At 37.6% G+C, this 70,125-nt stretch overlaps 3 protein-coding genes across 9 annotated transcripts; 1 reads left to right on the forward strand and 2 right to left on the reverse strand.

The window, feature by feature from the left end:
• Positions 1–25,021: 25,021 nt before the first annotated feature.
• LOC107800342 (uncharacterized) lies at positions 25,022–46,337 on the reverse strand. 3 transcript variants are annotated; one of them, XM_075230961.1, is made up of 5 exons: positions 46,198–46,327; positions 36,227–36,354; positions 35,525–36,149; positions 35,247–35,438; positions 34,497–35,183 (listed from the first exon to the last, which is right to left on the reverse strand). In XM_075230961.1, exons 1-3 carry the CDS (start codon positions 46,224–46,226, stop codon positions 35,986–35,988), a joined length of 321 nt encoding a protein of 106 aa, XP_075087062.1. In that variant the 5' UTR covers positions 46,227–46,327; the 3' UTR covers positions 34,497–35,183; positions 35,247–35,438; positions 35,525–35,985. The 3 variants fall into 3 exon arrangements, 1 of the variants encoding a protein (XP_075087062.1); XR_012699344.1 differs by lacking the exons at positions 34,497–35,183; positions 35,247–35,438; positions 35,525–36,149; positions 36,227–36,354 and adding exons at positions 25,022–25,276; positions 40,269–40,321 and having other exon boundaries at positions 46,198–46,336; XR_001651385.2 differs by lacking the exons at positions 34,497–35,183; positions 35,247–35,438; positions 35,525–36,149; positions 36,227–36,354 and adding an exon at positions 42,913–43,150 and having other exon boundaries at positions 46,198–46,337.
• On the forward strand, positions 44,896–50,866 carry LOC107800340 (transcription factor bHLH48-like). 3 transcript variants are annotated; one of them, XM_016623493.2, is made up of 7 exons: positions 45,056–45,788; positions 46,151–46,285; positions 46,376–46,441; positions 48,040–48,108; positions 49,108–49,179; positions 49,941–50,151; positions 50,412–50,866. In XM_016623493.2, exons 1-7 carry the CDS (start codon positions 45,411–45,413, stop codon positions 50,447–50,449), a joined length of 969 nt encoding a protein of 322 aa, XP_016478979.1. In that variant the 5' UTR covers positions 45,056–45,410; the 3' UTR covers positions 50,450–50,866. The 3 variants fall into 3 exon arrangements, with proteins under 3 accessions (XP_016478981.1, XP_016478982.1, XP_016478979.1); XM_016623495.2 differs by lacking the exons at positions 49,941–50,151; positions 50,412–50,866 and adding an exon at positions 49,503–49,930 and having other exon boundaries at positions 44,896–45,788; XM_016623496.2 differs by lacking the exons at positions 49,941–50,151; positions 50,412–50,866 and adding an exon at positions 49,393–49,511 and having other exon boundaries at positions 45,023–45,788.
• Positions 50,867–51,425: 559 nt separating this feature from the next.
• On the reverse strand, positions 51,426–54,820 carry LOC107800341 (zinc finger A20 and AN1 domain-containing stress-associated protein 8-like). Of its 3 annotated transcripts, XM_016623498.2 has the most exons (3): positions 54,664–54,800; positions 54,498–54,535; positions 51,426–52,197 (listed from the first exon to the last, which is right to left on the reverse strand). In XM_016623498.2, exon 3 carries the CDS (start codon positions 52,181–52,183, stop codon positions 51,665–51,667), a length of 519 nt encoding a protein of 172 aa, XP_016478984.1. In that variant the 5' UTR covers positions 52,184–52,197; positions 54,498–54,535; positions 54,664–54,800; the 3' UTR covers positions 51,426–51,664. The 3 variants fall into 3 exon arrangements, with proteins under 3 accessions (XP_016478984.1, XP_016478983.1, XP_075087061.1); XM_016623497.2 differs by lacking the exon at positions 54,498–54,535 and having other exon boundaries at positions 54,664–54,820; XM_075230960.1 differs by lacking the exons at positions 54,498–54,535; positions 54,664–54,800 and adding an exon at positions 54,395–54,418.
• Between the last annotated feature and the right edge of the window lie 15,305 nt (positions 54,821–70,125).

Genomic DNA, 70,125 nt, shown 5'->3' on the forward strand with positions numbered 1-70,125 from the left:
GCGCACGCGAGAATGAACTTTGGAACAGACTTACTGGGTTTTTTTTTTCAAGCGTTCCTCAGCTAGCTCGTTCACTCTCTTGTATGCACGCGAGAGTGAACGAGCAAAGTTCTTCTTTTGTCTTTTGGTCCCGAATCAACTTCTTTTACTCACCTTTCGTCCAACTTGCTCCTACACATAAGAATGCACGTAATGAGCATAACTCACTACAAAAACTCATGTAACCTCCCGCAACCACACAAGTTATGAGATGAAAGTACACCAAAAAATATGCATTTTCAGATGTTTATCAAGCATATTATAGGGCCTTTGAGTGAAAATTTTCAGCGTGAATCCAAATTAGATGGGCCAAACGAAAAGTATAATTTTTATGTGGCATCAACTTATAAGTAAAATATGGCTCCCTTTGGCGCATTTATTTGATATTACATATATATTGGTGGCACTAGAAGGCAATATTAAAGAATTGGTCGAAAATGTAGTTAAAGAAAAAAGAAATCACATCAAAATTGAAGTGTGAATAATTAAATGGATTTGAGTTCTTGAAATTAATTGAAAGTTCTTTGTATAGAATATTATTATCAGTGAAAAAGTGTTAAACGTTACGCAACACTTCATGGAGAATCAAGTTTTCCGTAGGTCTTGGTGTGATGTTCATGTCACAAGTTAACGGATAATCATTCAACGTTTACTTTATTGCACAAAAGATGGTTAAATTTAATGAAGAAATCACTCAAATTTTATCTATGTATCACAAAACTTGTAACAAAAACTCACTCAATTTTTCCTAAGTATCACATAAAGTCATAGTTAATTCCTTGAATGGTCACCCAAGTTATTAAGAAATCCTATCAAAGTCATTTTTGTTTTATTTAAGACCAAAAATCACCGACTCAAATTAAAAACAAAAGCACATATTTAATATTCCATGTCATATTAAAATTTTATTTTTTAATAATAAAACTCATTTAACAAATGACCCAAGTGCACATCTAACCCACCGGACATAAAAATGGGTTTACTATCAATATATTAATGTGAATAACTATTTGTTTTCAAACTACATGCAAATCTAACACGATTACGACTATTGTTTCTTAACTTTTGGCCAATGGTCCATGTTAAACAGTCAATATATTAATCAACATATTAATATTAACTGTTGAGCAATGGTCCATCTGAATACTCCTACAATAGACAGATGATATCGATAAAAAAAATATATAAGTATGTATGCATCGGCATTCTTTTGAAATTTTCAGAAAAATTGCATCTTATTTTGAGTAATCTTGTGAGACAAAAAAATCTAAGAAAAAAAAAGTATTCCAGAGAACTCTTCTTCCGTGAAGTTTGTACTGAAATTTCTTTGAATAAAAACTAAAACAACAAAGTCTTTCATTGGCGGAAACAGATATATGAAAATATACAGAAAACACACACACAAACCATAGATACAAATAGAAAAATCCGATTCAAACACAAACAAGCAGAAAAATCCGAACTTTTAAGAAAATTACTCCAATAACTCGTTGGGTATTTGAAACTATTTTATTTTCTACACTTAAAGGACAGAAAAACTAAAAGACCTTTAGATTTTACGTCGTGGTAGTCCATTTGATCGGCTGTTGACCGGGGACAATTCCCCTCTACAAATTTGTTAAATTAATCCTCAAAGAACTAGAAGAATGCATTCTTTCTTTGAAAAGTTCATATTTAGATTCTACTTTAGATCCCTAGAATATTATGTTTTATCTCATCTGATTTTACGAATGAATATGAGGGAATATGAATAGGCTGTTGGGTGGGTTAGATGGGTACTTGGGCCATGCGTTAAATGAGTTTTATTATTAAAAATAGGATTTTAATATGATATGGTATATTAATATGTATTTTTTATTTTTTTGAATCAAAAGATAATTGTTGGATAATTTTTTTGTCCTCAGTAACACAAAAATAACTTTGCTAGGATATCCTCGTAACTTTGATAACTATAGAAGGAATTGATTCCATAAAGTCATTTGACAATGGACATAATATTAGTGACCTTTTAATTTCAAAGTACTTGATGATATTGATAGCGGATATAATAGTAGTGACTTAGCCAACGTTGAAGGAAATGCCAAGTGACCTTTTTGTTATAGACATTATTTAGTAATTTTATGATACTTAGATTAAAAGTCGAGTGACGTGTAATGATCCCTAGCATTTGTTTTATTTGGATCACCTTTTTCAATTCGTACTTTAGATGAGAACAAAACTTCAATCACTTTTTCTATAATTTTTATTTTTAAATTCTTCCCAAATTAGATGGATCTATAGTGTTTTCATATTTCCCTTCAAGCGTGACTCGAATTCAAAACATAACGGTCGTAGATGGAAGTGCTTTACTTTTTATATGATTAAGTTATACATAAAATATTATGACACGCTGTATTTCACATTTTTTCTATTCGTGAATTTTCTTTTTAAAGGTAATCCTTCTCTTTTTGGGTAGTTCTTCTTAGCTTCGTTCGTGTTTTTTTCTTTTCTTTTTGCGTGTCTTTTTCGTTATCTAATGATTTTTCCCAAAAACATTTTTAAAAAATAGCCTCGAGAAAAAAGTACACTAATAAATATATTTTTAATCAATTATGCTTTGAAATATTTTCTTAATATAGGTCCCTAATAACCAGCGACATGCTTCAAAATATTTTTCTTAACAAGAATCGGACCAAGTTTCTTCGACATTTTGTATACGGGTAAAATCAAACTCTGGATTTGACCGAGCATCCAACATGACAGTTTGTGATCGAGAGACGGTGATAAAACCCCAGAGGTCGGTTCATGCCTTGCCGAATTAGCCATCGGAACCATCAGACTTGCCTTCGTATTTATCGAGGTCTTAACCGGTCCCGGTTATAACGGTCGCAAGGAAAATATCGCCAGTTTACCCGACAAGAGTCTGAAATTCCCGTAATTAACCGGATATTGCGGCAAAAATCACGGAACATACCAAAAAAGGGGGGGCAACAGTCAGCAAATCAATGACTTTTTACCTTTTATAGAACAATAGAATAATACCTTAAAAGTAGGACTCCTCTAATATATAAAGGGAGCCTAGCATTTCATGAAAGGCATTGTAACATACACTCATAAGCAATACATTACCGTTATTCTTTAAGTTCTTATTCTTCGATATCTTGGTGTCAATCAAAGTACATTCAGCTCTGGTTTGCAGTTGATTTATCGTTATTTATTTCAATTGCAATCAAGTTTATCGTTTAGTCTCAAATTAATACGCATATCCTTTAAACCACTAACAAATTCAATTATTATCCGATTTTGAGGGTAAACAGTTTGGCGCCCACTGTGGGGCTAAGGATAATAGCGGCGATTTGATACAAATCACCATAACGCACCCCATTTTACACTTGCTCTTTGAAGTATTTTTTATTTCAGGTCACGATCGAAGTGTCAAACCCACAGTCTATCCCTCTAAACATGGACACGAAATCCAGCCACCATGGCAGGAACAACATTGCAGCACTCGACAACGAAATACGGCCGGTCAATCCCCGCAGAATCCTGGTGGAGGTTCTTATCGATGCATGTTCACATTTGGTCATCGATACAAATCAACCTACCGACCCCGAAAACAGCGTGCGGAGGGAAGTCCCTTCGATCGCCCAGAACACACATGACAGCAAAAATGATGGGATCAACCTACATATGATCTTCGAAATGCTACAGTCCCAACAGGCGGTGATAGCTCAACTGCAGAACCAAGGTCATGCACCGAGGAAAATTGAACTCGAGCTCCCCAGGGAAGCCATCTGCAGGAATGAGCCGATCAAAGAAAGGACAAACAAAAATGAATTAGGATCTAACTCCAAGATCATAAGAATACTCGAAGAACTGACAAAACGGATAAAATCAGGGGGAAAAGAAATCGAAGCCAACGATAAAAAGGTGGAAACCTACAATTCCAGGGTCGACTAAATCTCGGGAGCACCCCCAATAATGTAGAGACTGGATTCCAAGAAATTTATTCAGAAGCCTTTTCCCCCGAGCGCGGCTTCAAAGCCGATCCCCAAGAAGTTTCACATGTCCGAGATTCCTAAGTACAATGGAACCACTGGCCCAAATGAGCATGTGGCCTCCTATACATGTGCCATCAAAGGGAACGACTTGGAGGATAATGAGATCGAGTCTGTCCTGTTGAAGAAATTCGGGGAGACCCTATCTAAAGGAGCTATGATATGGTGGCACAACCTGCCTCCTAACTCTATTGACTTGTTTGCTATGCTTGCATATTCCTACGTAAAGGCACACGCCGAGGCTATAAAGGTCGAGACCAGAAAGTCAGGCCTTTTCAAAATAAAATAGAGGGATAACGAGATGCTCAGAGAATTAGTATCCCAGTTCCAAATGGAACGGATGGATTTTCCCCCGGTCGCGGACAAATGGGCCGGTCAGGCTTTCACCCAAGGACTCAACGTTCGAAACTCGCTACCTTCACAGCAGTTGGAATAAAACTTCGTAGAATATCCAAAAATCACTTGGACCGATGTCCATAACTGGTATCAATCGAAAATCAAGGTCGAAGATGACCATCTTGGGACCCCTTCTGGATCCATACACCCCGCCAGGATCATCGACTGATTCAAGAGAGACAAAGATCAAACCTGGATCGGTACCAACCATACAGTAGGGACCGGAGAAACACTGGGTCCGGGCGAAACCCTATAAGAAATTAAAGAAGAAATGACCGAGGACAGAACAACCGAAGACTCATGATCAAAAACAACTTCGATAGGCCCATCGGGTTTAAAGATGCACCAAGGCTATCAGAGTACAATTTCGGCATCGATGCCCCTACTATTATGTTCGCCATCAGGCACATCAAAGATACCAAATGGCCACGACCTTTGCAATCCGATCCAGCCCAATGGGCTCCTAACCTAATGTGTACATATCACGACACTCATGGTCACAAAACGGAAGATTGTCGACAATTAAGGGAAGAGGTAGCCTGACTATTCAACAACCGACATCTCCGAGAATTCCTTAGTGATCAGGCCAAGAACCATTTCAGGAATAGGGATTCTAATAAACGAACCGAACCAGAGGAAACTCAACACGTCATAAACATGATCATCGGTGGGGTCGACATCCCCCAAGGATCGATACTGAAGCGCACCAAACTTTCCATTACAAAGGAGAAATGGACTCGAGATTACTTACCAGAAGGAACCTTGTCGTTCAACGACAAAGATGCAGAGGGGATCGCATAGCCCCACAATGATGAACTGGTAATATCGGTACTCATAAATAAATATCGAGTTAAACGTGTGTTGATTGATCCAGGTAGCTCGGCCAACATCATCAGATCGAGGGTCGTGGAACAACTCAGCCTACAAGATTAGATCATACCTGTAGTCCGATTCCTAAACGGGTTCAATATGGCCTTTGAAATCACTAAAAGGGAAATAACATTACCGGTGAACGTCACCATAACCATTCAGGAAGCCAAGTTCTATGTAATCAAAGTGGATATGAGATACAACACTTTGCTTAGAAGAATATGGATTCACAATATGAGGGCAATACCCTCGAAATTACACCAGGTGCTGAAATTCCTGACGCCCGAAGGAATATGAACAGTTTACGGGGAACAACTGGCCGCTAAGGAGATGTTCGCGGTCGATGAGATGATCTCGACATCCACACTCTCGGTGTCTAAGAATCTGAATCTGGTGGTCGAAAATGGGTCCAAATAGCAATCACTGATACCAACCTCGACAGAATCAGAGGAGCGAGGGATAGACGAGGATAACGACTATGGGGTCCCCAGGTCGTTCATAGCCTCCGATAATTCCGATGCTACAAAATCAACGGTCGAGGAATTGGAGAAAGTCGTCCTAAGTGAACACTTGTCCGACCGAAAGGTATACCTGGGCACGGAGTTAAACCCCGAGCTCAGGAAAAAATTGATTCAATTTCTTATAGCTAACAAGGATTATTTTCCTTGGTCCCACCTCGATATGACAGGGATACCGCCATAAATAACCACTCACAAGCTAAGCTTGGATCCAAAGTTCCACCCGGTCAAGAAGAAGAAGAGGCCCCATTCCGAGGTCAAATATGCTTTCATCAAGGATGAGGTATCTAAATTCCTTAAAATAGTGTCCGTTCGGAAAGTTAAATACCCAAATTGGTTAGCAAACGTAGTGGTAGTTCCTAATAAAGGGGATAAATTAATAATGTGTGCAGACTATAAGGATTTGAATAAAGTATGTCCCAAGGACTCATTCCCTTTGCCCAACATCGATCGCATGATGGATGCCATGGCCGGCCACGAGATCCTCAGTTTTCTCGACGCCTACTCCGGGTACAATCAAATACGGATAAACCCGGGTGATCAGGAAAAAACTTCCTTTATCACTATATATGGAACATACTGCTATAATGTAATGTTATTCGGGTTAAAAAATGATGGAGCCACTTACCAACGCCTAGTAAATCATATGTTTGAAGAATAAATAGGAAACTCAATGGAGGTTTACAATGACGATATGTTGGTTAAGTCCCTGTGAGCAGAGGACCATTTAAAACACTTACAAGAAAACTTCAACGTTTTGAAAAAATACAACATGAAGTTGAACCCTGAGAAGTGCGCGTTCGGAGTTGGATCGGGCAAATTCCTCGGATTCATGGTATCCCGCCGCGGAATCGAGAACAACCCTGATAAGATCAAAGCCATCGAATATATCATGGTCGTAGATCACGTAAAGGTCGTGTAAAAACTAATCGGACGCCGCTCTGGGGAGATTCATCTCGCGATCCTGAGATAAGAGTCACCGATTCTTCTCATTATTGAAGAAAAATAGTAACTTCTAATGGACTCCGGAATGCCAACGGGCCTTGGAAGAACTCAAGCGAAATCTATCGGGCCCGCTGCTGCCCCACATGCCAAAGATAAACGAACAACTATACCTATACTTGGAGGTCTCATAGATAGCAGTAAGTGGAGTCCTGATCCGATAAGAAAAAGGTACGCAATTCCCAATTTACTATGTTAGCAGAACTTTAGATGAGGCCGAAACTAGATACTCCCACCTAGAGAAATTGGCGCTTGCCATGCTATGCGCATCTAGGAAGTTGAATCCAAATTTTCAATGCCACCCCATACATGTTGTGACTATTTACCCATTGAGAAACATAATGCATAAACCCTAACTCTCGGTACGGTTAGCCAAGTAGGCCGTTGAGGTCAGTGGGTACGATATTGAATATCGGCCCTGAACCGCTATTAAATCTCAAATTCTGGCAGACTTTGTGGCCAATTTTTTGCCGGCGCTCGTACCCGAGGTCGAAAGAGAGTTATTATTAAACTCGGGGACTTCTTCGGGGATCTGGGACCTCTTTACAGATGGCGCCTCGAATGCGAAGGGGTTCGGACTTGGCATCGTGTTAAATCCACCAAAGGACAATATAGTTAGACAATCTATTAGAACTATAAAATTAACTAACAACGAGGTCTAATATGAGGCCATGATTGCAGGTCTCTAACTAGCCAAAAGCTTGGGGCGGAGGTGATCGAAGCTAAGTGCGACTCCCTCCTTGTGGTAAATCGAGTTAATGGGAAGTTAGAGGTAAGAGAAGAATGAATGCAGAGATACCTGGATAAATTACATGTAACATTACACCGGTTCAAGGAATGGACTCTACAACACGTGCCTCGTGATCAAAACAACGAGGTCGATGCCCTCGCTAATTTGGGGTTGTCGGTCGAAGACAATGACCTCAATTCAGGGGTAGTCGTACAACTACTGAGGTCGGTAGTTGAAGAGGTCCATACCGAAATAAACTCAAAGAGCCTAACATGGGATTGGAGAAACAAATACATAGAATACCTGAAAACCAGAAAATTGCCCTCACATCCAAAGGAATCGAGGGCCCTACGTACGAAGGCAGCCCGATTTAGTTTGTTCGAGGTTGGAACCTTAGTTAGAAGAACGTTCGATGGCCCGACCATAATATGTTTAGGACCGGGATATACGTAGTATGTTCTAAGGGAAATTTACGAAGGAACCTGTGGAAATCATTCAGGTACTGAAGTATTGGTCCGTAAAATAATCAGGGTCGGTTACTACCGGATCAACATGAAAAAAGATGCGAAAGAATTTGTATGAAGATGTGATGAGTTCCAAAGGCATGCTCCAATGATTCATCGAGCAGGAGAGATGCTGCATTCGGTCTTGTCACCATGGTCATTCATGAAATGTGGGATGAACATCGTTGGCCCGCTTCCATGAGCACCCAGTAAGGCCCAATTTATTTTATTTATGACTAACTATTTTTCTAAATGGGTGGAAGCCCAAGAATATGAGTAGGTCAGGGAGGTCATCGATTTTATCTGGGACCATATCATATGTCGGTTCGGAATACCGGCTGAGATCGTATGTGCTAATAGGAAACAGTTCACTGGCAACAAAGTAAGCAAGTTTCTCGAAGACCATAAGATCAAAAGGATCTTATCAACACCCTACCACCCTAGTGGGAACGGACAAGCAGAATCCACCAATAAAACCATAATCCAAAACCTTAAATAGAGGTTGATCGATGCCAAAGGAAAATGGAAGGTGATCCTGCCTGAAGGCATGTGGGCATATCGTACGACTTCAAAATCTAGTACTGGGGTAACCCCGTTCTCACTGGTTTACGGCACCGAAGCTCTGATACTGGTCGAAGTCGTAGAGCCGAGTCTCAGGTTCTGATATGCTACCGAGGAAACAAATAATGAGACCCTGAACACAAGCCTGTAACTACTAGATGAAAGGCATGATGTCTCCCTCGTCCGAATGGCAGCCCAGAAATAATGAATCGAGATGTATTACAATCAAAGAGCCAATCTTCGACACTTTAATATCGGGTATTTGGTATTAAGGAAGGTCACGCTAAACACTCGTAATCCGAGCGAAGGAAAACTGGGACCGAACTGGGAGGGTCCATATCAAATAATCGAGGTCATCGAGAAAGGTTCATATAAACTTAGAACAATGAACGGTGAACAATTACCAAACAACTGGAATATAACCCAATTAAAGCGATATTACTGCTAAGGTATAACCCTGATCACCTTCTTTTACATAGCTACATTTTTAATAACACTTGCACGTACCCACCATAACTGTTTAGGCCCTAAAGCATACGTTGCACTCTTTTTCCCTTGATCCGATTGTCCCAAATGGGTTTTCCGGCAAGGTTTTTAATGAGGCAACAGTGAAATTGTGCTAACATAGAACCAAAGTAAACAGTATTCGAGGCTTATCTATGACAAACCCCAAACACTGGGGGGCAGAATCCGGGAGGAATGATTTTTGATTCTTGTGCTTGAACAATCTAGGCTCGGTGAATAAGATTCTCTGTAAAGGCCAAACAGTCGATTGAACCGTGCCCCCATAGATCACCCGAGCCCGCACACAAAATACAAGTTTAACTTTTTATACTACGCATAAAATAGAAATGAAGTCTACGCCTTTCGGATAAAAGTTCATGTCCTTTCAAAGATTTTTTGTTTGGTTCCCCGTAGACATCGAGCCCAAGAGCCACTTCACTCGGGGAATTCCATGTGATGACCCAAAATGTCATATTTAATTTAAACATTTATTTCTGTATTCTAAGACCTCGAAAAGAACTATTTATCATTCCTCAACTTCATGCGCAGTCCGTATAATTTTCCGAAAAGTTTTTATGTGAAAAATGGATTAAAATATAAACTAGAGCTTTAAGACTCAACTGAGTTGATTTTGGTCAATATTTTGAGCAAACAGACTCAAATCAGTGTTTTGATAGTTTGCAAGTCCGTATCATGATTTGGGACTTGGGCGTATTCCCGGAATTGAATTCGGAGGTCCCTAGCTCAAATTATCGCAATTTAATGGAAACTAGAAATCTAAAGGCTTAAAGATTTCAAAGTTTGACCATAAATTGACTTTTATTAATATCAGGGTCAGAATCCAGTTCTGAAAATTTTTATAGGTCCGTTATATCAATTATGACTTGTGTGCAAAATTTGAGGTCAGTCGGACTTGATTTGAAAGGTTTCGGCATCGAATGTAGAAGTTGAAAATTCTTAAGTTCCTTAAGCTTGAATTGGGATATGATTCATGGTTTTAGTGTTGTTTGATGTGATATCAGGTTTCGACTAAGTTTGTATGATGTTTTAGGACTTGTTAGTGTATTTGGTTGAGGTCTCGGGGGCCTCGGGTGAGTTTCGGATGGTTAACGGGTTGAATTTTGGACTTGAAACTTTGCTGATATTTTTCTGATGCACTGTCTGGTTTCCTTCTTCGCGTTTGCAAGAGGGGTCTCGCATTCGCAAAGAAAAACTGGAGGCAAGCGAAATTTACTCTTTGTGTTTGAGAAGCGAGGACCGCGTTCACGAAGGGTAATGTGCAGTGTTCATCGCGGACGCGTGGGAGTGTTCGCGTTCGCGTAGAAGGGGAAGGCCTGGTTGGGCACCAGGCGATAAGGCTTCGTGTTCGCGAAGGGAAGACCGCGTTCGCAAAGGCCAATCTTGGCAATGTATAGTGTTCACGAGACTGCCCTCGCGTTCGTAAAGAAGAAATCTGGGGCAGCACAAAAATGTGTTGTGCGAATCGCGTTTGCGGAGAAGAAATCCCTGGACAAAAGAACTTAAGTTCTGGAAATGGGATTTCGTCTCATTTTTCATTAATCACGATTTTGAGCTCGGGTAAGGCGAATTTTGGGCGATTTTTACGGGAAAATATTGGGTTAAGTGTTCTTTATCCTATATTGATTATATTTCATGATCCCATACTCATTTACATCATGAATCCTTGAATTTATATAAGAAAAAATAGATTTTTATTAAATCTTCCAAAAATATAAAATGAAGATTTGAAGATCAATCCGATGTCGGAATTCGATAATTTTTGTATGGTTAAACTCGTATCGGAATGGGTGTTCAAATTTCGTGAGTTTTTCCGGGATGTAAGATGTGGGTCCCACTATCGGTTTTTAAAATGAATTTAAGATTTTAATCCGAAAAATTATTAAATTCCTACGATTCGTGTTGAGTATATTGAATTGTTTGTGACTAGATTTGAAACTTTCGGACACGAATTCGCAAGGCAAAGGTGTATTGGAATCTTGAGTTGGTTGCAAATCGAGGTAAGTGTCTTGGTTAACCTTGACTTCAGGGAGTAGGACTTATTGGTCTATTTGCTACGAAGTTTTAATGTGTGGGAACAACGTATATGTGAGGTGACGAGTACTTATGCGTTGTGGTTGAGTCAAAGCATTCGGGTAGAATTTATTTATTGTGAATAATTGCATATTTAATTAAAATATTCCTGCTTAAGTTTATTATTTATTATTTAATCGGTATTCATGAAATTATTATTTATTTAATTATTGTTGAATATTTTTGAAGGTGAAGTTAGTATTCTGGTATTTAATTGATTGATAAGTGTATATCCCCGCATTTAAATACTCTTCCGAATTTATATCATTATTTTCATGGTGAGAAAGAGTGTAAAAGCACGAAGGGGGATGTCGTGCCATTTTCAAAGAGATTTAAAGCACGAAGGGTGATGTCCTGCCAATTATTATTATTATTTATCAATTTATGGGAAGAATGAGAGTAAAAGCACGAAGGGTAGTGTCGTGCCATTTCATATTATCAGCTGCTCAATTTATTGTTGATGAATTAATTGGCTGCTATGTGACACTTCTCTTGCTGAAATTACTATATGATCCCCATTCGCATGTCCCCTCCCAAATTTATAAATTGTTATTTATTGTACTATTGTTGCTTCGTATTTGTATATACTTGTACAGGTTGTTTACGTACGTGTCTTGTCATAGCCTCATCACTACTTCGTCGAGGTTAGGCTCGATACTTACTGTCATGACCTAAACATCCCTCTGAGACATGTCGTGATGGAACCTAGTCTCTATGACTAGGGAAGCCTAACAAATTGCGTAAATATCAATAATGTAAGCAAAACTAAACAGCAAACTGCATTAGATACTGAATAACCAATAATAATGCCGCTCAGCATATACAATAACCAAAACACTAGACATACACAGTTTCCCAAAACCCAGAACATCGTGAATCACAAACTACAAAAGGAAATCTAGTATCTCTATATATCAAAGTCTAACAAAACAATATACATAAGATAATGGACATGGGGAAGAGTAGAAAGGGACACCGAGGTCTACGGACGCGGCAGATGTACCTTGAAGTCTCCAAAGTTGTCTCGACTCACTGATAATGCGGCTGGTAAGAAGTACCTGGATCTGCTCACGAAAAAACATGTGCAAAAGAGTAGCATGAGTACACCACAATGGTACCCAGTAAGTGCCAAGCCTAACTTTGGTCGAGTACTGACGAGTTCAGGTCAGGCCCACTGGTAAATAATAAATAAGGCAGGAGAATATACAGTATAATAAGAAACTAGAATTTAACAAAAGAAAATACAGCAAGGCAACAGTACAACACACAGGGGTAAACATCAGAGGATCTCCCGAGATACCGTCTTGTAGTCCCAAAATAAATATGCAGAGAGAACTCCCGAGGTACCGCATCGTAGTCTCTAAAGTAAATATACAAGGAGAACTCCCGAGAAACCGCCTCGTAGTCTCAAAAGTAAATGTGCAAGGAGAACTCCCGAGGAACCGCCTCGTAGTCTCAAAAGTAAATGTGCAAGGAGAACTCCTGAGGAACCGCCTCGTAGCCTCAAAAGTAAATGTGCAGGGAGAATTCCTGAGGACCTGCCTCGTAGTCTCAAAAGTAATGTGCAGTGAGAACTCCCGAGGAACCGCCTCGTAGTCTCAAAAGTAAATGTGCAAGGAGAACTCCCGAGGAACCGCCTCGTAGTCTCAAAAGTAAACACACAGCTCAAACCAATAAATATAACAGTTAACAACAAGATTTCTACAGTTATACTAATAAAGAACAAGGAAAAATAGGGAATCAACTAATCATGCTTCACAGAGTTCAAATAAGCAGTTACAGCACGTAGACATGCGATATTAGACTAAATAGGATAACTACACATATTGGGATAGCTCAAATAAAAATAAAAACAGACTAATACTCATTTAAACGGTATAACTCAAATTAAAGGAAAACCAGGTTGCTACTCAGTAAAATAAATCGGGTTTTACAATAAATATCTCGTGTACGTACTCTTCACCTCACGTACACGACGCTTACATATCACAACAGTAACAAATCCTAAGGGGATTTCTCCCACACAAGGTTAGACAAACCGCTTACCTCGAACCAAGCTCAAATCAATCTGTAACAATGCTTTTTCCAAAAATATCCGACTCTGAATCCCAAATCTAGCCAAAATCAATTACATATTATAAATATAACTATAAGAAACTAAACTAGTTAATGAAATCAAAGCTAAAGCGAGAAATTAAAAAATTACCCCGGGCCCACATCTCGGAATCGGCTAAAAGTCACAATATACGATCACCCATTCACTCACGAGTCCAACCATACAAGAATTTCTCAAATCACCTTCCAAATCTTAAAAACTTAGTCAAGGAAGTTCCTACCATTTTTACCCAATTTCCAACTCAAATCCTTAATTAAAGGGTGGAATCAACTATAGATTAATGAGATATAACCATAAAAGAGTTAAGAATCGTTACCCACAAGCTTCCTCTAAAAATCCTTCGAAATGTTGCCTCAATCCGAGCTCTTTAGGTCCAAAAATGGAGAATGAAATCAAACTTCCCACACTTAGCCCTTTTCTGCCCAACGATTTCGCATCTGCGTCATCGTAACTGCGGAATTCCCATCGCAGGTGCGGATTCCACTTAAAAACTCAGCGTCCGCTTTTGCGATCAAAGGGTCGCACCTGCGTGTGTGCACCTGCGGACCCATATCCACTTCTGCGGTCTTCTTCCGCTCTTGCGGGTCGTTAAGCATTACTGCGGGCATCGCAGATGCGGCACCTCCTTCACACCTGCGACCCCAGAAAGCTCCTCTCTTCTCCGTTTCTGCACTTGCGATCCCGCACCTGCGGTCTCCCCACCGCAGGTGCGAAAACACTAGAACTAAGATAGCTTTAGCAATTGCATATGTCCAAAACTCAATTTGTTAAGCATCCGAAATACACCCTAGGTACACGGGACCTCAACCAAACATACCAACTAGTCCTAAATCACCATACGGACTTAGTCGAGCCCTCAAATCACATCAAACAATGCAAAAAATACGAATCATCCTCCAATTCAAACTTAATGAACTTGAAACTTCAAATTTCTACAATCGATGTCGAAAACTATCAAACCACGTCTGATTGACCCCAAATTTTAAACACAAGTCATATTTAACATTACGGACCTACTCCAACTTTTGGAATCGGATTTCTACCCCGATATCAAAAAGTCCACTACCGGTCGAAATCTCCAAAAATTCAACTTTCGCCATTTCAAGCCTAAATGATCTACAGACCTCCAAAACACAATCTGGACACGCCCCTAAGTCCAAAATAACCCAACGGAGCTAAAAGAATTGATGAAACTCCGTTCCAGAGTCGTCTTCACACAGTTCTAACTACGGACAAAAATCCTAAGTTTTAAACTTCAGTTTAGGGACTAAGTGTCCCAAAATACCCCTAAAACCAAAACAAACCCTCTCGGCAAGTCACATAAGCTGAAACAGATACGGGGAAAGCAGTAAATTGGGGATCGGGTCTATAACTCTCAAAACGACCGGCCGAGTCGTTATACTTACGGAGTACATGGGGTCGATTGTACTCATACTACACTCTGCACTTCTTGTGTAGAGTTTGGAGTTGGTCCCAGCGGAGTACCATATACTTGCTCGGATTCAGCTATCCAGAGGATACTTGAGGTATAATTTTACAGCGTTCGCAGTTCTGAAGTCCCCTTCTATCTTATCTTAAATGTGTATTATCTTTCAAACAGCTTGAATTTTATTCAAACCTTTATTTGTATTATTCTAGTAGCTCGTGCACTTGTGATACCAGATTCGGGGATGTATTTTGATGATTCGGTAGTTATGGTCTTTTGCACTTTATTCCAGTAATTGACTTCCGTTAAATTTAATTTGTTTAAAAATAGTTAAGATTATTCTAATGTTGGCTTGCCAAGCAAGTGAAATGTTAGGCGCCATCACGGTCCCCGAAGGTAGAAATTTTGGGTCGTGACAAGTTGGCATCAGAGCACTAGGTTACTTAGGTCTCACGAGTCACGAGCAAGCTTAGTAGAGTCTGAAGGATCGATACGGAGACGTCTGTACTTATCTTCCAGAGGCTATGAAGTTTATGAACAATATCATTTCTTTTTTATTCAGTCGTGTGATTTTATTCTACCATCGATGATTGAACCATTCTATTCTTATTCTCTCACAGATGGTGAAAAAACGTAACACATCTACCGACGGACAGGGACCCGAGCCCCCTATGGAAACTATGACCAAGGGTAGAGGCCGAGGTCATGGTCGTGCCAGAGGACGAGGCAGAGGCAGAGCTCAAGCTAGAACCCGAGAAGCAACACATGTTGTAGAACCTCAGGTGGATTTGGAAGCGGAGGTTCCAGTTCAGACTGTACCCGTTGGACCAGTTCAGATCCCCAGAAGAATTCATAGCTACTCCAGTGCTTTAGGACGCTCTAGTCCGTTTGGTGAGTCTTATGGAGGGTGTGGTCCAGAATGGTACATTTCTAGTGGCATCAACCATCTCACAGGCTGGGAGAGGAGAACAGACTCCCACTACTACCACTCCGGAGAAGATGGCTCCCCAGTATCAGGCTCTAGAATCCCCACCAGTTGGGGTAGTTCAGTCAGTTGTTGCGGCACAGGCCGGTGATAGGCCCGCAATGTATTCTGAGGCTTTATTGAGGTTAGACAAGTTTACTAAGCTCTTTCCAGTTCACTTCAGTGGTATACCTTCTGAAGACCCATATGATTATCTTGACCGCTGCCATGAGGTATTGCGAAACATGGGTATAGTTGAGACCAATGGGGTCGATTTTGCGGTATTTCAAATGACGGGTTCCGCGAAGAAGTGGTGGAGAGATTATATGTTGACCAGACCAACTAGGTCGCCTGCCCTGACTTGGGAGCAGTTCTCCCGACTATTTCTAGAGAAGTTCCTCCCTATCACATTGAGAGAGGATTACCGCATGCAATTTGAGTGTCTCCAGTAGGGCAGTATGACTGCTACTCAATACGAGACCCGTTTTGTGGATCTAGCCCGTCATGCTCTCCTTTTACTTCCTACTGAGGGAGAGAGAGTGAGGAGGTTTATTGATGGACTCACTCACCCTATCAGGCTTCATATGGCCAAGGAGAGCGGAAGTGAGATTTCCTTTCAGGCGGCTGCTAATGTTGCTAGGAGGATCGAGATGGTTATTGTACAAGAGAGAGGGCAGGGGTCTGATAAGTAGTCTTTTTTTTACTCAAACGACCGAAATGAGTGGAAAACAAACTTAGTGACCAAAATATATATAGCGCCATTTAAAATGGCACTATATGTATTTTGGTCACTAAATTGTTTTTCTACGCATTTCGGTCATTTGAGTCAAAAAAGACCACATTTTGGTTCTGGACTCCTGATAAGAGGCCTCGTCAGTTCGGTGAGTTTAGTGATGCCTCGTCTGGAGGCAGGGGTAACTTTTGGTAGAGGCCATCCTCCCAGGCCTTTTCATTTAGCGCTCCAAGCATCCCACAGTGCTTTAGGTGGTACCGGCCCTCATATGCCTCATTCCGACCAGCTAGCTTACAGTGCACCACCAGTTCCTATTAGTTCACCTCTGATCCAGAGTTTTCAGGGTAGTTACTCAGGTCGACAGGGTCATCAGTCATAGCAGCTGAGGTCTTGTTATACGTGTTGTGATCCAAGGCACATTGCTAGATTTTTCTCTCGGGCACTGGGCAACTCACAGTAGCAGGGTTCTCATGCCATGGTCCCGTCACTAGTTGCTTCACCGCCTGCTCAGCCATCTAGAGGTAGGGGTCATACAACTAGATGTGGAAGTCAGGCCATTAGAGGTGGAGGCCAACTAGTTAGAGGCCGTCCCAGAGACGTAGTTCAGAGTGGTGGGGCCCAGCCCCAATTTTATGCTTTTCCAGCTAGGCCTGAGGCCGAGTCATCCAATGTCTTGATCACAGGTATTGTTCCAGTTTTCCATAGAGATGCTTCAGTTCTATTTGATCTAGGGTCTACATATTCCTATGTGTCCTCCTACTTTGATTCATATTTGGTTGTGCCTCATGATTCTCTGAGTGCTTCCGTGTGTGTGTCCACACCGATGTGAGATTCTGTTATGGTAAATCATGTATATCATTTGTGTGTATTTACTATTGGGAGTCTTGAGACTAGCGTGGATATTCTACATCTTGATATGGTAGATTTTGATGTCATTTTGGGTATGGATTAGGTTTCACCTTATCATGCTATATTGGATTGTCACACCAAAATGGTGACCTTAGCTATGCCGGGGTTGCCTCACTTAGAGTGGAAAGGAATTCCTGGCCATTCTACTAGCAGAGTTATCTCTTATGTTAGGGCTCGACGTATGGTCGAGAAGGTTTGTCTAGCTTATTTGGCTCATATTCGCGATTCTAGTGCGGATTTTCCTTCTATGGATTCATTCCCAGTTGTTCGTGAATTTCCAGATGTATTTCCTGCAAATCTGTCGGGGATACCACCCGACACAGATATTGACTTCTGTATTGATTTGGCTCCGGGCAGCACCCAGCTCATTTCTATTCCACCATGCTGTATGTCCCCGTCGAAGCTAAAGGAATTAAAGGAGCAATTACAAGACTTGCTTGATCAGGGATTCATTAGACCTAGCATCTCACCTTGGGGTGCACCAGTGTTATTTGTAAAGAACAAAGATGGTTCGATGCGGATGTGTATAGATTATCGGCAGTTGAACAAGATTACTATCAAGAACAAGTATTTGTTGCCAAGAATTGATGACTTATTCAATTAGCTTCAGGGTGCCAATGTGTTTTCAAATATTAATTTGATGTCTGGTTACCATCATGTCACGACCCAAAATCTCACCACAGGCGTCGTGATGGCACCTAGTCTCGAAGACTAGGTAAGTTGATTTCTATTACATTTTGAAGCTATTTTTTTTAATTAAAATTTAACAGCGGAAATAATTACAATACACAACCTCCCAAGACTGGTAGTACTGAGTCATGAACTCCATTGAATACATGGAATGATCACGAGGACCGAATATACAATACTGTTTGATTACAAATTAACAGTACAATGAAATGAAATGACTCCAAGGGACAACGATGACCAAGCAGCTCTACTTTGAATCCTTACAATCCCGCTTTAACTCTGCTCAGGTCTGTTATCGTCAATACCTAACTCTACACAAATATGTGCAGAAGTGTAGAGTGAGCACACCACAGCGGTGCCCAGTAAATATCAAGACTAACCTCAATGGAGTAGAGATGAGGTACAGTCAAGACACTCACTAGTCTAATAACTTGTGCAATATAATATACAAAATAATAGGAAACAAATATTAATAAGGGCAGGATAAAACAACCAGTGATATACACAACAGACAACAAGAATACCATTAATATCACTCAATAATTAATTAACATAATTACACCTAATTAAATCAAGCCTTTCAAATAAATGTATTTCACTTAGTTCTTCCATATAACTCTCTTTCAAATATAATTTTCTCAAATAATTATTTTTCAACTATAATTCTTTCAATAAATCTTTCCAAATACAATTTCCTCAAATAAATATCTTTCAAGATACAATTCTTTTATATAATACTTTCGAAGTAAAAATCCTTCCAAATAAATATTTTGAATATAATTTTTTCAATTAAAAAGTTACCATGTGACACCTCATTTCAAAATCATCAAAATACGGGTCTCAGCCCATTTTCATATTTTTCGTAAATACGGGTCTCAGCCCATTTTCATATTTCAACGGCACCCCGTGCCCATAATTAAATCATAATATTTTCTCGGCACCTGCCTTCATTTCATTTCATATCATAACTGCACGGACAATTCACGTGCCAAATATCATTATCATTCCATCACAGCACCTCGTGCCCACATTTTATATCATAACTACACGGACAATTCACGTGCCAATATCCCCATTTCATATCACAATTCACGGCACCTCGTGCCCACATTTCATTTTATAAACCGTCCGGAAATAGCCACAGGCACCCAATTTCAACAAAATCGGATTATTATCAATTTACTAACAATAAGACAAGACAAGTTGCACAAGGTATAAAAATAAACACAAGAAAATCACAACATCACATGAATAGTTTCAACACCACAACCCCACATCATCACATATCGTCTGTGACAATAGCTACTCTTATCGCTCATATTGCCACCCTTATCGGTCCTATAGACACTCTTATCTCTCCGCCCAGACAATATCAATATCGCTCATATTACCACCCTTATCGCTCCTATGGCCACCCCTATCGCTTCCCCCAGACAGTATCAATAGCCAAGAAACACAACAGTGAAATATCACCCTTATAACCACATAAAATCAATGGTGAAATGCCACCCTTATCTCCCAAAAATAACAACTCACACAACACAACAATTTACATGGGAAATTATCACAACAACATAACAAAAATCAATTCATATCACAATTTTTCCAATGGCCACAACCAAATTTCAAAGCTACAACCAAGTCAATTAATTTCACAGCAAATAGCCAAATGCTCCACACAATGTGTACAACACCAAAAAATAATCAATAGAGATAGAAAGTACTCAACATAAAGCAAAGTCTTCATAAAAGATCAAATTTTCAATAATTATATAAACACCTCTTCTTAAGCTCATTTAATTAATTATTTGCATAGGAGAAAATACAAAATAAAATTAAATTCCAATAATTATCAAGCAAGCAAATTCACGAAATTTCATAAATAATCAAATAACAATCACATCACATTGTCATATAACAACAGAGTCAACAACAAAGGTTTAGGCACGACAAGTAGATGATAAAATATATGCCAACAATTATCCAATTTACTACACAATATGCTCAAGACTTTAACTAAATAACTTTTGCACATATAAACCAAGTACTTACTCGTCACCTCGCGCACATGGTTTTCAATTACCCAAGTTGCACATAAGACTCAATGCCTAAGGGGAATTTTCCCCACTCGAGGTTAAGCAAGACACTTACCTTTTGAAGTTAGGCCGATATTTTAAAATAGCCTTCTTGCTTGAATTGACCTCCGGGCCGTTCAAATCTATCCAAATTAATTGTATAACTTCATTAAAATTCATCGGAATCAATTCCGGATAATAATACGTCGACTTAAAAATTTATTCCAAAAAGTCAACAAAAGTCAACGCGAGACTCGCCCCTCGGAACCCGACATAATGTTCATGAAATCCGAACACCCATTCCGATACGAGTTCAACCATACCAATTTTATCGAATTCCAATAACAAATCAACCTCCAAATCTTAAATTTTCGTTTTTGGAAGATTTTACAAAAATTTTGATTTTGCTTCCATTAAATCCGAATTAAATGATGGATTCAAAGACATAATCTTGGAAATTAATCAAAACTGGATAAGAATCACTTACCCCAAACACCCACGCAAGAATATCTCCAAAAATCCCATTCTACCGAGCTCCCAATTTGATTTTGAGTTATGAAATCAAACCCTCATTTTTTGGGACTTTTAATTCTGTCCATATACACCTTCTTCGCGTTCGCGACCATTCCTTCGCATTCGCGAAGGCCAAAATCCAGCTGCCTCCAAATCCTGCTTCGCGTTCACATGACAAGCGTTGCGTTTGCGAAGGCCAACTGCTTCTGCCCCATCATTTCCTCTTCGCGTTCGCGAAGTCCTCATTGCGTTCGCGATGACCAGCTGACCAACTCCTTCGCGTTCGCCCCCAGGACCCTATCTTCCTTTTCTTCTTCGCGTTTGCGTTGCCTGGGCCGCGTTAGCGAAGGCTTGCCCTGCTTCTTCTTCATGTTCGCGTTCATACCTTTGCGTTCGCGAAGGACAAATCATTAGCCCCTCAAACTCCTCTTCGCAAACGCGGGACTCCCTTCGCGTTCGCGAAGAAGGAAATCAGACTTCAGCAACAACAGTCCAAACAGCTCCAATTTGGTCTGAAACCACTCTGAAACATACCCGAGCCCCCCGGGACCCCGTCCAATCATGCTAACCAGTCCCATAACATATCACGTACTCGCTCAAGGTTTCAAATTACATCCAATTTTGCCGAAAATACAAATCGCACCACAAATCGAACTTATGAACTTCAAAAACTTCTAACTTCTAAACCTCGTGCCGAAACCTATCAAACCAACCCGGAATAACGTTAAATTTTGCAGGCAAGTCCCAAATAACATAACGGAGCTATTCCAACTCTCGGAATCGCATTTTGACTCCGATATCAAAAAGTCAACCCTCCGGTCAAACTTTCCAAAATTTTGAGTTTCGCCATTTCAAGCTTAATTCCACTACTGACCTCCAAATAATTTTCCAGACACGCTCCTAAGTCCAAAATCATCATATGGAGCTAACGGAACCGACAGAACTCCATTCCGGAGTCGCCTTTATACAGTTCTGACTACAGTCAAAATCCTAAGACTTAAGCTCTTTTTTTAGGAACTAAGTGTCCCAAATCACTCTGAATCATCCGTAATTCAAACTCGACCACACACGAGGGTCATAATACATATTGTGAGGCTGCTCGAAATGTTAAGTCACTGAACGGGGCGTAAATTCTTAAAATAACAAGTCGGGTCATTACATTCTCCACCTCTTAAACAGACGTTCATCCTCGAACGTGCTAAGAACCTTTCTGAGGACTTTAAATTACTGAGTATATTCTTGCACACATACTTGTGAGTGATTTTACATCCCGCAATTTAATACGGGTCCGACAACACCATCTCAATTGAGACTATTTCTTTTCTCCATTCTTATAAGCTTTAAAGTAAAATCCCTAACTCTCCAATTATTTCCAAAAATGCTTGAATTCTCACAACAACGCACAGTATTAGTCTCAACTGGCTATAGCAACTCGTGCCTATGCACATATAAATTTCCTCAATAGTGTTGAAGTAATTCAAAACTTTCTCTACGGTGCTACATTATTCCCCGCTTAGGGTCATTCGCCCTTAAACACATAACATAATTTATCTCTTCCTTTACAAATCTCAATCCCCCAAATTATACTAACTCCCAAATTTTCCAAAAATTTTGGCAGAGTATCCCCTGTAATTGGGCCTATCCACCTGCCAGAGTAACACACAAACAACTCCTAACAACATATCCATAACCCAACAAAACACCACAGGGTATATATCAATAACATTAATCTCGGCATTGCCTGATCATAATGATATCAGGACATGGAGCACATCATATGTATGCTCATCACCACATCCCTGGTCTTAAAAGTTGTTCATAATTAATTCCAATATCATCAATTAATCTCATATTAACCATCACCTCGTTTAGAATTTTCACAATACTAACAACAGAACGTAAGGCATGAAGACCTCATGATTACTTACTCAAATTAATGAGTCACATTTAACGCCACCTGGGCACTCACCTCATAGGCTAAAACTCAATATTTACAGCACAAAATGGATGAATATGAATAGAAAATATACAAGCATTATCAAATAAGCCTAACACGCATGACTTCCTATTAATATTATTACACAAATTAAATTTCACAAGGGAGAATTTTAAACTCAAAAATATTTCACCACAAGGACCTCGTCCTTATATAACTCCCATCGCGGCTTGCATCCCGATTTAAATATTTCACATCATATAAAAATGCGAGGATCTCGTCCTCAAATCCGAATCACCAGTATTTTGCACATTGTGCCCACTGAAATTTCAGCTTTCCTTTCTTTCTTCTTTTCAATATATTTCATAAACAATTTTCACAACATATAATGAACCCTCATACCGGTAGGGCGTATAATTCATAAAAATTGGAATCAATTATTCCGAAACACATTAAACCCACTGTATTGAATAATAAATTTTTGTTTTGTTTTTGGACTTATAGCCCTCAATGATGCACAAAAATAAAGTGACAGACATAGGCTCACATCTTTAAATCTCCCAACAGGGATACACATATAAGTGGGTCACAAATCTACGAAGCTCACCCATAAGTGGAGCATAATAGGAGGATTCACCTCAATATTCAGAACCGAATCAAATTAAGGAAAATATCCTTTTATAATAAAAATCAAGATCGTACCTGTGACGACACCATATGGTGTGTTGGCCTTAGCCAAATCATAGTGATTAAATCAACGGGTCGGGCCTCCACCTCTTAGGCGCCTACTACCCGTCTGTTCTACACCTCTAGCTGACTGTGCATGTGGAGTATCAACTAGAATAAAGCTTGTACCTGGAGTATTCTGATGAAATCCACCCCTCCAAAGTCTGGGACAATCTCTCATGATATGCTTAGTATCACCACACTCATAGGAACCCCTCTGAGGTCGCGGCTACTCGTACTGAGTCTGTGCCAGATAACTGGAATAACCACTGTGAGAATCTCGTATCGGTGGTGCTTTGTAAACTGGAGCACTCCGAGTATTCTGATGTGCGGACTGAGCTGACCGACTGCTCGAGCCTCCGCTATAATGGGTTCTAGCTGAAGAGTAAAATCCACTGAACCCTCCAAATTTTCGAGACCTTTTGGCCTCCTTAGACCCCCTTTCCTCGCCTAAAATACCCTCAATCTTCCTTGCAATCTCCACTACTTGCTGAAATGAAGCATCAGTTTTCAATTCTCTAGCCATGCATATTTTGATATCATAATCGATCCCCTCAATGAATCTGCAGACCCATTCTCTGATTGTAGGAACCAAGATAGGTGCATGACGGGCTAACTCACTAACCTGATAGCATATTCTGACACTGTCATAGTGCCCTGATGCAACCGTTCAAACTCTGCGTGCCACGCATCTCTGAGAGTCTGGGGAACAAACTCTTTCAAGAACATTTCCAAAAATTGAGCCCAAGTTGGTGGTGTGGCATCGGTTGGTCTATCTTCTTCATAGATTTGCCACCACTGGTACGTTGCGCCTAACAGTTGAAATGTAGAAAAGGAAACTCCGCTCACTTCCACAATACCCGTGATGCGGAGAATACGGTGACAATTTTCCAGAAATCCTTGGGCATCTTCTGCAGTTGTGCCACTGAAAGTTGGTGGATCATATTTCATAAACCTTTCAAGTCTCTTTTGTTCTTCTTCTGATGCCTCGGGCCTGACCTCAGGCCGAATCGGAATAACAGGTTGTACCAGTACTACACCCGGAACCTGACCAACGTGAACCTGCTGCTCTAGAGTTGTGATAGGAGTCTGTGCTACTCCCCCAATATGTGGAATATTTGGTGCAACAGAGATCAATCCCGCCTGAGTTAATGTACCAAACATACTCAGGAACTGTGCTAAAGTCTCCTGAAGTCCTGGGTAACAACAGGTGCTTCTGGTACCTGTCCCCCAACTGGAGCTACTAGTGGCTCCCCAACTGTTGTTCTGACAGGTGCTCTAGTCGCAGCACGTTCCCTCCATCGACCTCTACCTCGGCCTCTATCTCGTCCCCGGCCTCTTGCAGCCCTAGTAGTATGTGCGGATGCCTTCTCAGCTAACCCAGTAGCGCGTGTCCTCACCATCTGTGAGATAATGGACATACAAAGGTTCAAATTCCAAATTCAACAAATTTCGCACGACATGAATCAAAGAAATGGAAATTTCCTAACAGTTATGTAGCCTCTCGAAGATAAGTACAGACGTCTCCATACTGATCTGCAATACTCTACTAGACTCGTAAAACCTATGAACCTAGAGCTATGATACCAACTTGTCATGACCCAAATTTCCACCACAGGCGTCGTGATGGCACATAGTCTCTAAGACTAGGTAAGCCGATTTCTATTATATTTTGAAGCCACTTTTTTTTTATTAAAATTTAACAACGGAAATAATTACAATACACAACCTCCCAAGACTGGTAGAACTGAGTCACGAACTCTACTGAATACATGGAATAATCACGAGGACCGAATATAGAATACTGTTTGATTACAAATTAATAGTACAATGAAATGAAAAAACTCCAACAGACTACGACGATCAAGCAGCTCTACCATGAATCCTTAAAATCCCACTTTAACTCTGCTCATGTCCGTTATCGTCAATACCTGGCTCTGCACAAAAATGTGCAGAAGTGTAGAGTGAGCACACCACAGCGGTGCCCAGTAAATATCAAGACTAACCTCAATGGAGTAGAGACGAGGTACAGTCAAGACACTCACTAGTCTAATAACATGTGCAATATAATATACAAAATAATAGGAAACAAATAATAATAAGGGCAGGATAAAACAACCAGTGATATGCACAACAGACAACAAGAATACCATTAATATCACTCAACAATTAATAAACACAATTACACCCAATTAAATCAAGCCCTTCAAATAAATGTATTTCACATAGTTCTTCCAGATAACTCTCTTTCAAATATAATTTTCTCAAATAATTATTTTTCAAATATAATTCTTTCAATAAATCTTTCCAAATACAATTTCCTCAAATAAATATCTTTCAAAATACAATTCTTTTATATAATACTTTCTAAGTAAAAATCCTTCCAAATAAATATTTTGAATATAATTCTTTCAATTAAAAAGTCACCATGTGACACCTCATTTCAAAATCATCAAAATACGGGTCTTAGCCCATTTTCATATTTTTCGTAAATACGGGTCTCAGCCTATTTTCATATTTCCACAGCACCTCGTGCCCATAATTAAATCATCATATTTGCCCGGCACCTGCCCTCATTTCACATCACAACTGCACGGATAATTCACGTGTCAATATTCCCATTTCATATCACAAATCACGGCACCTCGTGCCCATATTTTATTTTATAAACTGCCTTGCAATAGCCAATGGCTCCCAATTTCAACAAAATCAGATTATTATCAATTTACTAACAACAAGACAAGTTGCACAAGGTATAAAAATAAACACAAGAAAATCACATCACATAAAAAATTTCAACACCACAACCCCACATCATCACATATCGTCCTTGACAATAACCACCCTTATCGCTCCTATTTCCACCCTTATCGCTCCTATAGCCACCCTTATCGCTCCGCCCAGACAATATCAATAGCCACCCTTATCGCTCCGCCCAGACAATATCAATAGCCACCCTTATCGCTCCTATTGCCACCCTTATCGCTCCTATAGCCACCCTTATCGCTCCGCCCAGACAATATCAATAGCCAACAAACACAACAGTGAAATGTCACCCTTATAACCACATAATATCAACGGTGAAATGCCACCCTTATCTCCCCAAAATAACAACTCACACAACACAATAATTTACACGAGAAATTATCACAACATAACAAAAATTAATTTATATCACAATTTGCCCAATGGCCACAACCAAATTTCAAAGCTACAACCAAGTCAATTAATTTCACAGCAAATAGCCAAATGCTCTACACAATGTGTACAACACCCAAAAACAATCAATAGAGATAGAAATTACTCAACATAAAGCAAAGTCTTCATAAAATATCAAATTTTTAATAATTATATAAACACCTCTTCTTAAGATCATTTAATTAATTATTTGCAGAGGGAAAAATCCAAAATAAAATTAAATTCCAATAATTATCAGGCCATAAAATTCACGAAATTTCATAAATAATCAAATAACAATCACATCACATTGTCATATAACAACAGAGACAACAACAAGGGTTTAGGCACGACAAGTAGATGATAAAATATATGCCAACAATTATCCAATTTACTACACAATATGCTCAAGACTTTAACTCAATAAAATTTGCACATATAAACAAAGTACGTACTCGTCACCTCGCGTACATGGTTTTCAATTACCCAAGTTGCACATAAGACTCAATGCCTAAGGGAAATTTCCCCCACTCGAGGTTCAGCAAGACACTTACCTTTTGAAGTTAGGCCGATATTCCAAAATAGCCTTCTTGCTTGAATTGACCTCCGCGCCATTCAAATCTATCCAAATTAATTGTGTAACTTCATTAAAATTCATCGGAATCAATTCCGGATTTTAATACGTCGACTTAAAAATTTATTCCAAAAAGTCAACAAAAGTCAATGCGGGACTTGCCCCTCGGAACCCAACATAATGTTCATGAAATCCGAACACCCATTCCGATACGAGTTCAACCATACCAATTTTATCGAATTCCAATAACAAATCGACCTCCAAATCGTAAATTTTCGTTTTTGGAAGATTTTACAACAATCTTGATTTTTCTTCCATTAAATCCGAATTAAATGATGGATTCAAAGACATAATCTTGCAAATTAATCAAAACTGGATAAGAATCACTTACCCCAAACACCCACGCAAGAAACTCTCCAAAAATCGCCTTTTACCGAGCTCCCAATTTGATTTTGAGTTATGAACTCAAACCCCCAATTTTGGGACTTTTAATTCTGCCCAGATACACCTTCTTCGCATTCGCGAAGACCAAAATCCAGCTGCCTCCAAATCCTTCTTCGCGTTCGCGTGACAAGCATCGCATTTGCGAAGGCCAACTGCTTCTGCCCCATCACTTCCTCTTCGCGTTCGTGAAGTCCTCATCGCGTTCAACTGACAAGCGTCGCATTCGCGAAGGCCAACTGCTTATGCCCCATCATTTCCTCTTCGCGTTTGCGAAGTCCTCATCGCGTTCGCGAAGTCCTCGTCGCGTTCGCGATGACCAGCTAACCAACTCCTCCGCGTTCGCCCTCAAGCCCCTATATTCCTTTTCTTCTTCGCGTTCGCGTTGTCTGGGCTGCGTTCGCGAAGGCTTGCCCTGCTTCTTCTTCGTGTTTGCGTTCGCGAAGGAAAAATCATCAGCCCCTCAAACTCCTCTTCGCGAACGCGGGACTCCTTCGTGTTCGCGAAGAAGGAAGCCAGACTTCAACAACAACAGTCCAAACAGATCCAATTTGGTCTGAAACACACCCGAGCCCCTCGGGACCCCGTCCAATCATGCTATCCTGTCCCATAACATATCACAGACTCTCTTGAGGTTTCAAATATCATCAAATTACGCCGAAAATACAAATCGCACCACAAATCGAACTTATGAACTTTAAATATTCCAACTTTCAAAACTCGTGTCGAAACCTATCAAACCATCCCGGAATGACGTCAAATTTTGCAGGCAAATCCCAAATAACATAACGGAGCTGTTCCAACTCTCGGAATCGCATTCCGACCCCGATATCAAAATGTCAACCCCCCGGTCAAACTTTTCAAAATTTTGAGTTTTGCCATTTCAAGCTTAATTCCACTACGGACCTCCAAATAATTTTCCGGACACGCTCCTAAGTCCAAAATCATCATACGGAGCTAACGGAACTCCATTTCAGAGTCGTCTTCATAGAGTTCTGACTACGGTCAAAATCCTAAGACTTAAGCTTCCTTTTTAGGAACTAAGTGTCCAAATCACTCTGAATCATCCGTAATTCAAACTCGACCACACACGCGGGTCATAATACATATTGCGAGGCTGCTCGAAACCTTAAGTCACTGAACGGGGCAAAAATTCTTAAAATGACAAGTCGGGTCATTACACATCAGTTAAAGATTAGGGCATTTGATGTCCCTAAAATAACTTTTCGGACTCGGTATTGGCATTACGAATTCCTAGTGATGTCATTTGGGATGACAATTGCCCAACAATATTTATGGATTTAATGAAGTGGGTATTCAAGCCATATTTGGATTATTATCTGGTTGTATTCATTGATGATATCTTGATTTTCTCCAACAATCGAGAGGAGTATGAACAACATCTTTGGACTGTTCTTCAGACTTTGAAGAATAATCAGTTATATGCCAAATTTTCAAAATGCGAATTTTGGTTAGACTTAGTTGCCTTTTTGGGGCATGTTGCATCGGCAGAAGGCATAAAAGTGGATCATAAGAAGATTGAGGCAGTTCAGAATTGGCCTTGACCTATTTCAACTACAGAGATACGGAGTTTCCTGGGTTTGGTAGGTTATTATCGCCGGTTTGTAGAGGAGTCTTCATCTATAGCATCTCCATTGACCAAATTGACCCAAAAAAGTGCCTCATTCAGATGGTCAGATGAGTGTGAGTTGAGCTTTTAGAAGCTCAAGATTTCTTTGACTATGTCGCCAGTGTTGGTATTACCCAAAGGTTCAGGATCTGATACGGTGTATTATGATGCATCTCGCATTGGGCTTGGTGCAGTATTAATGCAAGATGGCAGAGTCATTGCATATGCATCGTGGCAGTTGAAAGTTCATGAGAAAAATTACCCTATTCATGACTTAGAATTGGTAGCCATTGTTCATGCGCTGAAGATTTGGAAGCATTACCTTTACGGTGTCTCGTGTGAGGTATTTACTGATCATCGTAGCCTACAATATCTGTTCAAACAAAAAGATCTCAATTTGAGGCAGAGAAGATGGATGGAATTGTTGAAAGACTATGATTTCACCATATTGTATCACCCCGGAAAGGCCAATGTGGTGGCCGATGCTTTGAGTAGAAAGGTTGTGAGTATGGGCAGCCTTGCGTATATTCTTGTTGGTGAGAGGCCATTAGCTGCCTAACTTTAGACTTTGGCCAATCAGTTCGTGAGGTTAGATTGTTCAGAACCCAGTCGGGTTCTAGCTTGCACAGTCGTCTGGTCTTCTTTATATGAGCGCATCAGAGAGCGAAAATATGATGATCCTTATTTACTTGTCCTCAAGGACACGGTGCAGCACGGTGATGCCAAGCAGGTTGTTGTAGGGGAAGATGGAGTTCTGCGAATGTAGGGTCATATTTGTGTGCCTAATGTGGATGGGCTTCGTGAATTAATTCTAGAAGAGGCCCACAGTTCCAGGTATTCTATTCATCTAAGTGCTGCCAAAATATATCAAGATTTTGCAGCAACATTATTGGTGGAGGAGAATGAAGAAGGATATAGTTGCATATGTAGCTATGTGTCTGAATTGTCAGCAAGTTAAGTACGAGCTTCAGAACCCTGGTGGTTTTCTTCAGAACTTAGAAATTTCTGAGTGGAAGTGGGAGCGTATCACTATGGATTTTGTTGTTGGGCTCCCACGGACTTAGAGAAAATTTGACGTAGTTTGGGTCATTGTGGACAGGTTGACCAAGTCAGCACATTTCATTCCAGTGGCAGTTACTTATTCATCAGAGCGGTTAGCTAAAATTTACATTCGTGAGATTGTCCGCCTTCACGATGTGCCAGTGTCTATTACATTCGTGAAATTTACAGGATGCCTTGGATAAGGTCAAAATTATTCAGGATCGACTTCGCACAACTCAGTCTAGGCAAAAGAGTTATGCCAATCGTAAGGTTCATGATATTGCATTCATGGTTGGAGAAAGAGTATTACTCTGAGTTTCACCTATGAGAGGTGTAATGGGGTTTGGGAAGAAGGGAAAGTTGAGCCCTAGGTATATAGGACCCTTCGAAATTCTTGAAAGGGTGGACGAAGTAGCCTACATGCTTGCATTACCACCTAGTTTATCAGTGGTTCATCCAGTGTTCCATGTGTCTATGTTTCGGAAATATCATGGTGATCCGTCCCATGTATTAGATTTCAACTCAGTCCAATTGGACAAAGATTTGACTTATGAAGAGGAGCCGATAGCTATTCTAGCCCGGCAGGTCTGACAGTTGAGGACTACGAGTTATCCTTCAGTTCGGGTGCAATGGAGAGGTCAGCCGATTGAGGAAGCTACCTAGGAGTATGAGTCGGACATGCGGAGAAAATATCAACATCTTTTCACCAGCTCAGGTCCCTTTCTAATTCCGTTCGAGGACGAACGTTTATTTTAGAGGCGGAGAATCTTATGACCCAAAATGTCATCTATAATTTAAACATTCATTTATGTGTTCTAAGATCTTAAAAAGAACTATTTATCATTCCTCAACTTGCATGCGCAGTCTGTATAATTATCCGAAAAGTGTTTATGTGAAAAATAGATTAAAATGTGAAATATAGCTTTAAAACTCAAATGAGTTGACTTTGGTCAACATTTTGAGTAAACGGACTCGGATTAGTGTTTTGACAGTTCTGGTAGGTCTGTATCGTGATTTGAAACTTGGGCGTATGCCCAGAATTGAATTTGGAGGTCCCTAGCTCAAATTATTGCCATTTAATGGAAACTAGAAATCTAAAGCCTTAAAGATTTCAAAGTTTGACCACAAATTGACTTTTATTGATATCAGGATCGGAATCCAGTTCTGAAAATGTTCATAGGTCTGTTATGTCATTTATGACTTATGTGCAAAATTTGAGGTCAATCGGACTTGATTTGATAGGTTCCGGCATCAAATGTAGAAGTTGAAAATTCTTAAGTTCCTTAAGCTTGAATTGGGGTATGATTCATGGTTTTAGCATAAGTTGATGCGATTTGAGGTTTCGACTAAGTTTGTATGATGTTATAAGACTTGTTGGTATATTTGGTTGAGGTCCGGGGGGCCTCGGGTGAGTTTCGGATGGTTAACGGGTTGCATTTTGGACTTCTAACTTTGCTGGAATTTTTCTGAAGGACTATATGATTTACTTCTTCGCGTTCGCGAATAGGAACTGGAGGCAAGAAAAATTTACTCTTCGCGTTCGCGAAGCGGGAATCGCGTTCGCGAAGGGTAATGGGCAGTGTTCATCACGAACGCGTGGGAGTGTTCGCGTTCGCGTAGAAGGGTGAGGCCTGGCTGGGCACCAGGCGATAAGGCTTCGCATTCGCGAAAGGAAGACCGTGTTCGCGAAGGCCAAGCTTGGCAATGTATCGCATTCGCGAGACTGCTCTCATGTTCGCGAAGAAGAAATCTGGGGCAGCACAAAAATGTGCTTCATGAACGCGAGGGACCTGTCACGTTCGCGAAGAAGAAAACCCTGGACAGCAGAACTTAAGTTCTGAAAATGGGATTTCGTCCCAGTTTTCATTATTCACGATTTTGAGCTCAGGTAAGGCGAAATTTTGGCCATTTTCACGGAAAAATATTGGGGTAAGTGTTCCTTATTATATATTGATTATATTTCATGATTCCATACTCATTTACATCATGAAACCATGAATTTATGTAAGCAAAATCAGATTTTTATAAAATCTTCCAAAAATATAAAATGGAGATTTGAAAGTCAATCCGATGTCGGAATTCCGATAATTTTTATATGGTTAAACTCGTATCGGAACGGGTGTTCGGATTTCGTGAGTTTTTCTAGGATTCGAGACGTAGGTCCCACTGTTGAGTTTTAAAATAAATTTAGGATCTTAATCTGGAATAAATTCCTACGATTCGTGTTGAGTATATTGATTTGTTTGTGACTAAATTTGAAGCTTTAGGACACGAATTCGCGAAGCAAAGGTATATTGTAATCTTGAGTTGGCTGCAAATCGAGGTAAGTGTCGTGGTTAATCTTGACTTGAGAGAGTAGGACTTATTTTTCTATTTTCTACGTGATTTAATGTGAGGGTACAAAGTATATGTGAGGTGACGAGTACTTATTGATTCCTACGATTCGTGTTGAGTATATTGATTTGTTTGTGACTAAATTTGAAACTTTAGGACACGAATTCGCGAGGCAAAGGTGTATTGGAATCTTGAGTTGGTTGCAAATCGAGGTAAGTATCGTGGTTAACCTTGACTTGAGGGAGTAGGACTTATTTTTCTATTTGCTACGTGATTTAATGTGAAGGTACTACGTATATGTGAGGTGACGAGTACTTATGCGTTGTGGTTGAGTCAAAGCATGCGGGTGAAATTTGTTTATTGTGAATAATTGCATATTTAATTAAGATATTCATGCTTAAGTTTATTATTGATTATTTGATCATTAATCATGAAATTATTATTTATTTAATTATTGTTGAATATTTTGGAAGGTGAAGTCAGTATTTTGGTATTGAATTGATTGATAAGTATATATCCCCGCATTTAAATACTCTTCCGAATTTATATCATTATTTTCATGGTAAGAAAAAGTGTAAAAGCATGAAGGGTGATGCTGTGCCATTTATATTATTTATATTATCCTTACCATGGTGAGAAAGAGTGTAAAAGAACGAAGGGTGATGCCGTGCCATTTTCAAAGAGAGTTAAAGCACGAAGGGTGATGCCGTGCCAGAAGACAGTTAAAGTGTGAAGGGTGATTCCATGCCAATTATTATTATTTATTTATCAATTTTTGGGAAGAATGAGAGTAAAAGCACGAAGGGTGGTGTCGTGCAATTTCATATTATCAGCTGCTCATTTTATTTTTGATGAATTAATTGGTTGCTACGTGATACTTCTCCTGCTGGAATTACTATAGCATCCCTCTTTGCATGTCCCCTCCCAAATTTATAAATTGTTATTTATTGTACTATTGTTGCTTCATATTTGTATATACTTGTACAGGTTATTTACGTACGTGTCTTGTTATACCCTCCTCACTACTTCGTCGAGGTTAGGCTCGATACTTACGGGGTACATGAGGTCGGTTGTACTCATACTACACTCTGCACTTCTTGTGCAGATTTTGGAGTTAGTCCCAGCGGAGTACCATAGACTTGTTCGGATTCATCTATTGAGAGGAGACTTGAGATATAACTGCACAACGTCCTCAGTTTTGAAGTCCCCTTCTATCTTATCTTAGCTGTGTATTATCTTTCAAACAGCTGAATTTTATTCAGACCTTTATTTGTATTATTCTAGTAGCTCGTGTACTTGTGACACTAGATTCGGGGATGTATTTTGATGATTCGGTAGTTATGGTCTTCCGCACTTTATTTCAGTAATTGACTTTCATTTAATTTAATTTGTTTTAAAATGGTTAAGATTATTCTAACGTTGGCTTGCCTAGCAAGTGAAATGTTAGGTGCTATCACGGTCCCGATGGTGGAAATTTCGGGTCGTGACATGCCACCTAAGGCATTGTCTAAATTAAAAGGCTACGGCCATTCCGGGATATTAGAAACCCAAGGGCACAAAGTCTATTTGGCATTGCCCGAATTTAAAGGTTACAGCCATTTCGGGATATTAAATGCCCGAGGGCACAAAGCTTATTTGGCATTGCCCGAATTAAAAGGCTACGGCCATTCCGAAATATTAAAAGCCCGAGGGCACAAAGCTAATTTGGCATTTTTCTGAACTCGAAAAAGCTCGGAGACGTCCAAAGCCCGTAACAAAAGGTACCTTCGGCAAAATTACAGTCTAAGTAATTATAAGTACTTTGGAAAACAAAATCGATCATACCAAATTTCCACATTGCCTTAAGAAAAATCAAAGGCAAGGAATGTCCGAAAACCCCGAACAAGACCCAACTATTTAATGCTAAGGAATTTTAATCTTTGAAAAACATAAAAAGAAAGGCAAAGGAAAAACTCAAGAATTATCAAAAAACTTGTATTATATATGATCTTTACAAAGGCATAACAAGCCTTGACAAAAAGAACAAAATACTAAAAAAAACAAAATCAAATAGAGGCACTTAAGCAGCCTGATCCTAGCCGGAGTCCGCCTCGTCACCGGGATTCCCGGGGTCTTCTCCACCCTCGGAAATGCTTGAGTCCTCGAAATATTCCTCCTTGGGATAGGCAAGCTTCTTGGACTCGGTTTCAAGCACCTTGGCATCCTCGATCTCAGTCGATAAGTCAAAAACCCGAGCGTGAACTTCCTCGGGGGCCTCCCTTCGGGATTGCCACTTCATGTGCTCGATGAGATTTTTTACAAGGTCCTGAGTCGCCTCGGCATCAGCCTTATATTGGGCCACCATCTCATCGGCATCGGCCTTAACCACTACGGCCAGTGACTTGGCTGTTTCGAGCTCCTTGGCCAGATTTTTTCGATCAGAGGCGGTCGAACCTAACTGCAACTGGAGCTCTTCAACCCTTTTGGTCTGAACCTCGGCCCTCTCCTTTTCCGCTCTAAGCTGAATTTCAGTCGAATTTAGTTGTGCCCGAGCAACCTCTTTTACCGAGGCCAGACAATCCATTCTGCCTCTCCATTCATCAGTCTCGGCTTTGACTATTTCCAATTCAGCTCGGAGCTGGTCAATCTGATCGAGTGTTTACTGGACCTGCGAATTTTGACCATCAGTCACTGAATCTAGTTCATCATCACTAATCTCAAATATTGTTACCTGCTCGGTGAGGTCAGCAAGTTCCTTCCGAGCAACATCCAGCTCAGCTCGGAGGCTCTTAGCCTTTCCTTCGAACTGCTGGCTAAGAAGTTTATAGGCGTCTCTCTTCTCTGTGAGTTCTCAAACTTCAGCTTCGAGTTGTTTCAGCTCTTCTCGGTGCCTTAAAAAGGTCCCGTGATGAAGCACTGATGCCTACAAGCACGAAAACAAATGTCAAGTTATCTATGAAATAACCTAAATACAAAATTAAAAATCATCAAGGAAAATACAAAGATTACCCGGTTAAGCGCATGTTGCGCTTCGTTGAATAAGCAAGGTGCCTCCACCTCATTCATTTTGGCCTGGTCATCCTCGGTCACCAGACACCGAAGATAACTGGCCACCCCTATGGGAGCGGAAAGAACCCGGGCGTCCTCTGGAAGGGAATTAACAATGGTGTTCTTTTGCAGCTTGAGCCTCGCTAAACATCGACTCTGTGAACGAGGGCGACTCAGCAATCTCTATCGGGCCAAGTGCTTCTTGCGGGGCTTTGCCTGCATCTCGGGAAGCTTCAGTTCCTGCCTCCACCTCGGCCTCCCCGACTTAATGAAGATCGACCGCGCCTCCCCCTGGTTTGGAGGCCTCTTGGATGGTTTGGAGGCATGCTGGCCACCAAATCGAAGGCTTCTCCTTCCCTCTTGAACTCATCCCTCAATCGATAGAGTGAGTCCAGACACAGTGCTCGACCACTGGTGCTTCCCTAGGGTTTACGCGCCAATTTTTTCCTTGGCTTCTTCTTCTCAGGACCCGGAGAACTTGGAGCCCTTTTTCTTTTCTTCTCTTCATCCTGCCCCGAAGCATGGGGCTCAGTGAAGATATCGTCATCACCGGATGAAGGCCTCATCTTAACATCTTTTGGTAAACCTGCAAAAGAGAAATAAAGCAAGTCAAAACATAATAGCGTGAAAGGAAAATCTAATGACATCTGAGAAAACTCTCACCATGGAATGGGCCTCCCATCGGCCCTTCGAGAGCTCGCGCCACGAATGCTCGGAATAAGGACTTTGTTTCATAACGCCCTTGAGCTATTTCTTGAGTCGAGGAACTGCATCGGGCATCCAAGAAACAGCTGCACCACCACAAAATATCGATAAGAACGGACTATATAAGCGCATGAGATGGTCGATGGTGAACGGATACCCCTCGATCTCGCTTACGAAGAAATGAAGGAGATTTACTATCCTCCAAAAGGAAGGGTGAATTTGGCCGAGGGTCACTTCGTACCTCTTACAGAAGGCAATAATGACCTGGTCAAAGGGGCCCAACGTGAAGGGATAAGTGTAAACACTTACAAAACCCTCTATGTGGGTAGTAATAGTTTCCTCAGGCTTGGGGACCACTAGGTGCTTATCAGCCCAGTTGCAATCTTTCTTGACTTCGGAGAGGATGTCCTCGGTGATCGAGCAGATATACCTCAAGACCGGTTCACACTGACCCGGTACCGAAGAGGTTTTCTCGTTCTTGAAATCAGCACCGGTCGGGCACCCCGCGGGGATGAACAATTTCAGAGGAGGCTCTGGTGCTGGTTCCCCAGCAGCAGTAGTATGAGAAACGGTTTCCTCAACAGCCAATCTCGAGGCAGAGGGAGTTTCTTTTTGAGGAACGGATTTTGAAATATTCTCCATTTCTTTAGATAGATGAGATATGAAGAAAAGAAGGTTTGGATGAGAAATAATGGATGATTAGCGGATGAAGAACTTTTATGAAAGATCTCACAAAATCAGAATAAAAGAACTTGGAAGTGTTAAAATATCTTAGGCACGAGAGCAGAAGGTTTGAATGTAAGGTTTGAATGAACGAAGGAGGAGGCATTTATAGTTTTCCAAGCGACGGTTCACATCTGGTAGTGACCGACTAGCAACTGACAAGCATTTAATACCTTAAAAATTGGACCAACGGGACGTTTCAACTATTCTTGTCGCTTATGTCATGATTTTTGTCACTTACGTCATTGTTTATCGAAGTGAGAATCGAGAGCTTATATCGTTTCTCATCATTTTCTCTCCAAATAATGAGGGGACTTTACATCATGATTTTTGTCGCTTACGTCATGATTTGTAGAAGTAAGAATCGAGAGCTCATATCGTTTTTCGTCATTTACTCTTCGAAAAACGAGAGGACTATCTATATACGGGTAAAATCAAACTCGAGATTTGACCGAGCATCCAACATAACAGCTTGGGATCGAGAGATAGTGATAAAACCCCAAAGGTCGGTTCCTGCCTTGCCGAATTAGCCACCGAAACCACCGGACTTGCCTTCGAGTTTACCAAGGTCTTAATCGGTCCGGTTATAATGGTCTCAAGGAAAATATCGCCAGTTTACCTGACAAGGGTCCGAAATTCCCGCAACTAATCGGATATTGCGAGTGAAATCACGGAACATACCAAAAAAAGGAGGCCAGCAGTCAGCAAGTCAGCAAATCAATGACTGTTTACCTTTTATAGAACAATAGAATAATACCCTAAAAGTAGGACTCCTCTATTATATAAAAGGGGCCTAGCATTTCATGAAAGGCATTGTAGCATACACTCATAAGCAATACATTACCGTTATTCTTTAAGATTTTATTATTCGATATCTTGGTGTCAATCAAAGTACATTCAGCTCTGGTTTGCAGTTAATTTATCGTTATTTATTTCAATTGCAATTAAGTTTATCGTTTAGTATCAAATTAATCTGTATATCCTTTAAACCACTAACAAATTCAATTAGACCAAGTTTCTGTGACATTTACTCACAATGTATCCTTTTCATGTTTGATTAGTGACCACTTAATTACTTGTGGTTGGGCTAAACGGGTTTTTAAAGCTTGAACTGTTTGAGCAAAAAGTACAAAACTCTTTTGCCGAACTAATTATTGATAATAAAGAAGGTAAATTATAGCCAAATATATTAATTCCAGATCCAAGCATATAAAGTGCGAAATAAAAGAAGAGTAAGAACGTATAGGATTTATTAATGTGATAAACATGAAACCCCTTAGTAAAATATTGTTTACCTTTTTCACACTTTAAAAATAGATTTCATATTGGACAAAATTGTAATTTAAGTTACTTTTCTAATATTTAGGACTTTTAAATCAATTAAATACTATAATGATCATTCCTTATTTGAACTATGTATAAAGTTCTAATATTTAGGAATTCAAAGATTTTACCTTATATAAATTATTTTTTATTTAAATTATATAACATAATATCTTAATAAGGATTAGGAAATAAAGGCTTACCTCACGTGTATTTACTATTTAGGACCTCTTCAATGCACATAGAGAAATTAAAAAGCCTATTACTACATGTAAGTTTCAAAGATAGAGCCTAATCGAACAAGAAAATTAACACTTTATTCTAATAGACAATATAAAATTACACATAAAATATCGTTTTTACGTAGGTTTGGGCGAGAAATAAATAAATACAAAAATAAAAATGTAATACAATAATTTAAACTTTTTTTCGAAAGACTATTGTTTTCTTTATTGACATTTTCTGAGAAGCAACCAAGTTACAAAGTCAAGAATTAAAAAACGACATTTAGAATTAGAGGAATAATTCACAATTACATAATGTAACTTACCATTGTGTGCTTCCAAATAAGATATTAGAAGTAATAAATTAACAAACAATTCAATACTTTAATTCATTTTACGAGCGTCTCATCCCGATGCCAATCTCAATTTTGCCTAACCTCTAGGCAAGTGAAAACAAAAATGATTAAGATTCATAATTGAACTCATTAATTTTTTACCTTTTGAATTCTCTCTTATTTGATTTATGTTGGAAGTCTCGATACATAGGATCTTAAGATCAACCAAGATTTTATCTTATACAAAATTATTTTCTTATTTTGAATAATATATCACGATCATAATTTTTTTTTGGGCATAACTCTTTTAATTTCTCTTCATTGATTGTTTTTTCTAGGGTAAAATCATTTACATCAGTTAACATTGGTTTAAAAATCAAACTCCCTCCTAAACCTTTGAACAATTATCATTCACCCCCTTTATCCTACAGAATATCTATTTTGCCCTTGTCATGTTTCAATTTCCTCCTATATGTGTAATACTCTTTTTTTATTTTACATGCTATTTTTTATGATTTTTCTTATAATTTAAATGATATTATACTTTATTATAAATTATAATGTAATTTCATTCAATTTATAAATAGAATATCCTTTATATTATTTGTCATATTTGATCGGTCTTCCCCATACCAGAACTGAAATGACATATCAGCTCCCAAGGGAGTATTTGGTATTCCTTCATAATATGACATGCATTAAGTATATATTTAAGTTACAATTTCTCAATGATAAATAGATAATCCTTTAGTAGTTTGTTATAAAATCTGCCTTTACTTTTAATAATAATAAAATTTTATATTACTTGCATTGAGGATATGTTTAAGGTTCCCACCATGTTTTATTCTCGATTGTGTAAATAGATTTTTGAAATTTGATTGCTATGAATACAATATTGATAAAAGCAAATTATTTTATTTTTATTTTTATTTTGCTTATCCTTTTTATTATTTAACATCAATGAATTATATGCTTGGTTATCATTTTATATTTTTTTATTTTGAAAATAAAAGTTAGCCATTACATAGGTAAGTTCATAGTATAGATATTAGAAAAAAGAAAAATATCATGATACTACTACTACTACTACTACTACAACAACAACCCAGTAAAATTTCACTAATGGGGTTTGAGGAAGGTAGTATGTACGCAGACCTTACCCCTACCTCGAAGGAGTAGAGAGGTTGTTTCCGAAAGATTTTCGGCTCAAGAAAATAAAAGGACAAAAGGAGACAATACTAGAATCACCACAGTAATCATAGGAAAATTAAGGACACCATAAAATTTAGAAGAAAGATGCAAAGCAAAAGCGATAGCTATTAAATAGGTTCTGCACTGAAAAGCGAAATAGTAAGACATAACATTGCCACTAGCTATGTTAAACAAAAACCCTACCTGATTAGTCCCACAATGGTACGAAGTAAGGCAAGACTCAACTACCTCATAACCTACAACAATAGGTATTTTAAAAAGTCAATTGAGAAACAAGGGGAAGAATGATAATTGTTCAAAATAGAGGGGGAGCTCAATTTTTAAAGCAAAGTTTAGAGGTGCAGATGATTTTCATCCATTTGTATAATATTTTAAGACAATATCCAATTATCAAAATAATTAACAAAAAAATTAAAATTATAGTAGAGATAGAGAGAAAGTATGAGGGAGGGAGAGAAAGGAAAAGGATAAACAGATAACTTCAGTCATTGGCGGATCAACAAAAGTTACAATAAGTCATATTTTTTTATTTATTAAGCCAGCTAAATAGGATCAATATTCGTCATTTTTAGGAACTTATATATTTTTAATATAAATATATTATTTAATAATATTTATATAATTTTTAAAAAAAAAATTGTATACTCACTGATATAAATATACATATAAAGCGCATATCATAATACTAGTCTCCTTTAAAACGCTAGCATTTTGAGTTAAAGATTTCAGTTATACCTTTTCTTTTCCCTTCCCATTTAATTTGCTCTCCTATCCTATCCTCTCTCCTTGTTCCACTGCGCCTCTATCATATCCCCCCTAATCCCCTCTAATATCAGGCCAAACTAACACCCCATCTTTCCTTTTCTCCTCTTCTTTACTCAAAGCAGCAAAAAACCATTTCAAATACCACATCCATTGTCACGCCGAAAGACGGCCAACTACGAGGCCAAGCACCGGCAGTGACTCCCCGAAAAACTATGGCAACAACTTCCTTCTCTGTTTTTCCTTCTCTAGCAAATTGAGAAAAAGAAGAAGAATGTATGGTACAATATATAACTTATTTAAACAGTCATACAAAGTTGATATAAATATAACACATCTACAATATCATACAACTTAAATATAAATTCCATACAGCTACAATAACTTATTTGTGGCTCATGTACCCTTATAAATAGAAAGAGAGAGAATGGTAGAGGGAATTGGACATTTATTATAAAATACAACACATTGACATTATCTGAATATTCTTGCTTTATTATACGCATACAAAATACATTTTTTCTTCGAATTTTTATCTAACTTTTCTCCCACGTTCCAAGGAGAATCCGAATATTCAAAGGCTCATCAATCATTTATAATTGTCAGAAAGAATACCAAAGAATCTCACCCTTTTCGGGTGACTCACATGCTTTTATTTACCTAAATGTCATTCATTACTATTTATTGTTATTTAATGCTACCTCCTTTATTTTTGGATTATTGAATATAGCAGTATTGTTGCCATTTATTGTTGCACAAATAATATCTGTGATTTCTCGCTACAAAATCGGTTAATGTATCTTTTGGATATTAATATTGGCTAAAATTAACTCTATTTTAAACCTAGATCTAAATTTTGGGTCAAACAATATACTTTACATGTAATTTTAATACAATTTCGATGCATCTTTAAACATGTGGTCAGTTACAATTTGCTTGTAATGCTTCAGATAACATTATATAACTTCCAAAAAATTTGCATACAATATTTCTTTTGCATGTGGTCTGTTCTTGTTCTTTTTCCTCTTCGATTATCAATATGAAATTTCAACTAAAATTAACTCTAATTGTCACCTCTCTCCCTTTTCCTCTATTGCCTCACTCCTATTCCCCTAATCCCTTTTTCGGCCGCGGCTTAAAATTATTGAAGTTTTAGGCTGAGTTTTATAGAGTTTGCTGCTGGTTTTTGAATAGTTTTAATGGTGGTTTAAAGCGGATTTTAGGTGGTTTTGCTCTTAGGTTTCAATGGAAGACTCAATCGAAAGAAAAATTGAACAAGATGTAATATATGATAACTGATTAGGGGAGGAAGAAGAGAAGTGGGGGGGGGGGGTGATCAGGCTTGAGTTATGGAGATCTTACCAAATTAAATGACCATAATCAAGGATACTCATTTAACATTTGTATAAAATATATATAATTATATCTATATAATGTAATTAAGTGATAACTTTTCTAAGATGGATAAATAAATTTATAACTTATCATAGAAAGGTAAAAATCTCTAAATCTCTAATCCAAGTTTAAAGTTGGCCCATCATTGGTCAGTTTCTTACATTTAATAGTTCAGATTTATTGCCAATTTTGCCTGGACAATCCTATACCTTTCTGCTCTCACAAAATCCCACTCTTCTATTACACTTCCGTGTAGAGACTCCCAAAAACTTTCTTCTTTTCATCTGAAAAATAAATTTTAAAGCCTTTATTTTTTTTATTTTGGTCAATTGCTATGTAACTCCTATGCTGTAGGAAGGTACCAGGATAAATTTAATTACTATTTTGCAGTTTGCATAATCAGGTAAAAACTTTCTCCCACAAGGTTACAGCATCACAAGGTTCAAGTTCATATTTTTTACCTACCACTGTTATTGATAATTTAATAGCAGCTAGTGAATTTCACGCCCAAACATAATTGCAACTTTCACATATTTTTTCAACTTCATCCAACTATTGTCCAAATGCTTAATTTCAGTTTAATCTACTTTATATTATTTTTATAAAATATTGAAATAGTTTGGATTTGGATAATATTTGATTATAAGATTGAACTTGGAATCCACATATATCAGGAATAAAATCAAGACATCAACTGTTTAGAAACTGCTAAGTAAATGTAATAGGAATGATACTAGAAATGTATAAGAAGAACGCTAAAAAATAAGGAAAAATGGAAATGAAAAGAGTATATAAAACCAAATAAATGTATCGAAAGTGACGGATCATCCACTGTGATTAAAACAGTGTTGGGTTGGGTAAGCATCCGGTCCCCACACTAAAGCCCACCCGATTCAGTATCGTTATGCCTGATTTCGGAAAAAAACTTTGTAAGCGTTTGAACAATATTTAAGTGAAGTCAAAAAAAATGATAGTATGAAATTAAAGTGCTTTCACTTTAGAAAATTTGTAAAAGTTGAAAGTTTGTATACTTCTCTTGAAATTCTCATTCAGACTGTCATTTTAACATTTCACTCAAGTTCAAATAATATTTCACTTGAAACTCAGTATAGTGGTATTTGGATTTGCTTTTAAAAGATTGCTTATAAGCTAAAAGTCAAAAAATGTAAGTTGGTACTCCAACAAGTGACTTTTTTATGTTTGGCTCACTCATTAAGAAAATATTAAATTCTAAAAAAAAAGGTCTTCTGACTAAACTACCCTTAATTTATTGCTGGACCTATTTAATGTTAGTAATTTAAAAGACCTTTTAAGGATAAGTACATAGGGATAAATTTGGAAAAACAAAGTGAATACTCCCTTCAGTCCATAATAAGTGACCTTTTGACCTTTTTATTTAAATCCAAAATAAAGTGTCATTTTTACATAATGAAGAATGAATTAACCGTACTTTTTCAAATTTGCCCTTATTTTATATATCCCAATGTATTAAGTTAACAATATGCAAATTTTAATTAAAGTTAATTTAGTCAAAATACTTATTTGTTTTCTAGGAGTCAGTATTTTATTAAGGGGTGTGCCAAAGGAAAAAAATCACTTATTGTGGACCGGAGGGAGTACCTTCTTGATTATGTAAAATGACATTTATTTTGCACCAAAATAAAAAGGTAAAATAGTCTTTTATTGTGGGCCACAGAGAGTAATAATGAATTTTTGGCTTTTGGCTTATTTTTATACTTTTTCACGTCTAAAAGTAAAAGCTTTCAAGCACTTTTTATCATTGCCAAACACCACAAAAACTAAAAAAATACTTAAAAACTAATAAACACTTAAAATAAGTCAATCCAAATACCCTCTAACTAATTACTTATTTCAGTATTTGAGAATATTCCAATAGACAAACAGCCACAATTATACCAAACTACACTAAATTAGTTTTCAAAAAGACATTAGTCACAACTCACAAGTCAAGGTATGTCAAAGATAATATGCCATTGTGTTATATGATTGTTTCATATCAGTTATATAACGCTTTCAAAGAGATTTATAACGTATTGGGATACTCCATCTATTATCTTAAGATTTGTTGTTAAATACTCAACATTTTCATGTAAGATCGGAACCAATTTTTAGTAAGTCATTTTCATATTTATAACTCTAACGTCTCCTAAAATTACAACAGCAAACCCAACAAATTCCTATAAGTAGGATATAGGAAGGATAGTGTGTGTGCAAATATGCCCTTATCATGAAAGGGCAGAGAAACTATTCCAATAAATCCTCGACTAAGAAAATATGAAAAGAAGTAATGAGAACAAACAATAACAACAACAACAACAAGATATTAAGAACTAAAGCATAAAATAGCAATCAAACAATAAGTGGTAATATCAATAAAAGTTACTCCCTCCGGTCCATAATAAGTGACTTTTTGGATGTTTTCACACAGATTAAGAAATTTACTTTTTAACATTAATTAGCAATAAATTTGACCATATTAACATTTACTATCTCTTCACATAAACACTCATAACACATACTCCAAAGGCAATGTAAGAAAAGAATAATTAATTCATTCATGAAATCTGAAAACATTACTTATTTTGGATCACATAAAAAGGCTAAAAAATCATCTATTGTGGATCGAAGGGAATACCATACTAACAATAATTCTACCGGTAGGGAAAAGAAAAAGAAAAAACGCACGAGTAACTCTCAATCTTTTACCTAACCCTCGACCTCAATTTCTTAGAATTAAGTTTTATATAAATCTATCACTAAAATATGTGGTAGGATAATAAATGTATTTTATTCTTAATCACAAATTCCAAATTTGAGCTCTAATAGTCATTTTTTTAATAGATCTCCTATAAACTGAATCAAAATCAGAAAGTCTTAAACATAAGATTTTGACAAGAGAGAGAGAGAGAGAGAACGAGAACCAAAGCTGTGCATTGTTTTAAGGCAGCGGCTGCTGTATATCAGAGAAAAAGGGCAAAGCCTTTTTTGGTATAGAGTCAAAGATAAAGAGAGATAACAGTACAGTGTAGCAGAGAAGAAGATTGACCCCCATTGAAGCTTAAACAAACTCTATAATTCCAACTGAAAAAAGAAGAAGTAAAAAGTATACAGAAGCTTGAAGTTAGATCCGAGAGTTGCGGAGCCAAAATGGGAGAAATGGGAACTGGAAGTTCTTTCACGGCGTTACTTGAACTGCCGGCGAATCAAGCGGTGGAGCTTTTAGTTCATTCATTGGAAACCGACAAAACCGGTGAACCTCACATACCTCACTATCGTTATCCTCCTCCTCCGCCGCCGATTTTTCCTTCGGATGCAGCTTTGATTGACAGAGCTTCTAAGTTCTCCGTCTTCGCCGCCGGATACTCGCCGGAGTCTAATTCTACTCTTTCCAATTCATGCTCAAAATCACTTTTAGTCAAACAAGAACCCCTAGATTCCGAATTTAACCAGAATTCATCTCCGGTTACCTTTTCCAATCCGACGGTTAATCAAAAAACAACTAAGAGAAAGGAACGCGAGAAAAAGGTAATTTCCACACCACCGTAGCCTCTATCCTATTTTATATGACACTTTTTATTCTTATTCTGTGACCAGTCAAATAAAACTCACTTAGATTTTAGTAACAGAAGGAGTAATAAGTTAATTTTAAAACTTCTAATTTTATTCTTAATGAGATAATTTATAGTCACACAAATGTCTATGGCTTTTTAAATATTACAAGTTTCAAATCCATGTCCATGAAACACTAATTTGATAGGAGCAAAATTGCAACTTATTATACTTTACGTTTTTTCTATTTAATTTCTAAGAAATGTGAAATGGATTTTGGACCTAAGAAGTGGAGTATATGAATTTCCAGTTTGTTCAGTAATTTCTGTCAAATTCAGGTAAAAGAAACTAGTAGCAAAAAGGGCAAAAAATCAACGAATAATACCTCAGAAGATGATGCAGAGAAGCTTCCATACGTTCACGTCCGAGCTCGTAGAGGCCAAGCGACAGATAGCCATAGCTTAGCAGAAAGAGTAAGGCTCAAGAACTTAAGCGCTATTAGTGTTTTGCTAAATTTGGTGATTACATCTAATTAAGATTGTAATTTTCTTAATTATATGTAGGCAAGGAGAGAGAAGATTAATGCTAGGATGAAGCTACTTCAAGAGCTGGTCCCAGGATGTAATAAGGTTAGCTGTCACTTTTATTACGTAGTACTCTTCATTAGCAATAATAATAATGATAGTCTAATAAATTTGTACTGATTGTTAAGTAATCACGTTGGGGAAAAAATATCTTCAATGTGATAATTGTAATTCCTTTCATCCATTAGTTTTTTATTTTATTTTTAAAGCCTAAAATCAGTCGTTTTCACCTTTTTCTTAAACGAAAAAAGGTGGTGGGTTTGGCACCAAGAAAAGTAGCTAACAATTCTACTGTCCTTTCAGCCTTTTTGCTACTTTTCAGTATTTACTTTTTGAGGTCAATCGTGTCATTTACTAGTCTTGGACCTCTTTTTCTTTACCTGTTTTTTCCCTTAAAGAAAATTGATACTTGAAAATTTGTTTTTCGGGGGAGTTAGGATAATTTGGAGAAGTTTTAGTCTAGAGACTAAGTGGGCGTTTGGACATAAGAATTGTGAAATTCTGGAAAAAAAGTGATTTCTTGTTTTCAAGTTGAAAATGGTATTTGAAAATTAGATTTGTGTTTGGCCATGAATATTATTTGAATCTGTTTTTTGAATTTTTGTGAGTGCTTTCAAGTAAAAATTTTGGAAAATAACTTTTTTGAGTTTTTCAAATTTCGAAAAATTTCCGAAATTTAACTTCAAGTAAAAGCATCCCAGTGCACTAAGTTCCCGCTATGCGCGGGGTCCGGGGAAGGGCCGGACCACAGGCTGCGTACAATTTGAAATTTTCATGGCCAAAAATTAATTCCGGAAAAAAAAGTGAAAAAAATATTTAAAAATTTCCTATTTTCAATTTATTTATTTTTCAAAAATGTGTTTGTCCATTAAATTTTGCAAGTTTTTAAAAAAAATTCGATAATGAGTTGTGGACCACTTTTTCGATAATGTGGTTTTGACCACTTTTTCAAAATTTTCAGATTTTTTTTTCCCGCTCACAAAACTGCAACATTTTTTCAAGTGAAATGCATTGTCCAAACATAATTTCAAATTCCAAATACCATTTTTCAACTTAACTCCAAATACTACTTTTTTTTTTCAAAAGTAGTAGGATATATGTTCAAAAATGGACCTCATGTCTAACTTAAACTCAAAAGTCATGAGTTGAGGATTGTTAATATAAAGAGACTACTAATCCAGCCATTTGTGACTTGACCAATTTATGAATGTATGAGATGTTGATCCCTTGCAACTGTAGGTTACTTTGGAATAGTTAGTTCCATCTTAGACTTTTTGTTTGTATTTGTAATATTGGGAACAATCGTTTGAATTAGAAATCAGTTTGATTTTGAACAATCACTTCTAATTGCTTTAAGAAATGAAAATAACTATTGATCTGAAGGAGCTTTTATCATCTTTGACTGTCAATGCAATGTGTAATCAAGACTATAGAATGTTACTATTCTACTTTAACTTGTTGGCTTGCTGTGGCTTAACATACACTTGCATTTTTATGAGGCTAAGCAGAGATGCACGGTGATTAATTTAATGGCTAATTAACAGACATTCGTGCTCGCTTCAGATGCTTTCAATTAGTTAATTCTCAATTTCAAACTTGCCCAAAAATATTACCATGTTGTAAAGTCTGGACTATGCTTACAGATCTCGGGAACTGCAATGGTGTTGGATGAGATCATCAACCATGTACAATCCTTACAGCGTCAAGTGGAGGTCAGACCTCGGAAATCCTTGCATCTGACTTATTAGTGCTGAAATCTGCAGACTACTATATTGATTGCGGCATTTTAGGTGTAAATGCAAATATGATGCATTCAGACTTCTCACTCTGCAGTAGTAGATTGTATCCCTCAAAATAGTCATTATTTCTGTACCTGCATAGGGGGAACTAAGTTTTGGAAGAAATAGTGGCTATTTTCTTTTTCTCTCTCTAAAGAAATAGTCATTATTTCTTCCAAAACTTAGTGCCCCCCTATGCAGGTAAATGCCTTAACATAATTCCTGCAATGCTTTGCATAACTTATAAAGAAAAGAGAAGAATTTTTTTATTATTATTCGGCTATATTGCTCGGACTCTCCAAAATTGTTGCCGGTGCATGTCGGATCCTCTAAAAGTAGTGCATTTTGGAGGATCCGACACGGGTGCGGCTGCATTTTGGAGAGTCCGAGTAATGTAGTTCTTCGGCTACCGGAGGTAGGGTGTGGAGAATATGCAGCAGTTGTTGATTTGTCATAAGCTCCCCCGTTAGCGTACAGTCATAACGAAAGGAGAACTGATGAACTCAATACCTGAGGAGTTCCTCAGTTGCTCCTCATGTATTCTTTTTAAAGAAGGGAAACAATAATTCCTTATTAAGGAAACACAATCATAGTCTGAATTTTGTCAGGCTGAACTTAAACATCAATAGGCTCATAAAAGGTTTTGTGGCCATGCTTAATATTCAAACATGATATTGTGGTGAGGGAAGCTTGCATGTTCCCTATACAGATGAGTGCATCTGCATCCCACCTCCGCCCCCGCCCCCACCCCACAACCTTTTTTTTTGACAAATTTTGAAAATGTAGGCAAAGATAGAAGTAAACCAGTGGGCATTCCACATACGAAAAGAACTTTCATGACCTTCAAGAAAGTAATTTTTCTGTTATTGCTTGGTCGTATTGATACTTCAATTGGTTGCCTCAGTCATTTGATGGAGTTCTGTTTGGTTGTAGTTCTTGTCAATGAGACTTGCTGCGGTTAACCCAAGAGTTGATTTCAACCTTGACAATCTCTTTGCTCCAGAAGTAAGTTTTGTCTTGCTTGTTTATAACTTCACTTCATTATTTACTCAATTCAGCAAGTAAAGCGCCTAACTGGTACTTCGTTAGTTCTTCTATGCTGGCATCTGATTTTTTTACCTTCAATGTCAACTTATAAGACCACCTAAGAAGACGCTTCACATTAAAATTGTTCGAAAGTTAGTTACTGAAATTTTTCTTCATCCCCTTTTTTTCTAGAGGTTCTTTTGACCAGCCAAAAATAGCAGAGCAGGGTCAATTGTGGACCATCATTATCTGACTTTCTAGGCACATTTACCCGTTTAACTCTTCTTATGTAACGTGATCAGTTGAAAGGTTGCCAGTCACCGTACTACAATGTTGCTAGCCTCTGGAGTTACCTTTGTCAGTCTCAAAGTTGGCCCTCTATTCATATACCTGAGAAGAGGAGAATTTTTCATGTGATACTTACTGTCGATATTTCTGCAAGTTGCAACTTCTCACATCATGACTTCTACAATGCTTTAAATGAAAATGTTCTGTACCTTATCATGTTTTACTGCAATGTATTTATTTAATCAATTATGCCTACTTGTATGGATCAATTAAATACAGTCAAAGATTGGATTATCCAAAAGATTTCAAGCGGGCATCTTCATGCTTTATGACTAGCTTTAGGATGATTGAGTAATTACTCATAATGTATAAAGCATTTATAAAATAATCTCAGTTTCTTCAAAACTTGTGATCATTCCCTTAAGAGTCTTGATTTACTTTTGGAAAATTAGCGGAGTGGTTCCCATGTAGAGAGCAACTTACCAGACATGATTGTGCCACCTATGTGGGCTGACGGACAAACCAGCGGGAACAGAAACCAGTATCAACATTTTTGGCATCTTGAAGGAATTCATCAGCCTGTCTGGGGAAGAGTAGAAGACAACTCTAGCTTTGTTACTCCAGAGAACTCACTTTTGACTTATGATTCCTCAGCAAATTCAGGTAAATCCCAACTTAATGGCCTGTGTGTTACTTATTTCTCTATGTTCATTTCCTCTTGGCACCAACTGAGACTGGAACAGATAGAATTCTGTAAAGAAAAACCAATATGGAATGCAGCATGAGTCAAACGAGATTCATAGATAATTGTGATATTTCTGACTTTTGCAGCATCTTTACACCCAAATCAGCTGAAAATGGAGCTATGAAAGCAGAGGTCAAATGAGCTTCATAGCTAATTGTGATATTTCTGACTTTTGCAGCATCTTTACACCAAAATCAGCTGAAAATGGAGCTATGAAAGCAGAGGCAAGAATTTACTAGTGGTTAGCTGTGTATATATCGGACATAATAGTTGATAGCAGCAGGCAGCGGAGAAGAGAGTTCTCAAGAGTTAAAGACTTTGACTTTCCACTTCCGCTAATCAAGAACAAGGAGAAAATCCAGATTGATCTCTGTTAGAGGGGGAAAAAATTAGCTGTATCCCTTATTTCCATTTGTATAACATATATATTTATATGCATACGGAAATATTTGTCTATACTAACGTAGGGTCATTCAATCTGATACTTGGTGTGCGAGATGATTGATTGATTCATAGCTGTAAAACAAAAATGAACTAGTGGTGACTACATTAATATGCAGATAAGCTTTTGTGTTATTTGCTCTTGTTGATGTACCTTGTGTTGTAATCGTGAGAAGCAATAAAAAAAGATGTTGAAAACCGAGAAAGCTTCATTTTGAGGGAGAGAGATTGAACCAAAGACCTCCAATGTCTTTAGGTCTCGTCATTGCAATTTACTACTACACAATCTATAGGCAGAGTTATCCTTGGGTTATCCCAAAAAAAAATATATATATATATATCTCCAACAAAATGGATGAGCTGCCAGTGGTAAAATTATAGTATGTTCTTGCGCACCTCGGTTAATACAATCTCAACTACCTGGATGGATTGACTTGATAATTGTAGTAAATACATAGCATCATATAAACCATTCATTAATGCACAAGAGAATGCAATACATCAGAATAAAAAAGAGTTGGTGTTTATTTATCCACGACTCCTCTACCTTTTGAGATGAATTAATTGATAATAACAAATACTCCTCAGATAACACATAAGCAAATTGATCACAAACATCAGATAACACATAAGCAGATTGATAAAGGAATAAAGGACAAACATGTACCCGCTTGACTTTTTTGTTTTTCCTTTTTTTACCCCTTTTGAGTGGATAGTCATTCTGCACAGCAAATCAATAAGAACATAAAGATGAGAAAGAACAAGGACTACAAGGTCCATGAAGATATCCACCAAGCCAGCAAAAATAACAACTTACAAACTGGAGATATAATGATTGTGCCCTACTTTCATCACTTATACCATTTTTGAACAGGGACATCTTATACCATTGACATCTAAGGGACACCTTATACGACAAAAGGCCAAGACCAACAGATTTTAAAGCAAGAACATCATACTTCAGTTCATATAACATTCAATAGAGGCTTCCTAGATCTTGTTTAGCTTTTCTGCTACAACAACAGGATTTGCTTTAGCAATAGCATCCCGACCAGCATTCTTATAATCAAATGGGCAGTCGTGCTTGTCTGAATAACGGTGAGCTGCACAGAAATGATTTCCACACTTGCAATTGAACCCTGTTAAGCCCACACGCTTGCGGCAAGTAGTGCACCTAGTTGGGCCCACTTTTGGCTTCACCTCTGAACTCTGGCCTGAGGATAAATCAGAAGATGCTTCTGTAGAGATAACCTTTAATTCTGCTGATCCCGGTTGCACATTGATTGAACCAGTGACAATAGGCTCTTTGTCATTACTGCTTGAGCTTCCATTTACAATGTTTTCGATTGATGTAGCTGCAAATTTAGCTTGTTCCTGCTTCAGTACCATGTCCTTGTGACACTTGGAGCACATATTCATGGTGGCTGCACTACCAAAGAACCCACAGTTGTTGATGCAAAGGATGGGGCCTTCTGGAGCTTGGCAGCCTGTCTCCTTGGAAGATTCCATTTTCTGCAGTTAACCTGACACTTGCAACACAAGCTCATTATATACAATTTCCATCATTGCAACAAAAAGAACAAGCAAATCCCTCAACTAAGGAACACTGAAATTATCAGACAGGGCCGGCAATCCGAAATATTACATCCAATCAAGAAACAGAAAACATTCAAACAACCAACAATAACTAGAATTAGTCATCAACATCAATGCCTTTTGGTTGGTGCTCAGTCAACACTATAGGGGGTTTAGTTCAGTAACCTAGACAATTACTTATGACATTAGAGGCAAATGGTGAAAACTCCAGCTCTCTTTTCTTCATATCCTCTCAAAGATATTAAGCACAATCAAACAAAAAAACTTGACCGGAAAACTAATTGTTATACCGCTACAAGATCCATAAGTAGATGTAACTTAACGAGATGGCAAAAACTGCATTCATTACAAGACATTTTCTCACATATACCTCAACTTTCTGAGATATGGTTGCCTGCAAACTTCAAATTAATTTAACCAACCCTTATTTAGACTTTGCAAGAACATAGGAGTTCAAAATTGTGATTACATTGTAATCAACCAAAACTTGAGTTCCCTACAAAATATAATTATGTGTATCCAGGTGAAACTACTTCTGACAAGCAAACTGGATACTTAAGCTGCCCAATCTAGCAGAGATATCCAAGGCTCCATCCTCACTCAGCTAACTGCTGACTTGCTAACATAGCCAGCCCATTCTTGTCAATGGTAACAGCAAATTGTCATACATTAAAAAGAATACATGTTGCTTACCCATTCTTCTTGTAGCCAATTAGAATCGCGTAGAAAGACAGGCAACTTATTCTTATGTTTCTTGTTTAACAATACAAGTTCAGCAAACACTAACTCCTTCAAGGAAAAAAAACCAAACCCTAGCTATCACCAAAACAGAAGTGGTAAAAGACCGACAGGAAAACATCGCTGCAACCATTGTGGTAAGCAAAAGCTTGCACTTCAATCATTGTCATATCACTTAATATGGTCAATCAACATGGAATTTCAACTATTCAAGGGTTTCCACCAAAAGGAGCATGATTAGTAAACTCGATTATCTAGACAAATACAAAACAGTCTAAAGAACCTTTTGTTGCTAATCTCTGATTGCATATAGCATGAATTCAAGAAATTTGTTTCTCGTAACAACTGAATGCACAGATAGATCTCAGAGATGTCAAGACAACTATTGTTTGCATGAATGGTTATCCAAGATCAGGGCACTTCTTTATGTCATTAAACTGCTTAATACTTCTCAGCGTGGATAAAACCTGGCTCAGCATACTATCACCTCGAAGTGAATGGTAGTTATTGTAAGATCATCAACAATTACACTAGCAAAGAAACCCAAAAAAAGTAAGTTTATCCAGCTAGATTTCCTTACTAAGAAACTGAAAGCTTAGCAAAGCACAATTCAACGAAATGATGCAAAAAAGACCTTTAAGAAGTATAAAACAAAAGACACGCTCACTTTTGACAAAGATCAGAGAAAAAGCTAAGTGCAAAAGCTAAGTGCACATATTAATGTTTCAATATTTCCGCTCCAACATTTAACACGATGAATGATAAACAACTCCATCTATGTGAACTTAGGATAACGGAAGAGGTAGGTTGATGGTTAGGATATAAATAGTCATGCTTTTGTTAGACAATGATATTTTAACAAGGGGATTCAAAAGACCGGAACTTGTGCCTTAAAACAAACTTTGAACTAACTTTGCCACTACAAGGGGATACAAAAGTTAATATGTATACGTAAAAAATTGCAAACTCAATGAAGGGGATTCAATTGAACCCCTTCCTTGGCTGTGGCTCTGCCACTGACCACAAAGGATACATATGATTCATATGGTAGAAGCCAACTAGTTTGGGAATTGGGATGAGTCATCATTGATGATTAATGAAAGGAAAAAAAAACAAATAAGTGAACATATAAAACCCCAACTCGGCACAGAACTCAACTGCTTATGCACAGCAGCACATGTTATTTAGATGATTCAGATAGCAGCAACACTTCACATAAAAAAGATATGGTAAATTCTCAACTAAGAAGCAAGAAATCAGCATTATCCCACATGGGCTGTAAAGCAATATCCTAAAAATCAAAACTTTAAACTAATGACACGTCATAACATTCCAAAAAAAAAAGAACCATAATAATCCAAATCTAACAAAGTAGGAAAAAAATACCTCTTTTAACGCATAAACGCTAGAACACATGCTTAATTTTAAACAAGAAAGGGAAAATTGAAGAAAATCCAACAAAAAAATCAATAAAAGTCGAAAAATTTACCCGATCTTCAGTTTCAAATTCGAAGCCCAGAAAAAGGCCTAGAATCACCCGATTAAAAAACAATTATAGAAAAAGTAGAGAAATAACAAGAGAAGAACATAAAATTAAAATCAATTATTGTGGGAGAAAGAAAAACCAAAAATAATCAAAAAGCAAAAAAGTATACCTTGATCGAAGCGATAAATCGAGAAGTCGAGAGGTGAAGAAAAGAGGAAGAAATTGAGAAAGATTAGAGAGAGAGAGAGAGAGACCTAAAAAGAGAGAAGAAAGAGAAAGAGGAGGATTGAAATGTAAAACTGCGGAAAATGATTTTTCGTCCCCTTTTATTTAATTGTAATTTCATTAACAGAACTTTTTAATTTGATTATGTTTTGGACTGCTAAATTAATTTCAAACCGGAATGCTTTTGGGAGTTTGGAGTGTGGCCCAAGCCTTCGTTTCTTCACCTGCCCTTACCAAACTTCTATTTTACCATTTTGCCATTCCTTTTTCCTTACGCATCGACCTCCTCTCTCCGAGAGAGACGGGGGCATGGATTAGTAATGCATGGCATTCGTTATACAGATATTATTTTTTATTTATTGTTTGGTATGATGTATTAAAATTATAATATATTATATAATTTTTAAGAAAAATAATTATTTATAAAAATAACTTTCATATTCTCAAGTTTTAAGGAATTTTAAGAATAATTTTATATTTAGCCAACATAATACATGTATTAGTAGTCTTGATATTACTAATATCATAGTTTTCTATGCATTACTTATACATAGGATAATACTAAATATGGTTTATAATTAATACAAATATTAATTATATACAAATTAAAAAAATATATCAAACAAGATATTAGTAATGTATAGAGCTAATGTTTGTATTATTTTTTCTAATACCTCCTACCAAATCATCCATCAGAGTGTTAAGCTTTGGAATTTACTGGCATAATTTATATATTTCATATTCCCTTTTTCCTTCTTTTAGAGCTAGTTATTTCTTTGACTGGTTATCGAGGGCTTGAAAGTTAATTATGAAAACTTAAATAGATGTATTTTTAAGAACCCTGTCAATATACTTAGCTTCAATACTCATATATATCAGCCCATAATAAAAAGGTGTCAAATAAATCGGATGGGTTGAATCTAGACATGTTAAAGTAACGAGTGGAACTGAATCATGTTCAAAGTTTGCCTGCATTAAGATTAGGTTGAGTCAATTTTATGAGTGTCCTAAGTAGGCGGATTCATAATTTAAATCTTATGGGTTTAACTTTTAAAAAAATTTCTATTGAACTCATTATACTTTTAAATTTATGGGTTCATATCTACTATTTTATAATTCTAATGAATTTTTACACATAAAATTTTACTTTGTTTCAAAAGTTATGAGTTCAATTGGATCCGATAGTACTACACTGCATCCGCCACGGTCGGTACCGAGACTGAATGCATGGCAGCCCTAAGGGCAGGGTAGTGCTGCCATGTGTTGTATTGTATCCTTGCGGGTGAGTTGGTGTAATAAGCATAGCATGCCATTGCCCACACCTTTATAGCTTGTCAACTTATTTTTAAAATGGCTTTTTTTAAAAGTATTAGTTTTAGGACATAATACTATACGTTAATAATTTTACATGATTACCTTTAGAAATTATATTAGTATAATTATTTTCGGACTGTCAAATTCATATAAAGTTGAACAAATAAATATCTTTAGTCATGTAATCCTATTACTTTTAGGATATACTTCTTAAAAATTTCTATTATTAATTTAATTTGAAAACGTATTATAATGTCCTATTACTATATTGTCCAAATTCATTATCACTTAGTCCAAATAAATATCTTTAGTCCAAATTCATTATTACTATAATGTCGTATTATAATGTCCTATTAATTTCTATTATCACTTGAGAATGTATTATATTGTCCAAATTCATTTAGAAAAAGGAGAGCCTATATTATTATAAAAGCATAAATACAATATTAATATACCAAAATAGCCCTAATTATTAAACGAAGAACTCATAGGAAGATGACATAACTGCAATAACCTATTTTTTGGACTACAATACCTTCTATGCTAATTTTTAATATTTAAGATTTTAAAATTAATAAAATTTTGTCTATTAAATTATTATTAAAAATACGTAGGAAGGTTTAATAAAATTAATTTCATAAGAATCCTCCGTATTAGCAATACATTACCACTCCATAATGTCCAATACTAAGAAAAAATAAAAGTAATATTAAATGAACTGCATAAAAAGTTGAAATTGAGAAACAAATACCCCCACGATAATATATTTTTATATTATATTTAAACTATTTTTCTACTCAAATAATATTTTTTAATTAATTTTTCGGGTAATATGTAATACCCAATTATTAAACAACAAATAAAAAAATATTTAAGAATATAAATGTGTGAGAAAGAGAAAAAAACTGGTTGGTAAGAGTCAATACCACTAATGATTTTACAAACGTAAATATCTAAAAGTGAAATGTCATATCAATCTTGTACTAGTTGAAAATAAAATTTATAGTGGATAGAATTATAATTAAGATTAAATATTCAAAACAAGATATGAACTAATATTATAATCTGAATCAATATATAATAAATTATTTTTTATGTTAAAATTAAATAATTAAATCTTTTAATTAATTATTTAGCAAGAGAACCCAATTCAATTATTTTTTAAATTCATCATATGAGTAAAATTCTTATTCAAGTTAGAAAAATAATCTTAGGGTACATAAATTTATTCCATTAAAAGAGCGTTAGAACACAGTAAAAATGTTAGTATATTATTAAGAATTAAAATGCTATACAAGTGTCTGAGAAAGCACAATCAAAGCTAAATTCTAAACAAGATGTCACGACCCAAAATTCCCACCTTCGGTACCGTGATGGAGCCTAACATTTCACTTGCTAGGCAAGCCAACGTTAGAATAATATTAGCCATTTTAAAATAATTTTAAATTAATTAATAACAAAGAAACAAATGCGGAAGTAAAATCTGAAATGTAGTGAATAATCCATAATAATAGCGATGTCTAAATACCATCCCAGAACTGGAATCACAAGTGCACGAGCTTCTAGAATGATATAAATAAGGGTCTGAATAAAATAAAGTTGTCTAAAAGCAAACACACAGCTAAAGTAAAGTAGATGGGGACTTTAGAACTGCGGACGCTGCGCAGTTATACCTCAAGTCTCCTCTGGGTAGCTGAAATCCGAGCAAGTCTATGGTACGCCGCTGGGACCAACTCCGAAATCTGCACAAGAAGTGCAGAGTGTAGTATCAGTACAACTGACCCCATGTACTCGTAATAATAATAATAATAATAATAATAATAATAATAATAATAATAATAATAATAATAATAATAATAATAATAATAATAATAATAATAATAATAATAATAATAATAATAATAATAATAATAATAATAATAATAATAATAATAATAATAATAATAATAATAATAATAATAATAATAATAATAATAATAATAATAATAATAATAATAATAATAATAATAATAATAATAATAATAATAATAATAATAATAATAATAATAATAATAATAATAATAATAATAATAATAATAATAATAATAATAATAATAATAATAATAATAATAATAATAATAATAATAATAATAATAATAATAATAATAATAATAATAATAATAATAATAATAATAATAATAATAATAATAATAATAATAATAATAATAATAATAATAATAATAATAATAATAATAATAATAATAATAATAATAATAATAATAATAATAATAATAATAATAATAATAATAATAATAATAATAATAATAATAATAATAATAATAATAATAATAAATATATATATACACAACTATTAAATGTAATAGAAATACTCTAATAAATACCACGTTCAATAAGAAAACTATTAAGCATCAAGGCATACAATAATTATAATTTATTTATGAAACAAACAATGACAAGTGACAATTAATTGTGAAAATCAAGGAAAAAATATGCAGTTTAATATTTAATATGCTAAAGGTCAAGTAGCAATTAAGACACATAAATCAAATAAGCATGTAACAATAATTGCAGGAATTCAAGAATTAATATATGACAAGAAATATGAGAGAAACAATTACTATAATAATTAATTCGTGTCTTAAACAATTTAAGATATTTTAAATAATTAAGCAACCAATTAATTTGACAAAGTATAGGTACTCGTCACCTTGCTTATACATCGTTACACATGAAACTCACGTAGTAAATAATTCAAGGGTTTTATTCCCTCAAGTCAAGATTAACCACGATACTTACCTCGCTTTGCAACCAAATTTCAAGAATCCAATAAACCTTTACCTCGCGAATTCCTGTCCGAAATTCCCAAATCTAGTCATAAACAATTCAATATATTCAATACAAATCGTAGGAATTAATTCCATATGAATTTACAAATTTTCCGGATAAAAATCTAAAATTTATTTTAAAAATTAACAGTGGAGCCCACATCTCGAATCCCGAAAGAACTCACGAAATCCGAACACCCATTCCGATACGAGTTTAACCATACAAAAATTATCGAATTCCGACATCGGATTAGCTTTCAAATCTTCATTTTACAATTTTGGAAGATTTTATTAAAAAAATCTGATTTGTCTTCCATAAATTCACGGATTCATGATATAAATGAGTATGGAATCATGAAATATAATCAATATAGGATAAGGAATACTTACTCCATTATTTTCCCGTAAAAATTGCCCAAAAATCGTCTTACCCGAGCTCAAAATTGAAAATGGTGGAAAATGGGTCGAAATCCCATTTTCAGAACTTAAGTTCTGTTTGCCCAGATTTTTACTCATCGCGATCGCGGAACTTCATTCGCGATCGCGTAGAACAACTTTTGCCCAGGTCCATTTTACTTTTCACGATCGCAGATAATTCTTTGCGATCGCGAATCATGTTTTGGTTGCCCGGAATTTTAACTCTACGCGATCGCATAAATGGCCATGCGATCGCAGAGAACATTTTCTCAACCTTACACGATCGCGTACTGACTTGTGCGATCGCGTAGCACAATTTTGGTGCTTCATCTTCTGCCTCATTCCCTCTTCGCAAACGCGAGGCTTCGATCCCGAACGCGAAGCTTTGCACTTCGACCCTTCGCGAACGCGTGCCCTCGGTCACGAACGCAAAATACAATGCACCAGATGATAGCAGAAGCTAAAAACCAGATTTTTTTCTCAAAGTTCAAATGGTCTGTAGGCTATCCGAAACTCACCCGAGCCCTCGGGGCTCCAAACCAAACATGCACACAAGTCCAAAAATCTCATACGAACTCACTCGCGCGATCAAAATACCAATTTAACACCTAGAATTACGAATCAGACACCAAATCAAATGAAATTTTTAAGAAAGGTTTAAAACTTCTATTTTCACAACCGAATGTTCGAATCACGTCAAATCAACTCTGTTTCTCACCAAATTCAACATACAAGTCATAAATGACATAACGGACCTATAAAAAATTTCAGAACTCGAATCCGACCCCGATATCAATAAAAGTCAATTTGTAATCAAACTTTGAAATCTTTAAGCCTTTAGGCTTCTAGTTTTCGCCAGCTGGCGATAATTCAAGCTAGGAACCTCCAAATTAAATTTCAGGCATACGCCCAAGTCCCAAATTATGATACGGATCTACCGGAACTATCAAAATACTGATCCGAGTCCGTTTGCTCAGAATATTGACCAAAGTCAACTCAATTGAGTTTTAAGGCTCTATTTCACATTTTAATCAATTTTTCATATAAAACTTTCTAAAACATTATACAGACTGTGCACATAAGCCGAAGAATGATAAATAGTGCTTTTCGAGGTCTTAGATCACAGAAATAATTATTAATTTAAAGATGACCTTTTGGGTCATTACATTCTCCACCTCTAAAACAAACGTTCGTCCTCGAACGGAGTTAGAAAAAGTATCTGAGCTGGTAAAAAGGTGTGGATATTTACTCTGCATGTCCGACTCGGACTCCCAAGTAGATACTTCTACCGACTGACCTCTCCATTACACTCGAACTGAAGGGTAACTCTTAGACCTCAACTGTCTGACATGCCTGGCAAGAATAGTTGTTGACTCCTCTTCATACGTCAAATCTTTGTCCAATTGGACTGAGCTGAAATCTAACACATGGGATGGATCACCGTGATATTTTCGGAGCATAGACGCATGGAACACCAGATGAACCGTTGATAAACTAGGTGGTAATGCAAGCCTGTAGGCTACTTCACCCACCCTTTCAAGAATTTCGAAGGGTCCTATATACCTAGGGCTCAACTTGCCCTTCTTCTCAAACCTCATTACACCTTTCATAGGTGAAACTCGGAGCAATACTCTTTCTCCAACCATGAATGCAATATCACGAACCTTACGATCGGCATAACTCTTTTGCCTAGACTGAGTTGTGGGAAGTCGATCCTGAATAATTTTGACCTTATCCAAGGCATCCTGTACCAATTCGTACCCAATAACCGAGCCTTTCCCGGTTCAAACCAGCCAACTGGCAAACGGCATTGCCTTCCATATAATGCTTCATATGGAGCCATTTGAATGCTCGACTGGTAGCTATTATTATTGGCAAACTCCGCAAGTGGCAAGAACTGATCCCAAGAACCTCCAAAGTCTATAACACAAGCGCGTAGCATATCTTCCAACATCTGAATAGTGCGCTCTGACTGTCCATCTGTCTATAGATGAAATGTTGTACTCAACTCAACCCGCGTGCCTAACTCCTGCTGTACAGCCCTCTAGAAGTATGAGGTAAACTGCGTACCTCGGTTTGAGATAATAGACACTGGCACACCGTGAAGGTGGACAATCTCACGAATGTAAATTTCAGCTAACTGCTCTGAAGAAAAAGTAACTGCCACTAGAATGAAATGTGCTGACTTGGTCAACCTGTCCACAATGACCCAAAATGCGTCAAATTTTCTCTGAGTCTGTGGGAGCCCAACAACAAAATCCATAGTGATACGCTCCCACTTTCACTCAAAAATTTCTAACTTCTGAAGCAAACCACCAGGTCTCTAATGCTCATACTTAAATTGCTGACAATTCAGATACTGAGCTACATATGCAACTATATCCTTCTTCATTCTCCTCCACCAATAATGTTGCCGCAAATCTTGATACATTTTGGCGGCGCCTGGATGAATAGAATACCTGGAACTGTGGGCCTCTTCTAGAATTAATTCACGAATCCCATCCACATTAGGCACACAAATATGACCCTGCATTCGCAGAACTCCATCTTCCCCCACAAAAACCTGTTTGGCATTATCATGCCGCACCGTGTCCTTGAGGAAAAGTAAATGAGGATCATCATATTGCCGCTCTCTGATGCACTCATATAAAGAAGACCGAGCGATTGTGTAAGCTAGAACCCGACTGGGTTCTAAAATATCTAACCTCACAAACTGATTAGCCAAAGTCTGAACATCTGCAGCTAATGGTCTCTCACCCACCGGAATATATGCAAGACTGCCCATACTCACAACCTTTCTACTCAAAGCATCGGCCACCACATTAGCCTTTCCGGGGTGATACACAATGGTGATATCATAGTCTTTCAACAACTCTAACCATCTTCTCTGCCTCAAATTGAGATCTTTTTATTTGAACAGATACTGAAGGCTACGATGATCAGTAAATACCTCATACGAGACATCGTAGAGGTAATGCCTCCAAATCTTCAGCGTGTGAACAATGGCTACCAATTCTAAGTCATGAATAGGATAATTCTTCTCGTGAACTTTTAACTATCGCGATGCATATGCAATCACCTTGCCATCTTGCATCAATACTGCATCAAGCCCAACGCGAGATGCATCACAATATACCGTATAAGATCCTGAACCTGTGGGTAATACCAACACTGGCGCTGTAGTCAAAGCAGTCTTGAGCTTCTGAAAGCTCAACTCACACTCGTCTGACCATCTGAATGGGACACCTTTCTGGGTCAATCTGGTCAATGGGCTTGCTATAGATGAAAACCCTTCCACGAACCGACGATAATAACCTGCTAAACCCAGGAAACTCTGGATGTCTGTAACTGAAGTAGGTCTAGGACAATTCTGAACAGCCTCAATCTTCTTAGAATCTACCTTTATGCCTTCTACCGATACAACATGCCCCAAAAAGGCAACTGAGTTTAACCAAAACTCGCATTTTGAAAATTTAGCATATAACTGATTATTCTTCAAAGTTTGAAGCACACTCCGAAGATGCCGCTCATGCTCCTCTCGACTGCTGGAGTAAATCAAGATATCATCAATGAATACAACCACAAAAGAATCCAAATAGGGTTTGAACACCCGATTCATCAAATACATAAATGATGCTGGGGCATTTGTCAACCCAAATGACATTCCTAGGAATTCATAATATGCATACCGAGTTCGAAAAGTTGTCTTAGGGACATCAGATACCCTAATCTTCAACTGATGGTAACCAGACCTCAAGTCGATCTTTGAAAACACCTTGGCACCCTGAAGCTGATCGAATAAGTCATCAATTCTTGGCAGTAGATACTTGTTCTTGATAGTAGCCTTGTTCAACTGCCGATAATCTATACATATTCGCATTGAACCATCTTTCTTCTTTACACATAATACTGGTGCACCCCAGGGCGAGACACTAGGTCTAATGAATACCTTATCAAGCAAGTCTTGTAACTGCTCCTTCAATTCTTTCAACTCTGGTGGGGCCATACAATATGGTGGGATAGAAATGGGCTGACTGCCCGGAGCTATATCAATACAAAAATCAATATCTCTGTCGGGTGGCATCCCCAGCAAATCTACAGGGAATACTTATGGAAATTCACGTACAACTGGTACTGAGTCCATAGAAGGAACATCCGCATTGGGATCACGAATATAAGCCAAATAGTCTAGACACCCCTTCTCGACCATGCGCCGAGCTTTCATATAATAAATAATCTTGCTGGTAGAATGACCAGGAGTTCCTTTCCACTCTAACCGAGGTAACCCCGGCATGGCTAGGGTCACCGTCTTGACATGACAATCCAATATAGCATGATAAGGTGACATGCAATCCATACCCAATGATGACATCAAAATCTACCATATCAAGAAGTAAAAGATCCACACTAGTCTCAAGACTACCAATAGTAACTATACACGAACGATAGACATGATCTACTACAACAGAGTCTCCCACCGGTGTAGATACACACACAGAAGCACTCAAAGAACTATGAAGCACAACCAAATATGAAGTAAAATAGGAGGACATATAGGAATAAGTAGATCCTGGATCAAATAGAACTGAAGCATCTCTATGGCAAGCTGGAATAATACCTGTGATCATGGCATCGGATAACTCGGCATCAAGCCTAGCTAGAAAAGCATAAAATCGGGGTTGGTCCCCACCACTCTGAACTGCGTCTTTGGGATGGCTTCTAACTGGCTGGCCTCCACCTCTAATGGCCTGACCTCCACCTCTAATGGCCTGACCTCCACCTCTAGCTGCCTGACCCCTACCTCTAGCTGGCTGAGCAGGCGGTGAAGCAACCGGTGTTGGTATGATGGCACCAAAATCCTGCTAAGATCTGTTACTCGACAACCTAGGGCAATACCTCCTGATGTGGCCAATGTTCCCACACTCATAACACCCATCCTGATGTCGTGGCTGCTGAAGCGGAAGTTGACCCGAATGGGCCGGATAACCACTGTAGTGACTCTAGAGTGGTGGTGCACTGATAGGAGATGAAGGTACACTAAATGTTGGCTGCCCAGAGTAAGGCATAATAGGACCGTGACTCCTTGAAGCACCGGGAGATGCCTGAAGTGCTGAATAAAATGGTCTGGGAGGATGACCTCTACCAAAATGACCCCTGCCTCCAGACGAGGCACCACTTAAACCACCGAACTGACAAGGACTCTTATCAGACCTCTACCTTCTCTCCTGTACAAGAACTATCTCGATGCTCCTCGCGACATTAGCAGCTGCCTGAAAGGAAATCTCACTCCCGATCTCCTTGGCCATATGAAGCCTAATAGGGTAAGTAGGTCCCTCAATAAACCTCCTCACTCTCTCTCCCTCGGTAGGAAGTAAAAGGAGAGCATGACGGGCTAGATCCACAAAACGGGACTCATACTGAGTAACAATCATACTTCCCTGCTGTAGACGCTCAAATTACCTATGATAATCCTCTCTCAATGTGATAGGGAGGAACTTCTCTACAAATAGCCGTGAGAACTGCTCCCAGGTCAATGCAGGCGATCCAACTGGTTTGGTAAATGTATAATCTCTCCACCATCTCTTGGCAGAACCCGTCATCTGAAATACAGCAAAATCGACCCCATTGGTCTCAACTATACCCATGTTCCACATCACCTCATGGCAACGGTCAAGATAGTCCTGGGGGTCCTCAGAAGGTGTACCACTGAAGTGAACTGGAAAGAGCTTAGTAAACTTATCCAGTCTCAATAAGGACTCAAAAGACATGGCGGGCCTATCACCAGTCTGTGCCGTAACAACTGGCTGAACTACCCCAACTGGCGGGGCTGCGGGAGCCTGATTCTGGGGAGCCATCTGCTCCGGAGCGTGAGTAGTGGGAGTTTGTGCTCCTCCCCCAATCTATGAGACAACTGGTACCACTGGAAATGTATCATTCTGGGCCACGCCCTCCATAAGACTTACCAAACGGACTAGAGCGTCCTGAAGCACTAGAGTAGCTATGAATCCTTCCGGGACCTGAATTGGTCCAACTGGTACAGTCTAAACTGGAACGTCCTCCCAAAGATCCACCTGAGGTTCTACAACAGGTGCGGCTGCTCGAGCTTTAGACTGAGCTCTACCTCTACCTCGGCCTCTAGCACGACCTCGGCCTCGACCTCTTCCCCTGGCCATAGTTGCCACCGGGGGCTCTGGTCCCTGTCCGTCGATAGATGTATTACATTTTCTTGCCATCTCTGAGAGAATAAGAATAGAATGGTTCAATTATCGATGATAGAATAAAACCGCACGGCATGATAAGAAATAAGTGATATTGTTCCTAAACTTCAGAGCCTCTGAGAGATAAGTACAGACGTCTCCGTACCGATCCTTAAGACTCTACTAAGCTTGCTTGTGACTCGTGAGACCTATGTAACCTAATGCTCTAATACCAACTGTCACGATCCAAATTCCCACCTTCGGGATCGTGATGGCGCCTAACATTTCACTTGCCAGGCAAGCCAACGTTAGAAGAATATTAGCCATTTTAAAATAATTTTAAATTAATTAATAACAAAGAAACAAATACGGAAGTAAAGTCTGAAATGTAGTGAATAATCCATAATAATAGCGATGTCTAAATATCATCCCAGAACTGGAGTCACAAGTGCACGAGCTTCTAGAATGATACAAATAAGGGCCTGAATAAAATAAAGTTGTCTGAAAGCAAACACACAACTAAAGTAAAGTAGACGGGGACTTTAGAACTGCGGACGCTGCGCAGTTATACCTCAAGTCTCCTCTGGGTAGCTGAAATCCGAGCAAGTCTATGGTACGCCGCTGGGACCAACTCCGAAATCTGCACAAGAAGTGCAAAGTGTAGTATCAGTACAATCGATCCCATGTACTGGTAAGTGCCGAGCCTAACCTCGACGATGTAGTGACGAGGTTAAGGCAGGTCGCTTACATTAACTTGTACGCAATAATAATAATAATAATAATAATAATAATAATAATAATAATAATAATAATAATAATAATAATAATAATAATAATAATAATAATAATAATAATAATAATAATAATAGTAATCATAATAATAATAACAATAATAACAATAATAACAATAATAATAACAATAATAATAACAACAATAATAACAATAATAACAATAACAATAATAACAATAATAATAACAATAACAATAACAACAATAACAACAACAACAATAACAATAAGAACAACAATAATAACAACAACAACAACAACAATAATAACAATAACAACAACAATAATAACAACAACAATAACAATAACAACAACAATAATAATAAGCAATAGTAATAATAATAATAATAATAATAATAATAATAATAATAATAATAATAATCATAATGATAATAATAACAATAATAATAACAACAATAATAACAACAACAAAAACAACAATAACAATAACAATAACAACAACAATAACAAGAACAACAACAATAATAACAACAACAATAACAACAATAACAAGAAGAATAATAATAACAATAACAATAATAATAACAACAACAATAATAACAACAACAATAAGAAGAACAATAATAACAACAATAATAACAATAATAACAACAATAACAAGAACAATAACAACAACAACAATAATAACAACAATAATAACAATAATAACAACAATAATAATAACAATAATAACAATAAAAACAACAATAATAGTAATAATAATAATAATAATAATAATAATAATAATAGTAATAATAGTAATAGTAATAATAATAATAATAATAATAGTAGTAGTAGTAGTAGTAGTAGTAGTAGTAGTAGTAGTAGTAGTAGTAGTAGTAGTAGTAGTAGTAATAATAATAATAACAATAACAATAACAATAATAATAAAAATAACAACAACAACAACAACAACAACAACAACAACAATAACAATAAGAACAACAACAATAATAACAATAACAACAACAATAATAACAACAACAACAATAATAATAAGCAATAGTAATAATAATAATAATAATAATAATAATAATAATAATAATAATAATAATAATAATAATAATAATAATAGTAATAGTAATAATAATAGTAATAGTAATAATAACAATAACAACAACAATAACAATAACAAGAACAAGAACAAGAACAACAAGAACAACAACAACAACAATAATAACTATAATTAATAATAACAATAACAATAATAACAATAATAATAATAATACTAGCAGCAGTAGTAGGAGTAGCAGTGGTAGCAGTAGTACTATTTTGTTAAGTAGCTTCTTTTTTTATGCTTTTGTAGATAATAAGCCTTTGGTTTTCTTAAAGCCACAGTTCTTTCCAAAGGTAGTTTTTTTAAATCGAGTGACTCATCTAAACGATGGATGGCGTGACAACCTTATTAAGGGAATGAGTCCGTTTTTGTGTTTAGGTAGTAGTAGTAGTAGTAGTAAGTAGTAGTAGTCAGTAGTAGTAGTAGTAGTGGTGGTGGTGGTAGTGGTAGTGGTAGTGGTAGTGGTGGTGGTGGTAGTGGTGGTAGTGGCGGTAGTAGTAGTGATAGCGGTAGTGGTAGTGATAGTGGTAGTGATAGTGATAGTGGTAGTGGTAGTAGTGGTAGTAGTGGTAATAGTGATAGTGGTAGTAGTGGTAGTGTAGCAGCAGTAGCAGCGGCGGCGACGGTAATAGTAGTAGCAGCAGCAGTAGCAGTAGTAGCAGCAGCAACAGTAACAGTAGTAGCAGGGTTAGCAGTAGTAGTAGTGGTAGCAGTAGTAATAGTAGTGGTAGCAGTAGTAGTGGTAGTGATAGCAGTAGCAGTAGTAGTAGCAGTAGTAGTGATGGTAGTAGTGGTCGTAGTAGTGGTAGTAGTAGTGATAGTAATAGTGATAGTAGTGGTAGTTGTAGTGGTAGTAGTGATAGTTGTAGTGGTAGTAATAGTAGTCGTAGTAGCAGCAGCAACAGCAGCGGCAGCGGCAGCGGCGGCCGCATCAGCAGCATCAGCAGCGACAGCAGCGGCAGTAGCAACGGCGGCGGCAGCGGCGGCGACAGTAGTAGTGATAGTAGTAGCGGTAGTAGTAGTAGTACTGGTAGTAGTGATAGTAGTAGTAGTGATAGTAGTAGTGGTAGTGATAGTGATAGTAGTAATGGTAGTAGTAGTACTGGTAGTAGTGATAGTAGTAGTAGTAGTAGTAATAGTGGTAGGAGTAGTGATAGTTGTAGTAGTAATGATAGTGATAGTAGTGATGGTAGTAGTAGTAGTGATATGAGTAGTGGTAGTGGTAGTGGTAGTGATAGTGGTAGTGGTAGTGGTAGTAGTGGTGATAGTAGTAGTAGTAGTGGTAGTAGTGATAGTAGTGGTAGTAGTGGTAGTAGTGGTAGTAGGAGTAGTAGTGTTGCAGCGGCAGCGGCGGCGACAGCAGCGGCAGTGGCAGCAGCAGCGGCATCAGCGGTAGCAACAGCGGCAGTAGTAGCAGTAGTGGTAGTGGTAGTGGCGGCGGCGGTAGCGGCAGCAGCAGCAGCAGCAGCAACGGCAGTAGCAGTGGTAGTAGTGATGGTAGTAGTAGTAGTAGTAGTAGTAGTAGTAATAATAATAGTAGTAGTAGTAGCAGGAGCAACATTAGTAGTAGTAGTGGTAGTAGTAGTGGTAATAGTAGTAGTGGTAGTAGTGGTAGTGGTAGTGGTAGTGATAGTAGTAGTAGTAGTAGTAGTAGTAGTAGTAGTAGTAGTGATAGTGGTAATGATAGTGATAATAGTAGTGGTAGTGATAGTAATAGTAGTAATAGTAGTGGTAGTAGTAGTAGTGGTAGTGATAGTGGTAGTAGTAGTAGTAGTAGTAATGATAGTAGTAGTAGTAGTAGTAGTGGTAGTAATAGTAGTGATAGTAGTGGTAGTTGTAGTAGTAGTGATAGTGATAGTAGTGATAGTAGTGGTAGTGTAGCAGCAGTAACAGCAGCATCGACAGCGGCAACAGCAGCAGCAGTAGTAGTGGTTGCAGTAGTGGTAGCAGTAGTAGTAGTAGATGGAGTAGTAGCAGTTGCAGTGGTAGTGGTAGCAATAGTAGTGGTAGTGATAGCTACAGTAGTAGTAGTAGTAGTGATAGTGATGGTAGTAGTAGTAATAGTAGTAGTAGTAGTAGTAATAGTGGTAGTAGTGATAGTAATGGTAGTGATAGTGATAGTGGTAGTAGTGATAGTAGTGGTAGTCGTAGTGGTAGTGGTAGTCGTAGTGGTAGTGGTAGTCGTAGTGGTAGTGGTAGTCGTAGTGGTAGTGGTAGTAGTAGCAGTAGTAGTAGTAGTAGTAGTAGTAGTAGTAGTAGTAGTAGTAGTAGTAGTAGTAGTAGCAGCAGCAGTAGCAGTAGCAGCAGCATTAGCAGTAGTGATAGTAATAGTAGTAGTAGCAGTAGTAATGATAGTATAGTGGTAGTGGTAGTAGTCGTAGCAGTGGTAGTGGTAGTGATAGTAGTAATAGTAGTAGTGGTAGTGGTAATGGTAGTGATAATAGTAGTGGTAGTGATAGTGATAGTTATAGTAATAGTGCTAGTAGTGGTAGTAGGGGTAGTGATAGTAGTAGTAGTAGTGATAGTAGCAGTAGTAGTGGTAGCAGTAGTAGTAATAGTAGTAGTAGTAGTAGCAGTAGTAGTAATAGAAGTAGTAGTAGTAGCAGTAGTAGTAGCAGTAGCAGTAGCAGTAGCAGTAGCAGTAGCAGTAGCAGTAGCAGTAGTAGTAGCAGTAGCAGTAGCAGTAGTAGTAGTAGTAGTAGCAGTAGCAGTAGCAGTAGTAGTAGTAGCAGCAGCAGCAGCAGCAGCAGCAATAGCAGTAGAAGTAGTAGTAGCAGTAGCAGCAGTAGTAGCAGCAATAGCAGCAG

Source organism: Nicotiana tabacum, chromosome 15, assembly GCF_000715075.1.
Source record: "Nicotiana tabacum cultivar K326 chromosome 15, ASM71507v2, whole genome shotgun sequence".
In the NCBI taxonomy this organism is placed as follows: domain Eukaryota; kingdom Viridiplantae; phylum Streptophyta; class Magnoliopsida; order Solanales; family Solanaceae; genus Nicotiana; species Nicotiana tabacum.

What these genes read in the sequence shown, in the direction of transcription:
- LOC107800340 (XM_016623493.2), top strand. Translation starts at nt 45,411, where the DNA reads ATGGGAGAAATGGGAACTGGAAGTTCTTTCACGGCGTTACTTGAACTG. An exon ending in GAAAGGAACGCGAGAAAAAG is followed by an intron (nt 45,789 to 46,150) that starts GTAATTTCCACA and finishes TGTCAAATTCAG; the next exon opens with GTAAAAGAAACTAGTAGCAA. An exon ending in GCCATAGCTTAGCAGAAAGA is followed by an intron (nt 46,286 to 46,375) that starts GTAAGGCTCAAG and finishes AATTATATGTAG; the next exon opens with GCAAGGAGAGAGAAGATTAA.
- LOC107800342 (XM_075230961.1), bottom strand. Translation starts at nt 46,226, where the DNA reads ATGGAAGCTTCTCTGCATCATCTTCTGAG. An exon ending in TCTCTGCATCATCTTCTGAG is followed by an intron (nt 36,355 to 46,197) that starts GTATTATTCGTT and finishes GTGGTGGTGCAG; the next exon opens with CTGTTTCTTGGATGCCCGAT. An exon ending in GATGGGAGGCCCATTCCATG is followed by an intron (nt 36,150 to 36,226) that starts GTGAGAGTTTTC and finishes TCTCTTTTGCAG; the next exon opens with GTTTACCAAAAGATGTTAAG.
- LOC107800341 (XM_016623497.2), bottom strand. Translation starts at nt 52,183, where the DNA reads ATGGAATCTTCCAAGGAGACAGGCTGCCAAGCTCCAGAAGGCCCCATC.